Consider the following 60,948-nt stretch of genomic DNA (forward strand, 5'->3'; position numbering starts at 1 on the left):
GGCCCTGTTTCCAGTCTATATGCTAAGATAAGCTAGCCAGCTGCTCGCTGTAGCTTCATATTTACCATATAGACATGAGAGTCTATATTCTCATCTACCTCTCCGCAAGAAAGCGAATTTCCCAAAATGTTCCCAAAACTATTCCTTCAAACAAGCATACACACACTTTCAATGGAGAATATCCAATGAGGAGTCATTTGGCAATAGTTTTAGCAGGGTTAGTCTGTCACTCTGGCACTGCTGGCTACAGAAGCAGGCTTGAAAACTTAATGTTGATGCTCTGAATGCCAAGATCAAGAATATCTTTGTGAGGAAAACCGATGCGTCATGCTCTCCCTTCCTAACAACTACTATTGGGACACTGCATCCTCTCCAAGATAGAAACTGCCCTTCCTTTGGGGGCACTGGCACAGTCCGATACACACCCCAAAGGGAAATGGAGAACAAACATATTCATGAGAGATGATTTGTTGGCAGTCATTGTGGAACAACTGTACCTCCGTTTATTCACTACAATGGTGCAGGATGGAAAACCACCAGAGGTTTGGAAAGGGAGTGGATGGGAGTGGAAGGCGACTTGGTTCAACTGGGGAAAGCTTTGACAGACAGGTACTCTCTTCTTCCAGTGATCCAGCTGCAGTGTTGCTCTTGAGCAAAGGAAGAAGACAGGCAGCTGAACTTGTGTCTTAAAAGTGATTGGGATGTGTTGCGTGAGACTTATGTGGGTGAAATCCCTTCGCCAAATCCCCAGCCTTAACAGTTTTTCCTTGAACACGGGCTACCTCTGTTGCTCCTACATGAACAGAATTATCATCCCTGCCAGTGCAGATAAAAGAGCAGAGTCCTCTGCAGCTAATGCCCGAGCTGCTGTTTGATCCTGATAAACCACCCGGGCTAGATAACAAACACACTTACACACCCACTCTCTCTACCAGCGACAGGAAGTTATTCATTCATTCTCATAATCAGAACAATACCACCGCTCCCTGCTTCTCCCTTTCCGTGGTATGTGGAGGAAAGTAAAGGAACGGTTATGGAAAAGCGACATGGGGAAATTACATAAAGAGTTATTTTACAAAATGGTGTATTCATGATCTTTAAATTTTAAATGGCAGTCTAATTTTTATATGTACTGTGTATGATTGATATTGTCAACTGATTTATGCTGCATTGCACTTTTTGTTCCTTTTGTCTTTTATTTTCCTTCCTTTTGTTTATGTAACTTTTTCAGATCATGTTCTTAATGTTGTCTTTTTATTGTCAATTTGAGAAGAGATTCATTTATAAGCTATGGCTGCTTCTGTCACATCTAATTAACATCTGTTATGTCAAATAATAAAATAGAGAATAGAGTAAAAAGTTATTTTCAGCATTTCAACAAACTTTTGTTTTCATGAAAACGTTATTTTAAGGGTTTTCTTGAGGCTCTCCTGTAGGTATTTGGGTAAGTTGTAACCGTTTAAAGGCAGAGCAGTTCAGACTGTTAATGTCGTTGAACCCTTCTCTTTGCCGCATAAGACCCCAGGCCATCGGGCTCTGAACTTCGACCCTTACCTGTCGCCTCAGGGCCCGAGCAGCCTATCAGATCCCCCCCTGAGGTGGGTCGCTGCTAGGGACACCAGTCACCTGACAGAGGTAAAGCCAATCACTTCTGCAATGACGCGAGAGACCCTCTTGCTCTCACACACACACACATCCTCTCACCTCTGATCTCTGCGTAAACACACCTGAACACCTGATACTGTTGAGTCGCTTTTCATCTCTTCACCTGCTCTATTTTCTTTTTTCCTTCCCTTTCTTTCTCTTATTCTTTTTCTTTAATGAACGGCCTTAAGGGGCCGGGGAGAAAAATCACAGAGTAAGACTTCTGACAGCTCCTTTTGTGTTCGTATACTTTTATGAGATATAAACACAAGGAGAGGGAGCTGGGTTTGAGCAGGCTATGGAAAACATAGCTCTAAACTCTCTGTCTCTCTTTCTCACTCTCTCTCTCACTCTCTCTCTCTCTCTCACACACACACACACACACACACAGCAATGATCAAACACTTATCATAAAATTTACAGCACCTTTGCGGATGAAGAGGTCAACCAACGTCTACTGGTTTCTTTTTTGATAGATAAACACACCAATTCAAACATCCGTTCTTAGGTACACAAGTACATACTGTACGTACACACACACACACACACACACACACACACACACACACTAAAAGAGAGAGAGAGCGGTAAAGTCTCTTAGCATGGCTTCAAGTACCTTGTGTTTCTAAATTTAAACCTGGGCTCTAAGTGGGTCTCAGCTTTTTATGTCTATCACAGCTTTGTGTCAAGCGCAAAGTACGCAACACACACACACACGCACAGACTCTGTCACACACAAACACACACGGTCCATTTGTGTGTTAATGATTAGGAGAAGGAGCCATTTGCTGGCGATGGGAATGTGGGCAGTGGTTTCCTAAGTGGTGCTATCTGGGTCACAGGGCCAAGGCTGCTGGGTTTCTTTCTATCTGTGAGTCTCTCCTCTGCTTCACGTGGAAAAGATGCTAACATGGCAAACTGACAGGCACTTTGTGCGATTTCTTTTTCATTTAACATTGACTGAATTTGGCCTTTAAATATCGTGGCATGTTTCGACTGTAACTTTTACGTCTCCGGGGCTGGTGGTGGTTTAAGTCACAGTGAGACCACCTGGATAGTTATTATAACAGCTAAGATAAATAAAAATAAGCAAATCAATTACTCAACTTAGAAAAATCTGCAATACCCTCCCTCACCTCACATGTCAAAACAATATATAGTCATGGCAAAAATGACAAAATGAAAACACAGCTGGTCTCTCATTAAAGAACTTTTTGTTTTAACTTTTTTTCCCCAAAAGAAAGGCTAAAATAAAATATAAATCCAGAATGAGAAAAAGTTTAAAGAAGTTCATCTGTCACACCGCCCTCCCTCCAGTGAAAAGAAAAATTACATAACCCTCCCTCTTTTCTCATTGGCAATGTCTGTTTAACGTCCAGTGTTAATCTTTTATAAATTATCTAATATCTGTGCATGGCAACTATGGTATGGATAAGGTGAACATTAACTGCTGGCTTGTGACGGGACATACACACATCCATCTGCCACCCTGACCTGCAGATTCACCCAATATGAGCGTAATTCACACAAATACTGGGCTGACTAAATAATTGCTGGCAAGAAATAATCAAAATCTAAAAAAAATCTATCAAAAGCACAAAAGCATCACCTGGATAATATATCATGGCTAAATCAAGTGAAAATAAAGGGAGTAATTACATACATAATTCCCTTTATCTTTTGGTAACCCTGAAGAGCCTCTGATAAATCATGGCATGATCATGCGTCAGGCAGATATTATGACTGTAATCTACTGACCAACACACCTAAATGAACCTGAGGACTGAGGAATTCTATACATTTAAGCCTTTCTTTACATGCAGAGTCAAATAAAATCATGTCTCTAGTAAATACTGGGTCACTGTGCTTGTTACAGAAAAGCCACAGATACTGTCGGAGGTTTTGGTGTATCATCTCAAGTGCTGTGATTTCTAAGTAGACGAGGGCCTGTGAGGAGCCGCCAGCGATAAAAGTATGCGTCTGCCCGCCAGCAAAGCTCTGCATATTCACATGCATGTGAGCGTGAGTGACGGCTGTGTCGGGGCCGAGTGACAGGGACCTGTGTGAGTGGTGAATCATAGTGACAGTGCATTGGGGAGAAGGAGCGGGATGGCTCCCATGGACGAGTGACCTCCGACCTTCAGTGTCAGAACTGAGGCATCCCTAAACAATAGCATGAAGGGACAGAGAGGCCGGGAAGAAGATAAAAAAAACAAAAAACGGCTTGGGGTCTTCTCTGGCTTCCCTGATCCAGCTGTGGAGCCATATCACTGTGTCCATCTCTGACACTAATGCTGTCCTAATGAGCCCGCTGATAATGCCGGCTTAACCACGGGGATGTGCTTGGGGGGGGGGGGCAAGGTGTCAGGGGTTAATGGGGAGGAGGGAAGAAAGATTTGGGGTATATCGGAATGACAGAGCGCAAGTATCTGAAGACCACAACCACAGGTGTGTACAGCAGGATGGTGTGTGTGGATGTCAGTGTGTGTGTGTATGTGTGTGTGTGTGTGTAGGGTTGGTGTTGGATTGTATTTCATCAAATCCACCAATGAAATCCTTATCAAAACTACTTTTTTAGATTTGTAAGTAATTAAATATCTATATATATAAAGTTATAAAACTATAACCTGAAAATAAGATGAGCAGTATTAGATATGAAATGCAAAGTAAGTATGTATGTGGCATTGTCACACTGTTATAATTCCACCTTAAGGAGGCTACACCTGTTATTTCAAAGTGTGACAATCTCGCTGTGGGGGCCTCTGGTGAAGAAACTGAGTTCAGCATTAGATGTACAGTATGCGTCCTTCATTATGCGGCTGTATTGAGCTTTAGTTACAAAGCACACAACATTTGTGTTCACTTTATGATTTAGAGCAAGAATGTTAAGGTTTGTCTTGTCTCATTACTTTACAGGAGACTACAGGCGAGCAATCAATAGCCACAGTAATCCTGTTATGGTCATTCATTCAGTGTGATGAGGGCAAAAGCCGTGGCAAGCAGAAGGTTTGCATCAAATAAACTGCTTATTTGCACTCAAAACTGGTGGCTTATTTAACTCCACAACAACACCAAGCCCTTTTTCAACAGAAATCAACTGACATCACAGACAGAGAAAACACAAGCAGTTTAAGCTGACCGATGACAGCTTTTGTTGTCTCAACGTGAAATCTCCGTAGCCGCCATAGTCAGTGTCAGTTGGGGCTGAAGACTACAAATTTGGAAATTAAAAAAAAACAAAAACTGGGGGTACGGAGTTTACAGAGCTTACCGGACCTCTGTAGCCTGGTGCTCATCTCTGCTTGAGGCTAGCAGCTTGAGGCTACATTAGCCACTACTAGCATAACACACCTGGATCTCTGTCTCTGAACTGTCAGTGGTGGAGTTGCATTGTGGGTAATGTAGGAAGAGGAAAGTGTCGCATAAAATATATGGTTCTGCGGCATTGATTTTCTTTGTCCAAGACCAATTCCAGACACGGGCTTGCAGACAGCACTTTAACTAGTGCAAGGATTGTTAAAATATACATAGAGAATCTGAGCGTGGCAGCAATCTGAAGCCATATCCAAACTGGCACTGACTATTGACAACCAATGCCGTATGTGTGTGCTTATACATCTGCATTAAAAACATGCATGTCCATAAACACAACTCCACAAACCAAGGTTGAACTAAAGCAACCCGCCCTGTAAACTTTAACACTGCAGAATGACATGCAGTGACATTGTGCAAAGGGCCTGTTTCACCTGTCTATCTTGGCCTCTGTGTGCCTAAAGCAAACTCATTGCTCAGCCTGGTATCTGCTCTGTCTACACAGTGCCTCTTTAAGCTGGGAGAGGCTCGCGAAGACAGACTCAAGGCTGGAGTATTGACTCACCGGCCGGCACCTTATCACGGTGAGAACCTACACACATGACGAACGAGTCTATGGCGCGGCAGATAAGACGGCAGGTAAGCAGAAGGGTCACGGGTACAGAGGGTAGACTGCCTCGCTATAACTGCAATATATAAGCTGAGCATACATATCTGCTTTGTCTCACTTTGGTTTAGACAGAGGTCAAATACAAGAGACTACCACAGAGGGACGCAGAGAGGAAGCTTAAACCGGCTAATCTGCCTTTTAAGAGTCTGTTAACCACATACAAGCTGTCAGAAACGCGTCCGGGCACTCTGTACACCAACATGTGTGCGAGTGGAGAAAAGACACATAAACACACAAGTATGTGTATGCACAGACACACACACACATTGAGGTCAAGGGGCCACTGAGTGCAGGGCAGTAGGTGTTAGATTACAGGAGCGGGGCCATCCAAAGCGCCGCCTGCCCCTATCTTTATTTAACCGCTGATTAGACAGACTCTTTGAAGGCCCCTTTAATTGCTGCGGTGATGGGGCTCTTAAAACCAGGAGGCTTTTTTCACCTCTTTTATTGATTTCTCCTCTCATGACACCAATAAAAACGCCCACACTCCCGTCTACGCAGGCCCACTCTTTCTTCCTCATTCGCCTTTTTTCCTTCCTGTCGCTCTCTCTCCCCCTCTGCTGCTTGTTTTCTCGTTCACCCTCTCTCCATATTTCTTCACTCGTGGTTTGACTTAGTCTTGTCTCTCTCTGATTCAGGTTTGCCTGTCTATGCTAAAATTGCTGCTTCGAGCCCCCCAAAAAACAGCAATGCAGTGAATCCTTGAGGCAAAAACTAATTTAGTTTTGAGCCATCCTGTCGATTTCTATACATCACATTTCATTAATTATGTTTGAGATGAGACGTGCCCAAACAGAACTGAGAAGAAAGGGAGCTAAGAAAAGTAATGATAGATCGAGAGACAGACAGAGCTCTGTATTGACAGTGCAGAGTCTCAGCGCTGAGCAGGTATTCAGGTGTTTGATTTAATCAGTGTCATCAGCGGTTCCCACACGTCTTCAGCTTTCACTGCGAGCAGCTCAAAGAGAAAAGTCCTCCGTTTGTTTGCCGTTGACTAGGATTTCTGTGTGAACACTGCCTGCCCTCTCTTTCATTATTCACAGATTTCTATCTGATGAAGTAAAGTCATTAATTTTTAAAGCCATTTTAACAACATTTGGTCCATTACACAGCATTTTACAGAGCAACAAATACTCATAAAAAGAGAACACAACAAGTTGTTGCTGACGATAGAACGACCACATCGTGGCTGACTCACATGCTGCTGTACTAAACAAAAACCATGCAAATACAATCCACTACTGCAACTAACAATTTGTTTCATTATTGATGAATCTGTTGACAGCTTTGTCAATTAATTGATTATTCATTTAGTCTAAAAATTTATAGAAATATTAAAAGTATACATCACAGCCCAAAGTATTGTCCTCAAATATCTTTTTTTGCCCCATCAACCATCCAAAACCTAAATTCACAATGGAATTAAATGAATAAAGTGCTCACATTTGAGAAGCTGGAACCAGCAGATGTTTCTGCTTGATAAATGACTTTACTGACTAATTAATTGTTAAAAATGCTGTTCTGACGGGCAATTAATTGACCAATTGTTTCAGGACTCCCATCCCCACACTTTGTCCATCGGGAGCAAAATACTAAAAGACAATCTGTTCACTGCTCGATGTATATACATACAATATGTTAGCAAACGTACTGCAGGTTCTTAAAAAATCCTTGACTTGATGGCAAACATTCCATTCTTGACGGTCATTGTCATAATGTGTCTATTGAGGTTCTGCTAATGAAGGACACAGTTTACAGCTGTCTGGACGAGGCCTTGACCTTTGACCTCACATCCTACTGGCCGTAACCCCTGCTGATTCAGCTGGCTTCTTCTGCCCGGCCGGTAGATCGTTTGCACCTGACCTCTGTCACGGCTCAATTCCACGGGCACGGACCTCCCCTCGTGCCCCTCCTCTCATCAAAGAACGACACGCTGGACCACTTTTTGTTCTCGTTGATTACCCAATCGGGCACTAACAACACTCCCAGTAAAGCTTTGTGTTTAACGCATCATTAACTGACAGGGGGAATTAAGGTTATGATGCATCAACAGGTCTCTGTTGAGCTCAAGTTCCCTCTGCTGTCTTTTCTTATTTCTTATCGTCCTAGGAGAACAATGAATGTAGCTAGGTTTTCACCTAAATGTAATGCAAATCTCAACTAAATTTTGAGAAAATTAATACGCGTTGCCATCCACTACCATTACACAATTATTAAGAGTTGGTTCGTCAAGTTAAACAGCTGGTGGTGCTGAAGAAGAGAGCGCAACAAGATGACGTAATTAAATCAGCGCCACTCAAACCTCAAACATTGAAAAACTACGTAGAAAACGTGCATGAAAATATTCATGTATTAATTTGAAGAACATTATAGTCTCCTTATCACTCCACACATATTTGATGTTTTCGTCTGCCGCCATTTTGTCTCGCTTCAATGGATGTTTCGGCCACATGCTTCATGTATATCATGATTCATTCAGTAAATCTGTTTCCATAACACTTTTCCGCATTTTGCTTTTACGGATACACCAACTTTTCCACCTCAGCCAAGCATAAAAACACTCACTTTTTTCTGTGTAAATTCAAAATGCACAGAAAAATAGGTGAATGGAAACCCACCTTGTGATAGTCAGCACATCTGAAGAAGATGGGGTCAGAATGTCTGTCCAAAAAGTCCAACCCTCAAAAATCAAGCACACATACATTATGTCTTTGATTCTATTTGAACACTTTATACCGTTATATATTTACACCCCTTTATAACCCTTGAAAAAAGAACAATGACGAACATCTCTAATACGCGCTGATTTGGTCAGATCATACCCCTGCGTGAGAGCTGTAACCTTGGAGGCTCTGTAGCGACGGCTGGTTCTGATCCCATTACAGACTCATTGATCCTTGTCTGACTCCTGTTCTGCAGCGTCAGCCCTGGGATTGTATTGATTCCAGGTAGAATCAACAGAAGAGCTGACCAGCCATCATTGACTGTCTAGAAGGATAAATACTGGGCTGCTGTGATGCTGTCAGGTAGATAAAAACTCAATACAGGGGGGCAATTTCACACTACTAATTGTAAGTTAACACCAATAATATCATTAAGCCACCGTAAGGGAGTCAACAATGTCGGCAACCCATGCTGGGACTAATAGGTGCCTGGCAAGTGTTCATTAACTGCATAACACAAGTCTCATTAGATCACACGATACAACCCCATCCCTTGAAAAACTTAGCAAAGTTTATCATTTTTATTCCAGGATCCAACTCATGCTCAAACATGCATGCAACTATTTTAGTTTTCTAGGTATACCTTAACCTTTCGATCACCCCTGAACTCCTAAAACCCTGACACTTCTTCTCCTGCTCATTCTCTCTCCCGCACTCAAGGCAGCTGGCGCAACAACTAAGCTGGAGACTGGCACCCTGAGACAGATTAGAGGCGTGTAATTAGGGATTTCCAATCAACTAATTTACAGCGCAATGCCTTGCACCCAGCAAGACCTCTGACCTGACCTAGAAATCCTCGACATATTCTCTCTGACCTTGACCAGGCGAGGGTGCCTAACTGTGGCGGTGAAGGAGGGGGCCGGAGGCAAAGATGGGATATGTGAGGGGGGTGAGAATTAAAGGGCAAAGAATGAAATCAAGCATATTGGGGGAGGCAGGATGCTGGAGAAAAGGGTTGGGGTCAAAGAGGAGAAGCTGATGTAGTGACTTGTGGCTGAAGCAATAGCAACTGTCAAAACCAGGCAGAGTGTTGAGCAGTAAGGCGGGAAGGTATAAGACGCTAATGAATTAAGAATGAAAGAAGAAGTGGTAATTACATAGAGGTGTAGGTAGCCTACTGGGGAGGTGGGGGGTGGGTAACAAGGCTTGTGTTAGTAATCCTACTACTGACCTGGTTTTATAAGGTCGGCTAATGATGTTACGACAGCTGAATGATTCAGCCAACACAACAAAAACCCCACCCATTCCTAACCCCATCAGCTGACGGACGCGACCCCCCCTCCACTAAATCAGCTGACGGACGCTGTCCCATCACCCCTCTCAAGCTCCTGCCAGCTGACTGTCTAGCTCCCCATCCCCCACCCCAACTGCTCATCTCAAATGAGTCATGCAATTTATCGAGCAAGGTTTGTTGCTCTTCGCAATTACATTTTTTTTTTAATTCACAGCAAGGTTTCTAATGGCGGCAAGGTTGTTAACATCAAAATAACATCTCCCCCATGATCACAGAGCAATCAGCAACTCGACCTTGAATGCTTTCCATCCAACACGCGACCCTAAAGCATTCCAGGGTGAGACACAACACTCATTTAGCCACTTTTTTATCCCCAGCTCAGCCAGGGTTCAAATCCGACTGGTCATTTGGTGTGTCAGGTCCTGCATGTAATGTGGACATTCTTGCAGTGAAGACAGGATTAGAGAGGTAGAATCTGGGTTAAAGACACTACACAGTCCATCTGTTGTTTTGGTTTTTCCCCCCACCAATGACCACAAGCAACATTACCCTCCCCCTGCTTTAAATCGTTCTTCGTTTCACCGGAATAAACAGGCAGCGCAAATACAGCAGCAGAGACAGAGACAGAGACACGTGAGCTGATTATAGCAGCAGGAGGGACAAACACACAGGGTTCATAATCACGAAAGAGAAGAAATGTGACGTAGCGAGAAAGCAAAGCAAACTTTGGGAAATGAAAATAATGCGTATAGCATGTTTTTGAAGCAAAGTCATTTCATAAATCTGGAAATTGTAAGATTCATTGTTCTCTTTTATCCCTCCACCCCTGACAGAAGATTAATAGAGTTCATTTCTTTGTCTCTTTTTCCTCCTCTCTCCCGTTCTGTACCCCTTTGTCTTTATCTGTCCTCTGTGTATCTCAGTCTGTTCCAGTTTCCCAGGCTCCTAAAGCTGATAACCCAGTTTAGTGATTTCCACACGGACACACTCAACCCTGGACACACACTCCTTATCCAGCCACATTCAGCCCCAGTTCTGTCCCTCTTCACACACTGACCTAATAACTATAAACACAGACGTACCTCTGTTGACGTCGTGCCTCATGCAGAGTAAGAGCCATTTAGTGAGCACTTCACTGGCAACTGGACTGTCTCTCATTCTCCACCTCCCAACAACACTCACCATTTACAGTAAATGCACCATAATTTAATTACACTCAGATTAAGACATCACTCTCACTACGGAAATCTTTACGTGAACACCCGAGTCTAATCTTTTTAATCACATTAGCTAATAATCGATGTAAGCATAACCTGATTAACACACTCAAATGTTTGTTCAATCATTGGACTACCCCAGTGATGTAAACACATCAACTCATTTCACTTGGTGCTGTGAATTTATGCACGCACCAGAAAGGTGACCAGAGTGCACCAGATGCAAAGTGGTGTTTCTGTAAACAACAATGGCAAAAACATATAATGAGGTCCTTTTCTAACCTTTGAGGCAACCACTAAGGCTGCGTATAGTTTGAATTGTTTCGACACTAATGCTTAAGCAGTACCGCAGTTTGGGTACTAATACCAAAATAACTTCTCAATTCCTTACCTAATAAATATTAACATGTTTTTCTACAAAAAAATATTTTCTTCCATTTAGCCAAATTTAAAAGATGTCTAAACACAAGCAGCTGTATGAAAGATTTACCAAAATAAAAAGGAAATGAATGAACAAATGAAAATAACAAAATTATGATTGAAAGCAATAAATATCTGATTAAAGAATAAGTAAACAATATTACCAGCTTTTGGTACGTCAGTTTGATACTCATATATACTACACACTAAAAAATATTGAGGTATGATACCCAGACCTAGTTACTAAGTCCTATAAACTTTCTTTTACCAAACTATTACCTTAATACGATCAATTAAAGTCATCAGGAAATAAACACAGACATAGTGTATGATGCAAGTCTGTCCATTCAGCTGTCGAGGAAGGGTCTTTCTGTCCTTGAACCATGTCCATTCCCCATTGATTAGCTAATTGTGTTTTTGCAAGTCACACAAGTTGTAGATAAACACTGACTTTTTTTTCCTGAGCGATTACTTGAAGCAGTATTCTTTTTTTTCTCACCTGTGTGGACAGATTTTTATTTAGGTTAAAGGTACACATTCCTATGAAATCTACATTACATGTCCCAACTGTGTCATTTGCCAAGCGGATTGCAGGAAAGACACAAGTATGTTAAAGAACTTGGCAGTGTAATGTATAAATTGCTTGCATGTGTTTTGGGAGCATAAAAAATAGTGTGTGTGTGTATATGGAATATATATATATATATATATATATATATATATATATATATATATATATATATATATACACACATATATACAGTATAAATATATATACACACACAGACACACAACAGAGCCATGTGGCCCCTCAGCGAACGTGGCCCTCCCATGTGTCTGTTCAGGGACCCTGGATCCAACACTGAGGCAATCTTATACCACTGACAAAAAAACAGAGGGAACGAGGGAGCGAGAGAAAGGAAGAAAGGATAAATCAAGCCTGAAGAAAGACAAAGGCAACAGGCCAAGGGGCCCAAAGTGTCATCTTGCCTCCACTTGGGGTAAAAAGAAGGGAGGGGGAAAAGAAAAAAGGAAGTCCAGAGTTTACCAGAGGAAAGTTCTCTTTCTTTTCCTGGACAGCTGAGTGTCTTATTATGGGATTAGATTTAACCAGTGCCCCTCTAGGAATGTGGAACAGAGGGCTGGTGGTAATGGGTGGAAGAGTTTGGGGGATGATGTGGGTCGGGCGCTGAGGCGTAGGGGTGGGCCTGGATGTGGGGTGGGGTGCCGTTAGGTGGTGGTAGGACGGGTCAGGGAGGCAGTATGCGGGAGGGCTTGGCAGCGTGCCCAGGGTAGGGGGGAAGCCACAGCGCTGGGGCCCATGTGGATCCTTGCCAACAGTGCAATTACTCCTCATTCTGAACAGCTGGCACATAATGGGTATTCAGGCACTTGTAGTCCGTCGATAGGACATGGAGATCCCAGGTCGTCCCCCCTCACGTGCCTCAGTATAACATGGCAACCAGAGATCACCCCACCAAGGTGCTGCTGAGGATGCCATCACACCAGCAGTGCCAATACACACACACACACACAAACACACACACACATCAAGGTGTTGTGATGGATAACACCAGGTAAAAGTACAATAAAAAAATTACCCGTTATGCTACTTTGAAAGTGTGAAAGGAAACTCAAAAGGCACACAAGTAGGTGCAAACACAATGCAAGCACAGACAGACACACAGATGCATCAAAGTGCATGTGTGTTTGATCCACAGTAATATGCTAGCAGGCTGGGACCCGCGAGCTGAGTGTGGGGGAATTCTGTGTTTATAAATTCAGTCTGTTTGAAACTCAGTCCAAGTTTATAATCCACCCACTGTGTGGCGGCTTTGTGCTTTCCCTCAAAGCGCTCACACAATGTAAACACAGCATTTAAAAGGGAGATCTTTTTTTTTTAATCTAAGGTCTAAAACAAAGGGAGCACAGGAAATGGACTTGGTCTTGGAGAGGAAAACAAACAGACGGCCTGTCAGTCAAGCTCATATGGTGCTGTGATGTCATGGAGGACGAGATGCGGGGCCCGGGGAGTTCGCCGCGTGCGCTCGGCTACTGGTCCATGGTGAGTGCATGTGCGGTCGTAATGTACGCTACATCCGTTAGCAATACAGCTGACTTCCTGTGTGTGAATTCCTCTCTTTGTCAGGTGGTGGTGATGAAGATGATTGATACCTCGTGTGCGGTGATGGAGAGGTGAATCAGCCAGGCTCCTGGGCAGCCTCGCCACAACCAACCCAAGAGTCTTTGTGACTTGCAGAAAGCCTCATCCTCAATTCCTCCCTCAGAGGATCATGCACAGGACGTGTGTAGACCATCAAAGAGGCTGTGTAGGTTGAAATAATAATATCAATACTATTGTGTGCATGCATGTGTACGCACACATTACGCCTATGCAACTGTGTGGGGTACAAAACAGATGAGAGCCTCATGCTGAACATTATAAAACACTCGGGCCATCTGATAGAGTTTAACTGGCGTGTTCCACTTCACTTAAGGAGCAGCAAACAAGGGGATCTCTGTGCGCTGCTAAGTCAACACAGACCTTCCTCTCCTGCTCTTTAAATGTGATTAAAGATTTGTTTGTAGTTTATCTATCCGCTCTTCCATAATCTCTCTATCACTAGTCTAATAAGCCTATCACAGTTCTCATACAGGATGAACACGTGTGAATCATTTTATCTTTCACAAATGTTTATCCAGGGAAGGGTTTATTTGGCAAACTGTACTGGCCAACCGTTGACGAGCACTTCTGCATCACCTGGAGATTAAGTTCCTGGAAAAGTCCCTAAAAGCCATTGACTTCACTTTCACCGCTCATATTTTTTGACAAGGTTATCACCTACACATCCTTTAACCTCCTCTAGGGAAACCCAGCAGTTCCAGGAAATACAATCAGGAGCTCAATAGGGAAGTTAATTTAGCAGCTGAGGAACAACAAAGATTAGGCAAATTGGACCAATAACAGACTGAACAGCGATGGAGAAGACATCGATTTGAGTCTGTGTTGTTCTTTGTAATTTACTCTTGTGTGACAATCAGGGTTGGAAAGGAGACAGATTGAAAATGTCAGAGGGCATGATGCCTCTCTTTTCTCAAGGGCTGTGAGATGATTAACTGTAGAAAGTAGTACTTCTTCATGCAGTAGTTAATGGGCCATCAGAACATCGTGCCTCAGGAGCAAGGAGTTTTGGGGAGGCAGGAACAACAGTCCTGGAACCAAAGCTGGAGCCAAGCACCTGCGGTTGAAAAGTTTCCTGGAAAGGTTCCTGCTTTAGTCAACTTTGAATCATATATAGCTGAAAATCTAATGAAATTGTTTTCAATCAGTGATGTCACAGAGAGTGTTTTCCATCCCATCAGCTGTGAAAGGTGAAATATTTGCATTGATATCACGGTTTGGAGAGTAGATGGCAGGGCAACATGGATAACACTGGGGAACAATTTGAAAAAGAAATTCTGTAGAGTTAGATTTTTATGCTGATTAAAACTAAAATTGGCATGCTGATTCCAAAATTGCAGTCAGTTTTTTTCTAGCACGTCAAGTTGTTTCTCCACAGCTTACCCTCCAGATAAGCAAAATTCCACTGATTAGCTGTAGTAAGACTTGCCATCTGATTACGATTGGACTCATCTACAGCTACGTGGCAACTTGTTTGTGCAGTCACAATTGAGACAGTGCGGTGAGAGGTGTGTGCAGCTCCCAATAGGTCAGTACTATCACACACATATCTGTTAAGTACAGTATTTTTCATATTTTTTAAGAAAACGGGGATCCTATAGTTCAAAAACTTGACGTGATAGAGAAAAACTGAGATCAGTTTTGGATTCCGCACCCAAAAATTTGTTAAAAACAGCTGTCAGACCTAACTCAACAAAAATTGTGTTCCCCAGTGTAATCTTCATTCCATTGAATGCAGCAGTCCTGCCTAAATGTCAGCGTTATATTGGGTGCCTTTTGTTGAAACGTGTTCAACTTTTCATAGAACAGGACATTTAAAAAAAAAAAAAAAAAAAAAGGTGCTACAGTAAACTTTTGAAATGTTGAAGTCATTGTTAGGCATGAATGGTTATGATCATTGACAAGTTAGTACTTAGCATTAACAAATTAATAACACTATCAACTCAACAGTTGTTTTAAAAAAACCATTAAAAAAATAAAACAGCATTTCTCCAAGCATCTCTCCAGTGCAGAGCGCTGGCAGTGCAGTGTGTTGAGGGTTGAGTCTAACATGCGTATCAGCAGGGACCATGCCAAGAACATCAGCTTACAGCTGACTGTAATATGATTAGAAGCACACAACATAAGTCACCGCCTGCCTGGGAGCATAACCATGACTCCCATGCTCATGGGTAGGTTTAAACTAATGTGAGGCAGTTGTGTGTGTGTGTGTGTGTGTGTGTGTGTGTGTGTGTGTGTGTGTGTGTGTGTGTGTGTGTGTGTGTGTGTATGATAGAGAGGGGTGAAGGAGAGAAAGGAAAATACCAGAACCAGTATAAAAAGGCACATACCACTAATTTTACTGATGTAAACACACTATTGTTTTCCATCACTCCCATCCTCTATTGTCTCCTCACCTGTCTTCCCCTTCTCTTGCTTTTCAGACTTTTCCTTCCATATCAGGTGGCCGGGCCTCAGCATCTGCCCTGTTGGCATAAACCTCGTCTATAGCTGCCAGCAGAGGCTCAGCAGCCCGCTGATGTCAAAAAGACCTTCTTTCATCTAAACCTGCTTCATTCAGCAACTCCACTCTTTGGCCTGCACTTTACTCTGAGCTCTCTTTTGTGTGCATCTGGGTGTGTTTGTGCCTTGTACATATATTTTCTAGGAGTGTATTTTTCCCCATAGGGTGGTCCTCAGTTAAAACATACACCTGTTGTTAGCAGTAGAGGAGCACGGATGTCCTGTCTGGGTCGGACAAGACGGGTTCAGAGAGAGCAGCTGCCAGTATGAGACAACCCAGCCTTTATAGTAGCAGCAGGAGCAGTAGTCATCAATGTAAACATTTGAAAAAAACATTTAAATGTAGTCCCAGCACTGGGCCAAAAAGCTTCCTTTTTTTTTTCTTGTTTGTCTGTCTGCGCATAAGCCGGTATCTCAAAAAGACTTTCATGAAATAGGCCTTCTGCCAAACAAGGCGTGTTCAAACGATTAGAATTTGATGAAGATCCAGATGTGGGATTACTGCCACTACACAAGTAGTGATGTTTAGCCATAATTACAAAAATGCTAACTAAATAAAAACAAGAATATATGAACACCAAAAAAAGACAGATGAAGATGAAGATCTACAGTATGCAGGCAAGGTCAAGAAATCAATTCAAACTTCAGTAATAGAATGACTTCTCTACTTGATTGCCTTTTAATTTTATGATTTGTGAGACAATTCACAGTGGAGAGACCGGAACGATATAAAGATGCGACCAAAGAACCCTGTAATTACATGGGATTAGCTCTAGGTTTGTCTGAGCCATCAGGACGCCTCAACTGGGGCAATATTTACATAAATCAATAATGATTCAGGATAAAAAATGTCGAACATTCAATTACTTATTTCCATTGTTGTAGATTAGTGGTACTCAAGGACGTCTCCGCTCCTTAAGGTCACGGGGGACTGGAAGATAGGGTTGACCCATGGGTGCGACCCCACCCCACCATGCACCAAACAGCTGTTCTTATTCACACAGCTCCCCCCTGGCCTAGGAGTCAGCACCTAAAACAAAGCCCCGGTGCACTTTAAACACTCAACGTGACACAAACAAAGACTAACCTCGGGAGCCGGATAACTAAAAATCTAACCACCCAGAGACGTCCACGCCGGGGTCAGCGAGGCCAAGTCCGACACTGGCTCTCAGTGTCTGGGGACATTTATGACGTCTGGGTCCCTGAGCAGGGGTGGCTGCCATGACTTACAACACTAATCTGTAGGTTATTCAACCCCTTGGAGCTTACAACCGTACAGGCTTTGATGTCATATATTGTTATGGCATCTGACCGCATTCCACGGCTTGGAGACGTGATTGGATTGTGTTGTTCGCTGCACATCTGTGTGTTTGCCAGGCAGGATTAATGGCTTGTTGACCGCAGTTCAGTCTGGGTGTTTTCTATTTCCGACCCCAGCGGATTTCACATCATAAGAATCGATGTCAATCAGACAGGCTGTAATCTATACTGTGTTTAATTTGTTTCAGTCTTCAGTGCGGCTCCTATCCGATTCTACATTATCAGATCAAATACTACCACACACATGCAGGCTTGTGTTTGAAGTCGGGAGAAGAAAAAAAACATCACCCCATGACTATTTCAGGGCAGACAAACTGGAAGTGTGAGAGACCTTGTCACCGCTGTCACAGGTGCTGTCATCACATGTTCAATGTCAACCCCATCGCGTAATGCCTCAGCTGTCGTGACGACGCTGGGTGTTTCCTGCAGTGTCTCAGCCCGGATTCACTGCTGTGCTGCTCTCCGCCTGGCGGCACAGAAACATGGGAACTAATTTCCATACCGCTCCCCGAGGAATTGTAATTAAATTTCATAATTACTTTGGGGATCTCAACTCTGCCGCTTCGGCCAAAACAATGGGTAAGTAGGCTACTGTGTGTGTGTGTGTGTGTGTGTGTGTGTGTGTGGTGTGTGTGTGTGTGTGTGAGAGAGAAAGGGACCGTGGGGGTGTGTGTGTTCATGTGCCAGTGTGTGATAAAACCTTCTTTACGTTATTATTTTAACCAACACTACCTCTTCTCCCACTTCCTCTTCCTCTCATCTTTTTCTCACTCCTCTTTTTTCCAACCCTCCTTCTCTTTCTCTCTCACCCATAAAGTCATTGACCTTGGGGAGTTCCACTACTTTACCATATCCCTGGTGTTTCATTGCTCCCCATTGTGCATACACTCTGCAGGGCAAAGGTCACGACAGTAGGGTCACAGCACAGTGAAAGTGTCCAGACAGCTCACTAACGCTTTTTATTGGAGATCCTTGAGTCTTTACGGGGCGATTGTCTGAAAATGATACGTATCATTTTGGGATCAAATGGTTTTATTGCCATTACAGCTCCAGGAAATTACCGAGCACTTCCAGAACATAAAAATGATATATGAACATGAACATTCAACAAGAGCTTTACAACAGCAAGTTAAACCCCCCAAAAAAGAAGCTTAGGTGTGTGAAACACTTTCTCCTCATTATCAGGCACTTAAGCCCCAAAATACCCAGTGGTGCCGTTCAGTGACCTACAGTTGAAGCTCCCAAGTGCGTGTAGGTACTGTGCGGACGTGAAAAACATGACAGTGATGAGAAAGAGCATGTGTGCACAGCAAGACACTCCCCAGGACGTAAAGATATTCTATTACTAACCAGCCTGAATCCCCTGGTTGATGTGCAGCTGGCGGTGCAGAGGTGCCAGCGAGGGGAAGGGGAAGCGCTGGCACAGTTGGGGCTCAACTAGATTTCCCTGTATTGAAGTAGAAAGCAACAGGGAAGTGATATAATCCTCCTCTGGACATCGGCCAACATCTTCCATCCCGTGAACAATACCTCCAACACCTTTCTGCACTGTGCAGCGTGCACGTGCGTATTGTGCGTATCTGTCAGTGTCTTCCTCTTGCGCCTGCCTTTGTCAGAAGTGCAGGGATCATAGGGTTATATAAGAGAGATGAGGTATCATTTGGGGGGCGGTGGGTGACATTGGAGGGGGGTAACCCCAAGGGATTGGGCTGCATTCCAGCACTTTTTCCTCCTACTCTTCCCCCTCCTTCCCTAAGTCCCCCCACCATACACACACACACACACACACACACACACACACACACACACACACACACACACACACTGCCACACACAAAAAACCCTCCCCCGGGCCAGCACGCGACAGGTGCTGACTTAAGAGCCCCTCTCCTTCCTCCTCACACGTCCACTTATGCCCCCTTTACGCCCATTAAAACAGGCACTGCCACCATCCTACCCCAGCCCAGACCAGTCATTGGCTCTTCTCCTGAACACATACACACACACAAACGCTTAATAACCTTAAAACCTGGGTATGAGGGTGTGTTTTAATAACCCGATCTAAACACACACACACACACACACACACACACACACACACACACACAGACAGTCCTATCCATGGCCAGCTGTCAGACTGGTAGATTGATGTGCTCTGCATCACAGATGAATTTTGCCCAGATATATAAATACAAAACACTCAATTTCAGGCTCATCACGGTCTACTCCTTTACTTTCTTTCTTCTCTTGTTTCCTTCCTATTGTATTCTCACCTCATCTGTCTTTATATCAGCCTCTTGTCTGTGTTTTTCCATATTTGTCTCATTCTTTGTCTTTCTTCTTCCAAGTCCCTTTCCTTTTCATAAATCCCTTTTCCTAAATCCCTCAAAGGTCCCAGAGCATCCCATTGTGTCTCTCTCCATCTTTCTCACTTACTTCATCATTCTATACATTACCTCCTCCTCCTCCTCCTTCTCTCTGCATTAAAATTTTCCCTCCCTCCTTTTTGTTTCCTTTTTCCGCAGTCTCTCTCCTTTCCCTTCCTCCTCTCTCTGTCTCTCTCTCTCTCTCTCATCTATTGGTGTTAGCCAGTGCCAGACTGTTGTAGAGAGAGCGTTGCAGACTCCAGGCGGTTGGTGTTCCTGCCAGCCGTTACACACACACACACACACACACACACACACACACACACACACACACACACACACACACACACACACACACACACACACACACACACACACACACACACACACACACAGAGTCAATGAGGACAATGTGTCTGGGCTGAGGGGGAAAAAAACACATGGCTGCGCTGCCACCCTGAGGCGGCTGGGGGTATAGCTGCAGTGGGGGTCATTGAGGGGAGACAGAGAGGATGATGAAATACTGGCAGCTTTTCAGTAACGACTGAGCCCAGCCGGAGCTGGGTGGGCGGGGTGAGCTGCTGTGAGCTCATTGCTGCTGCTACTAGCTCACGGCCACAACAGCTATTATGCAAGAGAAAGAAGGGAAGGGAGGGAGAGCGGAGAGGGGAGCGATGTGAACAACAGGAGGCTCAGAGAGGATAGTGCACTCGGTGAGATGATGTACAGAATGTCATCAGCGTCGGCGCCTTAAATCCCTCCAACACATACACGCAGACTTGGTTTTTCACAGCTCCTTTGTCTCCAAAGGTGGTGACTCCTTTCTTCAGTCGGCATTCCAGTGAAGACTAGTGAGCTTTTCCTTTCTTCCCCGAACAGTAATCATCACAAAGACAAATGGTGATGTCCTCAGGCACAGCGAGGACCTTTAGCAGATAAATGGCTTTAATTAATCTCATTGAACGTAGCTCCAAGATACGTTAATCGATGAAATATGATGAGAACATCCTCAGTTAAATAGATATGCAAATAGTCAACTGCGAGGCAAATTCATTCAAATGTGTATTGTTTCTTCACATTGAGTGTGAGTTCAAAGGGGGACGATTCATCGCGTGCAAGGGGACTCTTAGGAAAACACAAGGTGACCCAGACGGCGTAGCTCCCATAATTTAAAAGGCTGTGCTGAAGTGGCAAGATTAACATGTTTCTCCGTTGCAGCTTCCCACTCAATATCCATTTTTTAAAGGAGTGATGGAGATGATGAGAGCGACAGTCAAGGGCGAGCCAACACTGTTAGGGTGGTGTTACAACTCTGAAGACGACACTGATGGAGGCTGAACATTATGCTGCTGACAGCTTGTTCTCTCACAAACACTCAAGAGCCTGCATGCTCTTAGGTCAAAAACGTTCTTCAAAATTCACAAAGTCGACATTCAAGTGTTTTCATATTAGATCATGAAGAATAAAAGCTGTGGTTTCATCAGGTGATTGTAATTTCAATTTGATGCATGGAAAATGAATTCGCCCTGACCATGGAGCTCATGCACTGCTGTCTCGTTTGCCTTTGTTTGTGCTTACTCTTCATTTCTCTCTCACTCCACTTTGCTCTATACTACCCCCTCCCCTGCACACGCACCTGCTCTCAGACTACACTGAATGCTGAGGTGACCTTCAGGACACAGAAAGTGGCACACATGCATCTTGCCATTCCTATGCCTTTCTTTACCTTCCTACAGACATGGTAAGAAATGCTAGTGAGACTTTCCATGTATTTGTATTTACTTAATGTAGAGCCAGAGCTTTACAAGCACAATTAAAAAAAAGAAAAAAAAATCATCTGCACGATGTGTAGACCTTAGTTGGACTCTGGAATTTGAGTCTGTTTGTTTTCAGTTTTCAAATCTTGTTACTTCTCACACAGGTATCAAGCCAGCTTTGTGTTTGTTTGTGTCAGCACCTTCCCAGAGCCTTGTCCGTCCAATCAGCACACAGCCCGTCAGGAGCCTGGGAAAATCAGTGATGAATATGAACCTCAAAGCACCATCAATTAGAAGACAATCAAGGACTGCGAGGACAAAAGGGTAAAGACAAAAAAGGAGAAACATTTTTCTTTTCACGGCCATCTAAGAAGACGGTTTCGATGTGTAAAGTTTTGTGGAATTGAGGCCGACAGGCTTCTTCGAGCCCAGTGGGGTACTTATAATTTGTTGGGGGAGTAAGGGAGGGAGGGAGTTGGAGAACAATGGCATTGTCCATGTTGCACTAGAAGCCTGGGCCGCCGCCACTGCCTGCCTGCCTGCCTGATGATTGTTAGTAGTAATTTGCTTTATGTTGAGTGGAAGCAGGATCAGAGATGAAGTGAGGCGTGTGTTAATTCCTCTGCAGGGATCACATGCCCTTATCAGTCTCCAATCACAACTCCATCAGCGGGGGTTACATAACCCTTGGTACACTGTCACGGCGACCACCCAGGGCTGGTTTGCACCTCTGCCAAGTTTGTGAGATTACAAGCAACTGGCATCATATACGGTAATCTGCTAGAAGCAACATTCATGCTTGATCGGGACATAGGATCAATATGTTGTGCAGGAGCAGACGGGGTCAGACTTCTTCTTGGTCAGTTCTCCTGCGATGCTCAAATTACTTATTTGTCTGGACAGCAGCAGCAAGACTACAAGGATTGATTATGCCTGGTTGTGATCAATAGCAGACAAACAATTGTCTCAGCGTGGCGTGAGCAAAGCAAAACCTTAATCCAACATTCAGTTAGGAAGAGCTCATATAAAATACACAATTAATTCACACAGGAGATCAATAATTGACAGTTTGTCCACATGTGTCCAGTTAACCGACATCCTCCGGCTTCATTCAGCATGACAGCGGTAATGACAGCGGCGAGGGAAAAAGAGACTGAGAGACAGAGATGGAGAGAGCAAGTGAAATAAAAATTAGACACAGCTAATGCAGCAGGACAGTAGCTTTGTACTAGTCATTGTGCTGTCCACTGTGTGATAGCTTCCCTCAAGCCACTGTGCCCTTCGCTGGCTGTAATTTGCTGTTGTCACATTCGGTTTATATCAAGATTGTTCTACAGGCCACATCATACGAAAAGACTTCTTCAGTTTCCCTTTGCTTTCCCGTGGCTCCTGGTCAGAGGCCCAGCAGAGGGACTCAATGGCTGAGGTAGCCCAGGGTGACAGTTCTCCATTTGGGGAGGGCGGCTTGGTGGGGTCCTGGAGCCTCCGGAGGTTCTCAAGCCAGGGCCCCGTGGTACAGACAGCTGTGAGGGGGCCCGAGGACAAGAGGTGGAGGGCCAGCGGAGAGGAAGCGCATTTTTTGTTGAAGGGTGTATTGTCACCACCCATCATCTCTCATTGCCCCGTTGAGAGTCGAGGGGCTCGACTCACATTTTTCTTCTCAATAGCTTTCCTCCCTTCTCCTATATCACAGGGAAACTTCACAGATGCATGAGAATCAGTGTTGTAGTCCTGAAAACACCAGAAGCACATGGCCACTCACACACAGCAGCCACACTAATGCTCTCATCAACTGTATCCATTAACTTCATATTTGAGGAATCTGGGCCTCTTAGGATTTTCTTCTGTCTCTAAACACTTCAGGCTCATCACTGATATTGCAGGCCAGACACATTTAGACACAGCGGTCCATTCTACCGTATCCCATCGGCTTTGATCTTCCATTTTCTCCCTCCGCGATTGATATTTACATTACATTACCAGTGAAAGACAGACACACACACACACACACACGCGAGGGACCATATGCGCATATACACACACACACACACACACACACACACACACACACACACACACACACACACACACACACACACACACACCATCACAGAGTGGTACTGACACTTCCCAGAGGGGTCCTAGTGGCGGAAGACATCCTGCACATCAGACCGCAGGGTCATCATTATTAGTGCACTATATGGCGAAGAGCAGGCTCCATATCACTCAACTAACTGCGGTGAGAGACAGGAGGAGGGAAGAGATGTGTGTGTGCAAAGGCGTAGAGGGATTAAGAGACCATGGTGGGGGTGGGGGGGGTGTAAAAAGAGAGAGATGGTGAGAAAAAATAGTCATAGCTGAAGAAGTGCGACAGTGAAAACAAAAGAAACAAAGACAAAGGCAGAAAACGGGGCAACAAAGAAAGGTAGGTTGCAAGACAAAGGCACAAAGAGAGTTGGGGGTGAGACAGACAAGAGAGAGACAGACAAAGGGAGATGATCCACTACCTATGCAGACTACAGCAGGAAAATCCGTCTAGCCTCCCCTCCCCGAGCGCGCCAGGCTATTACTGTAATGAGTGCAACCGCCAGAGTGACGTCATGTATCTATAGCATTACTGCATGCACTGATGTATAGGACAAAGAGGGTGAGGGAGAAAAGCAGGGAGAGAGAGGGAGGGAGGCAGGGATGGAGAAACGGAGAAGGGACGAGGAGAAAATTGAGAGTAGAGGGATGTAGGGGGGATTGGAGGGCAAGAGGAAGTGTGGTATACATGAAAGAGAAATAGAAGTGGTTAAAGACAAAGAAAACAGAGATGGGAAATTAATTTGCGTAAGCCCCTCCCTCATTTGACTCGCCTGGCTTTGTTACATCTGCAGGTGGAAAAATCAGTTTGAACACATATTAGATAACAGCACCCCAACTCCCCCTCCTCCACCTCCCTCGCTCCCTCACCACACACCCACATTCAATTCCCCGCCACAGTCCAGTTCACAAAAACAATAAAACACTTATTGCACACATATGCATGTTGGTGGCTCCTCCACCCGACATGATTAGGATAATGAACGCAGTGACAAAAGGAGACCGCCAATTATCTGGTTCTTTAATCCTAATTGGCTGGAGATCGCCATCGCTCTCTAATCTGATGCACAATGCTTCCAAACCGGAGCACACAGTTAGAATGAAATCTTGTACTTGTGCTGAAATTATGTGACAATCAAGCTTATCCTGTATTCACGTATGGAAGGTAATTGAGGCACTCTTGTGCACATTCCCACAGTTCCATGCATTGATAACTGGAGGCTGCCCAGCACAACCAGCCTTCATTTATTGGCCACTGAGCCACTCTGAGCAGCTGGTGGTTAAGTGCCTTGTTCAAGGGCACCTTGATGGTACACTGCAAAAATTCTCCCTCAAAAAATGAGAAAAATATTGGGTAATGTAGAGAAAACTACAAGAATCAAACAAACAATGTAATCTGGGAACACATTTAATGCTAATTAAGATTTTTTTTTATCTTGGATTAGAAAAAATAAGATTGAATCATCCTAAAATGGGACACCATTACTGAATTTCCCTTTTTGTAGTTTATAGTAGATCTTCTTTAATCTTTAGGCTACTGCAGTGCAATTATTTATACTCGTATTTCAAGATTTCCAGACAAACTCTTCATGATCTTTATTTTGCACACATAGGCGTGTCCACCATTAGAGTTATGATCAATCTGTGTTGGCAGTTGAAACACAAGCAGAGAGGCTCTTTATTTTTGGCAGGCATGGCAGGGGGCGACCTGAGGAGCTATGAAACAGGGGGCCTCTTGAGTGCGACCACCCCAAAGACAGCCCGCTGTCGGGCTGACACTGTGAGAGCTGCACAGGAATTTACCGTGACAGCGGAAACAGCCTCTCCTCAGGTGGACAATCATAAAGACAGAGCCAGGACACACACACACACACACGTCAAGACCTTGGCAGTGAACCTTGCCAAAGCTCACCTCCCTGTAACCTTGGTGGTGGGATTCTAGGAAAATGTAAGCATTTCCTCACCTTTTGATCCTCAAAATGTTCTCAGCCACCCTTGTACAGGGCAGCCCTGTCAACACAGTGTCAGATTAACACTCGTATTATCATGTTTCTCAAAGAGCAAACATGTACCCGAACTATTAAATCTGAAATCTGCCTTCCTGCAACTTTCAGCGTCTAAACAGGGCATTTCTAAGTTAGGTTGAATGTTTATGTATGAGTGCAACTAGTTGGTTCCTAGAAGCCTTATTTCCCGGGGGAATAATTAGTGGGGGAGAAACACTTCCTGTTACAAGAACAAGTATTTCAAAAGTAGTGGTATTGGGGCCTTGGTAGGGACCCAGACAAGGCTGTTTACATCATGGTACTGTTGCTTTGTTGAGAGTCCAAAAAAACGTCACGTGGCTAAAACGAAACCAAGGGAGCCATTATAACATCCAGTTGCTGTCGTCAAACTAAAGACTGGGGTAGAAGCCAGGGAAGGCCTGTGCTTGATCAGCAGGGCCCCCTTCAGCAGGCGTCAAACCAGAGCCGACCTAGTTGTGCATTAGTAACCAACTCAATCTACTGCACCTTAGGGCAGAACCATTCCTTGGTTCCGATCCAGATCAATCAGAGAGGTATGCCTGTGAAGAAAGTCTGAACTCTGGTGACCTGGCAGCGCAGGATGAAACAACATGCATCCTGGCTCTACTTCCAGGTATTTCCGGAGTGCACCTTGGGCCTATTTTACAGTGAACCCGCATATCAAGTTTTCAAACTGAAAGTAAGTGAATTTGTGTGCATAAGCGCACATGTATGTTTGTGTGCACGCACGCCGCCTACGTATGTACTTATGCACGTGTGTCGCTAACATGTGTTTCTGATGAGTCAATATAGCTCTGCATTTCAAATAAAGATAATGGGAAGCAGAGCAGGGGCAAACGAAAGGGAGAGAGGGGGTGCAGTATGGTATCTATAGGTGGGGGGGGGCGACATTCCTGGGGTCTGATGTCGGAGGTGAATTAAAAATATCCCTGGCTGCTTGGAGGGGGTCCAAGGCGGCTGACACACACCGCTCAGTCAGGGAGCTCGCTGCTGATCCAGTAAGCGCTCACTCACGGCCAATTATGCTTCCTGTGATGTGTGTTCAACCCCCCTCACATACCCCCGCCACCGTGCCTCCCTGCCTTTACCCCTCTAGCAACACCAGCCAGAGAGAGAAAGCTGTCAAAGAGCTGGGATCAAACCTCCAATCAAATGCTGGCTGTCACACACCCAGGTGATGATTAATGGCCTATATTCTCTGACCCAGAGAAGAAAGGAGAACAGAGAGTGAGCTACAGATGGGAGTTTTCAACTCATTACAAAGCACAGTAACATGTGTGGAGAAGACCAGGCATCCTCTATGTGTTCGTGCAGCCCAGCAACTGGCACTGGCAGGCAATTACGGTGTTGAGAGATGAAAGCGTCACTCCATCCCCCCCATTAAGAAAGCAAGGATGGCAAGGTTTTTCTTCACTTCCGGGCAAATTAACAAATTAGATACAAGGAATTTACTATTCACCTGCGTCTCACTCTCTCGCACAGAAGACTAGAGGTCCTCCCTCCCTTTCTCACACACACACACTCACAGTAAGGGTCTCGCCACTGGCGCCCAACCGTGTTCTGCGGTGGAAACCAAACACTGGCCTGTTTTGACTGGATGTGATCCTTGTTTCCGGGCGGAACGCTGCCAGAGGCGGATTGATGGCTCTCACCCAGAGGAGGACGTTTACAGGAAAATCCTCCTGGCTGGAATTCTCCTCCTTTTCATATTGGACTTGAAACACAGGGTTGCAGTCATGGCTGCGCCGGGGCAAAGTGCTCCCCAAGTGACACTGAAGGGAATGTTGCTGTGCATATCGCCACACACACGTTTGTACTCCTGTACTGGGGGCCGTCATTGACATGATGCATTCTCTAGACCTAACTTTAAACACAAATGCATGCCTAACCTTAATCCTAACCTTTAATCTAACCGTCATCATATCTGTGATGACACATTGCTCACCAAAGCAATTGCTTGAGAAAGTCCAACGGGTCAAGACACACGAGAGGTCAGATAATCACGCAGATTGTAAACAAGCCAACAGTTTAGCCACATAGTCCAAACCACTTTATTTGTAGGTAAAACCAAAAGTGAGCTCACCTGAAATGTTGGTAATCGTCATCGTCATTGCACAGGAAAACATGCAAGCATGCACAACTACAGTGTGTTTTGTAGGTCAAAGTTGCACCAGTAAATTGAAATATGTGTGCAATAAGGGTTTTATTGTTTTTGTGAACTGGACTGTGGAGGGGAATTAACAACAAACAGTTTGGGTAATAATTATATTGTTCGCCTTTGTTTTCTCTTCCAAATAACCTAAAATGGGGGTTTGTTTAGAACCTGTATGATCATCTGGGTGCTCGTGTTTCTTGCCTCATCTGACTTCTTTTTAGCAATGTCATTGCATTCCCAGATATCAGCAATAAACCGATAATATTACAAATATGAATGATGGCCTAAAGTACAGAAATAAGACCCAAGTTCCAAATAAGCTTCAACCTTAAAACTAATAAACGTAAACCTAAAAGTATTGACCCTCAAGTTGTTCTTTAGAAAGTGTCTTCACTTCCCCAAAGCATCCTCATTCTCAAGAGCTAAATCTAAAAACTGCTCCGAACAACAGATTTTCTCAAGTACATACAAACACACGGACACGTTAAACAACATACTTGTACACACAACACCCACTCTGTCTTTCTAGCTTAAACATGTTTACACACACATGCACACATATACAAGATTTACAGTATGTGTTGCAGCATGCCTCCTTAGTGAGCTTCTACACACACACACACGCACACGCACACACACACACACACACACACACACACACACACACACACACACGTTGAAAAATGAATGAAAAAGCTTCTCTGCCATGTTCCTCCTCAGCAGCAGGAGGACAGACCAGTTGCTTCCACAGTGGATCGATAGAAGAGAAAGACTAACACTGACAATAAAATAGCAGAGAGAAAAGAGAGAGAGAGATAAGGAAAGTCAAGAAGAAGAGAGGAGGAGGAGGGAAGAGGTTGGGCAGGATGAGGAGAGCGGAGAAAATGACAGAATAAGGTTATACTTATATATACAGATACTCATACATACATGTTCGGGTACACTCAATTCCATGTAATTAATTTGAACAGTGTTATTAAATGTGTTACATAATCTCTGGAAACTGATATATAATATATCAATAATTGTGGTAGTGTAATCACTTGCTTTGGCGACATAATAGGAGATATACTGTAGATACACAGAGAAAGACAGGGGCAGGAAAAAGTAGAAAAGAGAAGTGAAGAAGAACAGAAGAGACAGAAAGAGACAGAGAGAGTAGAAAGGGAGGAAGAGAGAGAGACGGGGAGTGGTGACAGTGATAGAGAGCGAGCGGGCTCCTGGGACAGCAGTAGAGGCGAGTCCATCGATCCAGGACAGTGAGCTGGCTCACATTTCACCTCCTCAGCAGTAACACCGGCGCTTTGCCATGGAACTGAGCCCTATATCCCGTCTGGACAGGGTCACCTCCACTCTATATGTGTCCGTCTTTGTGTGTGTGTGTGTGTGTGTAAGACAGACACAGGAAAACAGATTGTGAAAAAGAGATATCTGTGATATTTAGTCTTGAATCTTTTTTTAATCCCATTTTTCTTACAAAAAAGTGGTGTCGAAATAATTTCATCACCCATTGGACATCAAATTCTCGTTAAATTATTTAAGGAAATTCATAAAACAGCAAGGTCAAAGAAAACTTTAAAACACAAGTCAGGACACTAGTCACAGCTAATTTACAACAAAGGGTATCACAGCCAAGAAACATTGTGAGCGGCTGTACCGCCACATGGCATCTAAACACTGTCCAATTTGGACCATCCCCTAAGTCACATGCCGTCCTCATCAGTGGGAACTGATAGCCTGAATGAATCGCGTCCATCCGTAAGTGGTGGGCCGTGAGGGGGACTGGGCTCGGCTCTCAAAGCCATCCACTGTCATCCGAGACGGCCAAGCCATGTGACAGACGACCGAGCATGTGGCATCTCCCTGACCCCTGACCCGGAAAACCTTTCCCCCTATCTGCCCCTGCTGTGGCTAACGGATGGCCCAGAACTTCGGTGACCACTGACCACTGGGGCTCCTTTGTTTGAGTAGTCAATCACATCAGAAAAGGTCACGCAGGGGTCAGATCTGAAACAGGCGAACTTTGACCCTCTGCTGCAGGCCGTAAGTTGTGGCATTTGGGTTTGGGTGTGTAGGAGCATTGATAAGATTGATACAACAGTTAGCGATGAGAAGTGTATGAAAACAGACCACACAGATAAGATAAAAGACTGAGTATACAATGGAATTAATAAAGAGAAAAACTATGAACTTCATGAAGCAATTTTCTATTACTCTGATAACTTTCATGCACTGTATACTGAATTTATGTGAGGCTACAATGGTTAGTATAGTATTGCAGTATCCATGGGCTTACTTAAGGCCAAAACTGTATCAAACAATGTTTGACCACTAAAGGGCAAAACAAATGTTATGGCTAACATGCCAACAAACACTAGTCTAACATCCCTTACACGTCGAAGACAGGACAACATTCAAGACCAGATTCAGTTGCATTTTAACCCTAGTTTGGTCCAGCAACTGCCGGGTCCTTTTTCCAGGCTAGATGTTTGACTGTATTCATCAACCCCATGTTTATTTTGGCTCTCTGCCATTTCCAACTGGGCAGTTAGTGTCCATTTTTTTCTGCATTGAGCTGCTAACAGCTATGTTTTTTTTGATTCGCAGTGTGATCTGCAGTACTAGCAACTATTTGAAGGATTTCTGAAGGCTTCACCAAGTTAAATTTGAGACTTTTAAAGCATTTTTAATACCACAGAAAGCATGAAAGATATCTATGATCAAGCCTAGAAATATTTACCAGGTGCATGAATTAATTGGTCACATTTTTGTCAGTACTTCTCAGCAGTATATAATAATAATAATTCCTAATAACATCATTAATTAATCATTAAACACGACCTGGACCTGGATAATACATTAAAACTATGGACGGTGAATGGATGGATTAACTAATTTAAAAAGTGATTTAAGGTTCACATATGAATCTGGAACAATAGTACTGGGGGTTTTCCAGCCAGTTTTTGCTAAAATCACATTAAAAAAAAAGTTTTACAACTAACATCAAGGCCTTTGTGAATTAAATTTAAGACTTTTTAATACTTTTGAAGGCCTTTGTTGAGAAAACTGAAATCATTGCTTTTTCAAGACCTGCAGATTCCCTGTCTTACAAATGAGACATTTGAGGAAAAATTATATCTTAAATGCTACTTAATTGAGCTTAAAGGCAGGTTTACAAATTACAAATTCTGCCACCACCAAAATGTATTGAGGCTAGTTGCATACTAGAGATTGTAAGCAAGTTACCCATCCACATTTTCCACTGACTCTACCATAAGGTTAGAGAAAATCTACAATCTTTTCATATCTTTCCAGGAGGAGCCTGAGGACTGACTAGAGACTTTTTTTCTGGACCTGGCCCAAAACCTTTTCAGCACCAGTTGGGTTTATACTCCACCTGACAAACATGACCACCCAGCAGGCCAGTGACATTTACAGTGAGCCGTTTCAGTCCATTAGCCAGCATCAGATCCTCATGCTGCGGCACCTCGTGAGCGACATGACCAGCGGGTCCAGGATTTAACTGAACCCCAACACCACCATCACCACCTCCTCTGCTTCTGCTGGAACAATAAAAGCTTGGTATTGTAACAGGAAGAGGAAATACTATTCCCCACAGATTATTTCCTGCTGTTATTCCTGCTACTATTTCACATAAATTCACACGAAATCAAGGCTGATGAAATGACAAAGGGAAACCGTGGCTAACAGCGCACATCCTCTGAGAGGGCATGTGCTTGTGTGCTAAAGAAAGAAAGGGAAAGACCCACAAATCCCACCAGGAATTTAGAGTTCATAACAGATTTCATGATTTATAATAAGTATGAATAAACTAATGATCCTTGAAGAAGTTCAAGGACATAATAAAAAAATATCTTTTAATCCTCATGACTTTGCCATGTCTCGGACAGCACTGTAGACAGTTTCATAGAGTTAACGCCTCAGCTTGAACTTCTGAACTTACACTGATCCAAGGTCAGAGTTAAAGACCACAAAGGACCCGTCACGCAGGATCCGTAAACTCACAGACCTCTTGTCTCAGGTTGGCTTCAGAGCCCGGGGGACACATCTACAACATTGCTAAACTAACATCTCCCTGGTCTCAGGTCAGAAATTAAAACACAAGGGAAAAGAGGGGCTACAGTAGGATTTTGGCCTGTGGCAGACGCTTTTCACTGGAAGTTTATTTTTCTTCAGAGCCATACGACTCACATGCAATCAAAACATCCATGTACATAACTGCACATGCACACTTTCAAACATAAACACACACATTAGTGATTGACAAGGAAATTCCTCTGACCCGCTTTCACTATGTCGTGTTAACGTCTTCTACAATCCTTAAAATTATGTTTATTTATTCCTTTTTTTCTCAGCAGCAGACAAAAGACCTTTCACTACGATGATCTGTACACATTTCCTTCCTTTAACCTCCACAATATTTATAATGTTCTCTTACAGTAAGGACAATATGTTTTAAATAACTTGTTTTTTTTGCACATTCTTTAATGGAAATGAGCCCACTAGAAGTCAGCTCTCTCTCTCTCTCTGACCATCTGGCTGGTCAAATGGATAGTAGTCTCAAAAAGGTCAAGGCAGCTATGGTCCACCGTGACCCTGTCAATATCACTGCTGCACTTATCTGTAAGGGAAGACACTTTGTGAGGTTGATAGTCAGGTGGGGGTCGTGGAACGTGTGCTATGTACAAGTGTGTGTATGTATTTGTCTTTGTATGTGGGAGCGGTGACCGTGTTCAAATGATTGCGAGGATCGCAGCTGGGATTGTGCCCTTGAAATACTCACCGGTCGAGGGATTCGTCTGCCAACTGCGTGTTGGCTCGAGTGTTTGAGTACACAATGAAAGACTAAGTAAGTGTGTCGCCTGGCTCTTGGGAGTTATTACACCCTGAGTCCTGGACACACTGACAAAGTAACACAATGTATGCAGGAGTAGTGGAGCCTATAAAAAGCCTTGCTGGCATGAAAGCAGGGCTGTCCTCCCTGTAGCTAGCTGTGATAGTGTAGCCTTTCCTGCGCTGGAGCCAGATAATAATGAAACGCTGGTGTCAGACAGGAGACAGGGGAAGGAATCAGGCCTGTGCTAATAATAGCAGCTGAAACTGTGCTATTCCCACTACTGGCTGAGGAACTATCATCATACTTCTACACACAGAGGCTCAGACAGACACACACACACACTGGCTTGGCACGTAGTTTGAACAGTAACCTGATCAAGCCACCGCAGAAACCAAAGCAATCAGGAATCAAAGCAAATCCAGCATGTGTACAGTATGTGCATGAGTGTGCATGTGCCGTACAAATGTGAGCATGTGTGGACGTGTGTGTGTGTGTGTGTGTGTGCAGCCAAAGATAAATGGAAGCAGAGTTTGGTGGAAACCACTTTTCCCTCCATAAAGCGAGGAGCGCATGCCTCTGATGTGCCCTACCAGGGAGGAAGGAGAGGAAAGAGGGCCTTTCATTCAGCATGAGGAGATCTGTCTCTTCTCCTTTAGCCCCTCATTTCACCCCCTCGTCTTCACTCCTAGAGAGCATCTGAAGCCCATTCTCTCCCTCTCTTCCCCTCTCCATCACCCACAAATATAACATCGTCTCTCTCCGCGAAAAGACGAAAGGCTTTTCGCTCCTAATTGTACCCAGCCGTCACAGAGACGAAAGAGGTGAGTAGATTGGGAGAGGAGAGGAGGGAAGAAAAAGGAGAGGAGGGAAGAAAAAGGAGAGGAGAGGAGAAGAGAAAGAAGTAAGGCAGGGAAAAGGAGTCAAAGGAGGAGGGAAGAAAGGGTGAAATGAAAGATGTGTTTGTTCAGTACCACAGGCTGACACATCTCTCTTATCTCTTGCCCAGCCAAACCATATGCCCCTAGGCCACAAGGGGAGGGAGGGGAGAAAGATGAGGTGTAAGTGTGTGAGGGGGTGGGTTGGGGGTAGATTAGAATATGTCTTTGCAGGACGCAGAAAATCATAAAAGAGGCACATGCCATGCGTGCTGTAGGTAAAAGTTATTCAAGGTCAGCCAGAGATCGAGACAGAAATACATAAGATGAATAGAACTGAAGGGCGGACACTGAACAGATACATGGCGAGGCACTGACTTGAACCAGAGGGGCTTTTGCCTCGACCCGCAGCCCTCGCGCTCCCCTACAGCTTCCCAGTCGCCTGTTGACCACACACGCCGCCTGGCACGATGCGGACGCCAACGCCACACGACACAGAGCCACCGTCAAAGCCTTCAGACACTCCAGCAGCAGGAGCCATCAGGCACGGCTGCGAGGAAGAAGAGGAAGAAGAAAGAAAATCAAACCGTTTTGATTATACACAGGCATTGACTCTCTGGAAACAAAAGTGGACACAAATTGTAAATGTCAAACACCATTTTGACTGCTACTGTATTTGGGAAAAAAGTTCTGTTTGGTTAGTTTTGTGTTACCGGCCAGAGCCTGAAGCCTGCCAAGACATTAACATATAGCTAGAGGCTAGATTTATTCAGTTGAATGGTGAGTTTAATGTACACAGTAGTATCCTGACTCGCTGACCGGGGCACTGCATGTGTGTGTGTGACTGGTCCCACATGTTCAACTCCTGCTGAACCATGCGTCCGATTCCCCTGTTTATTGACTGGAAACTGATACGTTTAAGGGCTTCATTCATGCTACATTATGTGAAGTAAATTCAATAGCCCAGGCATCATGATTTGGTCATTCACCTTCTTGCCCTGGGTGATTTTTACATGTTGGATGTCTGCCTCTCTCTGCGTTTTCCTCCACAGAAGCCATTCTGTTTCCCAGCGCTCTGCTGCACAGCCTCATTTCAAATAACACCTCCAGCTCAGGGCGCTATACGTGCCCAGAGGGCTGGTGAAGTCGGTTTTATTTTATTCAGTGTGAGTTTTACGCACTTTTAATAGGCGCAGAAATTTATATGGGTGGGGATTTTATCTACTACATCCCTATGTGTGACTCCACATTACTGGAGCACCATTAAATGTAAACTCCTGGAAAGTATGCTGCTTCTAGGAATAGATCCAAGTGTGTACGCATGTGTGTGACCAGCTATCTGCAGCTCATGGTGTAGATTTACAGCGTGCCTCCCGAGTATACTTCCGACCCATCTCACACACACATGCACACACTCCTGTGTGCGGAAGGTGCGCTCTTTATCACTGTGACATTTTCATTTAACACGCAGCCCAAGAGCTCTTGCATTCACATCCATGTTTCCTGTGCCCCATGCTGAGGCACAATACCAACCACTTAACATTTAGCAATGGCAGATCAGCCCCAAAGACTTCCACTTCCCAACGCTTCCATGGGAAAGCTCATCATTTATCTTTGATTTAGAGCGACAAGAGTTATGAAGGGACCATGGCCTGCTACCAAGAAACAAAGGAAGCATGGGCTTACTGCTGGTTTATGGTGCACATTTAGGAACAGTTGTATCTGCTCTGAACTTAAGTGTTGAGCTGCAGTGAATGTAAGTTATGAGCAGAGCCAGCAGGCATATGTGCAGAGAGTGGGTCCCAACGTAGGGATTGAGACCCCCTCCAAAGGCTCCCAAGATAAATCTAAAGGGTCACGGATGTGATTAAGGGGATAATGAAGATAAAAACATATTTCTGTTGCAACAAATGACATACATTACCTCTGGCTTTGTCTAACCCTTCAAGTGAAACAATCCAAGAGGGAAAAATGACTTAGGTCCATAATTAATGTCCATCCTATGGAAATGAGCTATGAAGGGGTCGCAAGAGGGCTTTCATTATTGAATACTTTTTTGAATAAGTAAAATGTCAGAAAATAGTGGAAAAAAACCAATCACAATTTCCCAGAGGCGAATACGACGTCTTCAAAAGTCCGAACAACAGTTCCAAATTCAAGGATATTCAATTTACTATCGCGTGAGGCAAACTACAGCAGGAAATCTTCACATTTCAGAGGCTTGAACCAGCACATTTTTGTTTAAAAAACTAACCAAATGTCAACGTTGTTGCAGATTAATTTCAAGTCATTTTCAAGTAATCAAGTCATCACTTCACCTCTAGACTTTAGCATTTAGGTGTCACAAGCCAAAAAAGGTTGAGAATAACTGCACTGGGCTTCAATCTTCAATGCATTTAAGCAGCGAACAACTTTGCAGAGAGGACACATTGTGTTTAGAAAAGGCCATAATCATTAGGCAGGCTAGTTAGTGTAGCATCATGACTTTCAAACCAAGAAATGGGCCTACTTGTGGGCGTGATCCATGTCTAGTAAGACATATTTTATATAGAAAAACTAGGCCTACATGCACAGACTTAGGATATACTGAATATTAGGATGTTGCCTCTTGACGTAATGCATTTGTCAGACATCAGTTCAGAAACCCAGCTAAAAGGGGAGCTCATGAAAAGTACGGTGGACTTGTGTTCCTCACTGGATCTCACCTCTCTGACTTAATGTAAACCAGATGTGACGGATGATGACTTTTCTCCACTCTTTCATTTGCTACCGACGGATGCTGACCCGGGGCGTCCCGGCTGCCCGGGGTCCCTGTCGGCCCGCCGCCCTCTCTCCACCTCGGGGACGCTGAGCTCCAGCGTTTAACACGGTGATTAATCACACGCAGCGGCGGACGTGCTGCGCGGAACACGGCCAATCACCCCCATTAAAGCGGGGGAGCTCCGGCGGACACAGAGAGCACTTTGTCCCGGGGAAACACGGGTCATTGTCTGCCGCGACGCCTGGCTCGGCGGGGAGACATGAGGCTGGACTCTGTGCGGGTGTTTTGACAACCTCGGCTAGGTTTCCGAAAACCGCATGTGTGCCTCATTTCCTACTTCATATCCTGGCTTGGTTACCAGGATTACATGGGATTAATATAATAGATCACTGTTTTGTCAGTTCACTCTTACTTTAATCAGTTAAGGTTACAAAAAGTTTGTGAGCTACTTTACAAGTTATTTCAATCACGACGTCCTGTTACCTGACGGAGAAGGCCTGAGTTACTGACTTGCTAGTTTGTCCCCAGAAGTGGTCTGTGCCGCCCCCTACAGAGGGTCTCACCGTGCCGGTGCTAGTTGTGTGTGACCTACTGTACATTGCAAATACAAATAGACCTTTTATACTTGAAAAGAGAGCTGTGATAATTGTAAAAGAACTTGTCAAGAACCAACTAACCCACTGTTTATTACAGTAAAGGTAATTTATTTAGAGGTTTGGTGTATTTTAAAACAGCACAAAGAAGGTTGAAAACAAATTACTACCTGGCTGAAAGAAACCAAAAGTTGTTCAAATGAGAGAAAGACGGTGGTGGAAGACGCACTCAGATCCTTTATTTAAGTAAAAGTACCAATAAAACAATGTAAAGTCCTGCATTTAAAATCCTACTGAAGTAAAAGTATTACCAGCTAAATTTCAAAGTACTTGTTTTGCAGAAAATCGGCCCCTGTAACATTATTAATACTGAAGGTGGAACTAGTTTTAAGTACTTTAAATACAGCTAGGTCCCAGCACAAAGGGTCACAAGATACACCTGAGGGGCCTTAAGATGATTAATGTGGCGGGAAAGAAGAAAAGTGCAGTTCTGCTACATACATTTGGATTTGGATTGGATTTTCTCTAACTTTAGCTTTTCTGTGAAATACTGGAGAGGTACCATGAACTACTTGAGAAAGACAATAAGATTTGAGGGGCCCCCAAAGCATCTGAGCTAAAATGCCTTTGGTGGTCTTCAGGTACTGTACTGTACTGTATGTTCTAAACTTTGTGTACTTTTATCCTTGAAACAAGATCTGGTTAAAAGGTACAAAACTGAAAATCAAAAACAGTATGCTCGCTTGATCTGGAGCTTTTGACTGTATCACACAGGTCAGCACGAGCAGATTGAGTTTCCTAGGTTGTTATAAAAAAGCTCCAGAACAAGTGAGTGCAGCAAGCAGACTTTGAGTTTTTGTCAACTGCTGTTTCCAAGGTCAAGAATGAACTCTCAAGCTCAAGCATAAATGTTATTTGAGACAAAATGGGATACAATAAAGTACATCTAAGTTATTGATTTAGAAAACAAAAGTGGCTTTAGCAATTCTTATGTTCTTGTGGCTACTGTATAACACCACTCTGTGTTGACAGGGTAGGAGCTACGAAACATTTGGAGGTGTGTTTGAGTTGACTCAAAGTGTTGGGGAGGATGCCAGCAGGATAATTCTTACTTTCACCCTTGCTTGCAATATGCAATTATGGTTATGTTTCATGAAAATATGGATACAACTTCGCCCGAACGCAGCACGATGTTGCATGCACTGCATCATCATGTGCTGCTGTATGAATGTTAGCATTTGCATTGCATGTCTACTGATGTGATCAATCCAGAGAAAGTTGATAACTGGCAGCCCGCAGCCCGGACACTTAAGGAGGCGAGCCAATCAAGAGAGCTGTCAAAGAGGCTTTTCATTGGCCCAGCAGGAAGCTGGACAGCAGTGTCACCGATGGGGACTCTTCAGTCTGGCAGACATACAGGCGGGCAGAGCCGGGTGAGCGCCTTGGCTCTGGAAGTGGAGCCGGCATTCTGGTGGAGCAGCGGCTGGCACCAGGAGCAGGCTGGCCTCTCCAGTGGCAAAGAGGGAGATCACACACACACACACACACACACTCTCTCTGCCACACTCCTGCTGAGGAGCAAACGGAGGCTGGCAGGGAGGGCTACTCCTGAAAAGCTGCCGTTGTCTGGAGATGGCTTTCATGTGAATGGGAGCCTTAATAGGCGTTGTGTGACGGCCCTCGCTGCACGCTGAGCACCGAGTGATCCTCTTCTGTTGGGTTTTAATTAATAAGCAATGTTTGAAGGCTACAATGCACTTGGAGGGACAACACAGTGACTCCTCGGTGGCCTTGATGCTGTTTGTTTTTGAGTCGTACTCAAACTCCCACTGAGGTGACCGCAAACGCTGGGAGGTGCTGACGTTTTTCATAAACTGTTTTCACTCATTGTAAAAAAAAGAATAAAAAAAAAAAACACTTTTAGGTCAACGAGTGCTGTGGCTTTCAGTTATGATACTGAAAATCTGGAAAGGTATTTATTAAGAGTATTTCAAAACTACCTTTTCTCAAACTGAATAAGTAATTTTGACCAAAACAATGTTAGTTAGTTAAATACGTGGGTAAAATTAATCATATTCACATGTAGAAAACTGTCAACAATCATCTAGAGCACACTTATAAGTATACTCTTTCACTTCAACACAATCTTGTTTTTCCTCCAGGATGTGAAGTTAGTCAACTTGGAAAATTGCTGAGGATAAATACTCAATCTGAAACTTCATATTTGAGTTTTTACCCTTCTGTCTTTGTTAAAACAGTACTGAAAGTGTCTGGTGCTGTACAATAGCACTGAACCAGTACTGTATGGGTAGATCGATGCATCAAATGCTCACAAAATATTTTCAGACAGTGTTAATCTACGCTCTAAAAAGACATCATCCCAAACATATTTACTGTAAGAATTTCAAGGTCCAGATGACATGACCCATGAGGACAGGCAACGCACCTCTCGACATTTTTTATGGACTAAGGGTGCCACCTGGTGGATCATCAAGACATCAGCAGCTGAGAGCCACAATTAAAATGAAGCACTAAATGGAGAACTGACTCTGATTTTCACAATATAAAATGGTATTGATTTGATTGCTGGAAGAACTCCAAGATAAGTGTGAAATAAATCTTGAAAGTTGAATCAAATCATGTTTGTGCTAGCCAGGAAAATCTGACCATATATTTTGCATTCTACATGGTTTCACAAAATCAGTTTGTTCTAGGGAATAACTGACACCAAAATTTCAAATGGTCCAAGAGTCTAAATTTTACAGTTTCAGAGTGGGATCTTCACAGTGTGGCGTTGAGTAGCCTGGTAATAGTTTGTGGAACCATGTTGAACCCAACAGCATTGTCTGTGCTACAGATATAAGGTCAAAAACTTGCCATGGAGTGCTAAGGAAACCCTGACTAATCAATAACAGCACGATGCAGCAAGGAAACACTTGAGTTATTATGACAAAGGGTAGTAGGACATCTTACAGCAAAGATCATTTTAATGGTCCCAAATATTCTGAACAACTAAGTGTACACTCATGTAAAAGGAAAAAAATGAGAAGATATGACAAAATTCATCACATCTAGAATTCCACTCAATCTTTAATCAAGACGGGATTACAAATTCTCCAAAAAATCTGCAGTTTCAAAGGGCAAAAAGGGTAAAACTAGCTCACCTACTGAGGTCTTTAAAAACCTGTTCAAGTGTGACTGAAAACGTCCTGAACATTTAAAGGCAGGTCTTTTTTGTTGTCATTTACAAAAAACAGGAGAACAATTGAGAGACAAATAGAGAACAAAAAGAAAACAATGAGGAAACTGCTGGCTTTTTTTCTCTTCAGAGAAAGAACGTCCGCTGAGGAACGACGACACTGATGACATCATCAAACGACAACAAGGACAGCTCTTTGCCACATGCTGCCTCCCGTCTGGTCCTATATACTAACTTAAAAAAAGGACAAAAAGCAACAGACAAAAGAGAAGGAGAGAGAGCAAAGGAGAAAAGAAGTAGAAAGAAACAAGGAGGAAGGTGAATTCTGAGGAGGGGGATGGGGGGTGCGAGTGGTGGTTCTGGGTCTGAATTGGCTGGCCCATTTGGGCCGCTGTGATGTCCTTCCCTGAGTGGGGGGGCGGGGGGCAGTGGGTTATGGTCCGAGCCCGCGAGCTCTCTGGGATTTCACTCTGCATGTACACGTGTTTTTGTATGTGGTCTTTTCCTCCAGTTGCTAAGCCATCAAACTCCAACCAGTCTCATACTGTCTGAGTCTGCTGACGATGTTTTGAGCATGATCTTTTCTCCCCCAGCCTTCACACGTCTATTCCACTTTTCAGACGGTTTTTCACTCCCGGTTTCCTGATTGGCACTTGTATGAAGTGGGCTAGTCTGAGGAGGCTTTGTATCCGTTCAGTCTGCTCCTCCTTTGGCCACCCGCTGACGACGAGGGGGTAGCTTTTATTCATTCAATTTGTTTACAAGTTTGATCATTCCTGTGTTAGGTCTATGCGCTGAAACTGTCTGAGCGGAGAAAACGCTGAGACAGTGAAGATTCTTTAGGAGCTCAGTTTAGACTTCTTCGAAGGTGGCAGTGGGTCCTCTTTACTCTCCCCATCGTCCTCCTCTTCTTCCTCCTCATCGTCATCGTCAGGATAGTCCACCAGTCCCACTAAACCTCCCTGAAGAACAGAAGAGACACACATCAAAAATCACTTAAACAACACTTAAAAGTAGTATTTGGTCAGGATAACACTACAAGCTACCAAGTAGACTGGTTTGGGCTTGCTAGGCTATACTACCCGTAAATGTAGTAGATGGATATGTTCCATGTCTTTTCACAACACTACCACTCCCATCTCTCTATTGCAGAAATGTATAAATCCTGGGAATAACAGCCCTTAGTGCTCAATCAACTGTCCCAAATTGTGTCTGTAATTAATCTCGTAACTTGTTACTGTTGCGTCTCTTTTATCTTGTATGGGTCTCTCTTGTGCATCATTCTCATTCTCTGTTCCTCTTTTTGTGATGTTGCCATCTTTGGTAAACTTGACCTGGAAACCATGTGGCTTTGTTCATGTGCCATTTTTAGCCTCATTTAGAAGGAGAAAATGGAGGGAGAGACTAACAAGTACAAATCTAGTGATGACCATTCTTTGTAATAAACAAGTATGGTGGGAGTTGTGTGAAAATTGACAGTCTAAGTGTGAAGATTCATAGTTAAAGCTCACTTTCCACCAAATTCTTCCTTTCTTTCAGTTGATGAGTGTTTTATAACAGACAATGTGCAAATATTTTTTTGGCTTTGTCCTTAAACTTTGTCTCTCAATAACACTAAATATGAGTCGACTGTTTTCACAGAACAAATTAAGTTGAAGACCCACACCTTTACCATTAACATGCTGACAGGTACCTTTGTGGTTACAGTTGTGGTGGAGGGTGAGCTCCGTGCCCCTGAGCCCGGGGAACCCGGTGATCCCGGAGAACCTGGGTTCAATGAGGCAGATGAAGGAGGGCTGGACAGGCTGGTTTTAGTTGAGCCAGAGAAGGCGAGCTTGAAGCTGGGGTTCTGCCTGCCTGATAAGCTCGACTTCCCCAGTACTTCTTTGTCATCTGTGTCTTTCACTGGGGGTAGAGAGGGAGAGGTGGACAAGAAATGGTCATTCTCCACTTTACCACTTCATGGGTGAACAAAATGTGTCTTCTGTAACCACAAAACGCTTTCACAAGACACATTTCCCTTTTATTGTTTGTGTTTGTGTCACAACAAGTGACTACCAAACTGTTTCTGAGTGACTGAGTGTGTTCAGGTACAGCCATGTCAAATCGAGCAAATACATGCAACTACAGTTTTGTGTACATTATACTCTAAAATGCAAACAAATGTCTTCGAAGTACCTGGACTTATGCATGCACCTTTCAGGTAAATGACCATCTGTACTGGACTTTTATCATGACTGCACCTAAAGCAGCACTAAACAACATCAGAAAACATCTGGCAGATAACATGGAAAAGAATGGCATGTTGACTAATTGCAGATGACTATTTGGGGCTGGTAAATAAAGCTCTTTGAACTCAATGTTCAACCAGATCTCCGGCACATTGAGGCAATCGAATCACAATGTTGTTTTTGTTACAAATCTGCTTTTTTGCCTGTGAAAATTTCGCTTCATTCATATCCTCATTAATTTGTTTGTTTCTGTACCCCATCGTCCCAGGCAATGACAATCCAAACACACAACAGCACACTTCATTACCTGATAGTATTCCCTCCTCAGTACTACCTGTTCCTACTTATAGATATAACAATCACATAAAAGCGCAGCCTCATATTTTGAAATTTTAAGGTTGCATTTTTTAAATTGCATAACAATTTAGAAACCCCACATACCAGAGAGGGGATTCCCAACAATCAGCCATTACTATGACAAATATTCTGTCCTGTTATAAACAACTACAACATGTGATTCTCTTCAACCGCAGTTTCACGCCAAAGTATCTACTAAGATTTGAAAACATTGCATTTCCATACGTACATTTCTTTCTCTCCATGAACTTGCTTATAGGTTCCATGAGGTCTTCCTCGCTCTTCATCTTGTCAGACGGAGGAACAACTGCCTCACCATCCTCGAGGTCATCCTCATCTGTGTTGAACCACATCTCCTCTTCATCTTCCAGTGTCCGTGCATCACGACGAAAGCGGTGGTTCCTCAGGATGGAGCGCATGCTGGAGAGGATGAAGCACCGTTAAGTGGTCATAAAACAAAATACACATAGAACATATCAAAGGCAGAGCTTCTTAAACCAGCTTTCCCCTCAAAGAGTATTTTGCACGTAATCTGAGTGACAACTCTTGACAACTGCAGCTATCTGTTAGTCCAACATTTAACAGTTTCTACAGACACTGTTAAGTATAAAATAAACTGGCTTTCACTTGTAGTGTGCTGGGCATGATTTGTCCAAAACAATATGGTCTTTAATATAAAATACAATGCAAATGTTGTTTCAGTTAAGTCCTTGGCCTTTGTATGGTTTTCTCATGTATTGCATAATTTACAGATGTAGTCATAGGATGATTCTTAGGCTCTTTTCTCAGAGTGCACATGTACAGTATGTAATCTACATGCATATATGGACAATCCTTTCATTGAGTCCGATCTCACTACTGTCCAATGTACCAGGACCGAACAGATTCAGGTATGTTATAATGCAGCTGTTGGCATTTCAATTGTAAACCACAAGCATATGAAATGTATAAGTGGTCTGTACAAAAATATAGGTGCAAGGATTTATCAATGTGAGTTCTCTAACTGGGACGTCATATCGACTTGAGACACACTCACAGACAAAGGATTGCCTCACTCATTAAATCATTAGTGACAGTGTAATAGTTGTAGTAGTAGTAGTCTAGTCTCGATTTTCTCACCTATCCAGTTTGGGGTTGTCTTGCCTCTCTCGCTGCTGTTCATACCGCAGCTTTAGGCCCTTGAATGTTTGGACGTAGTCCACATCCTCCAGAGCCTTCCAGTAGTTCTCTACTATATGAGCTGTGAGAGACTTCACATCCTCCTGGTAGCAATGGGAGTAGAGAGAAAGAGGAGTGTAGTGACCGAGTAGAAGTATGGAAAGGTAAGATGAGTAGTTTAGAATTTAGGACAGAGACAGAGGAATGAATAGTGGAGAAAATGAGGAAGGGAGAGAAATAGAGAGGGGGGATCCCACCAAACAAGTTAATATGAATCAATCAACATTACATGTAGCAACAGTTTTCACTTTTGAGGATATGGTTTGACAACCTACGAACATTAGTTTCTTTTTACAGATCTGATCAGAGAATTGCATCAAAAATGTATTACAAAAATCATAACATCTATCAACTCACATTTATAATCAGTGTAAACTTGACCAAATATAAAAGAATATGTACTTTGAGGTGTATAAAATGGCTGGCTGGCTGATAATCAATTTACCTAATCACTTGCCCAAATGGAAAAGTGAAAAGAAAACAACAACATACAACTGAATGAAACATTTGTAAAAGTATTCCGTCAGTTGAGGTGAAATCAGTAAACGAGTGTATGTACTCCTGTGAGCCATAAATGTCAATAACCATAAACAATGCTCCCATCCTAAAATCACTGACAGACACCTTTATATGTGAAATATTTCATTTAATATTCACATTAATGTTTTGTGGCTCTATTAAAATGAAAATGAACAATAGTCTTGTTAATTGTTACATAATTTGGACAAAACTAATTATTAATTCAAGCGACACTCACCACACGGACATACTCAAACATCTCAATGATGGCTGAGTTCATGAGATTGTAGCGCGAGCCGTTGTTCAGGAAGGCCTTAATGACGGGCTCAAATAGAAAGTTTCTCATGATGTAGCGATTGTAGAATTCATCCTTCAGACCAATGATCCTCCGCATGAAGCGCAGGGCACCTGGGTACACAAAGATAAAGATTAACTGAGCTCAAAACAAACTAATTTATATTCAAAATTAACTTTAAAAAGTGAAATTGTTTTTAAATATTGTCCGATTTGACAGGTACTAAGAACCTAGAAGAAGATCTAGTTGTGATTATATGAGACTCACATAGTGCCAGGAAGGCGTGCTGAGAGGCAGTGAGCACCAATACCCTCCTGAGAATGTCCTTGTTGATGATGTAGTTCTTGATGTGATAGGTGTGGTGCTCAACACAGAAAGTCAGCAACTCCAAAATCAAGGCCAGCAACTGGGATGTCTGAAAGTCATCTAACAGAAGAATAAAGGGAGTAAGCAACATAAAATCTTTGTGCATTAATCTCAATGTTATTTTACATGTTCACACACACACCTCGCAGGTATTCATTACCTTTGCTAGGTTTTTCCTCTGTGGTGTTGGCCAGTAGTGGAGCTGAGAGGACGTGCATACAGTGCTTGTAGAAGAAGCTCAGGAACTCTGTTTTTTCTGTTTTCTGGAAAAGAAAAAAAGAGAAAGCACAAAAAACTTTGGTATCTATTGCAATGGATGTTTTTACACTGCCCTACACAATGGTGAAGGAGCAGAGCTCAGGCCCAGTGCCAACTTTTTCAGCTACATGAGAACTTTTTCTGATGTGACTGTTGTATCTGTATCTGTACTCTGTTCTAGCCAATATACACATATGGATAACATTTTTCTCTTTTGTATGTTTAGCATCTTGTAATAACCCCATCCTTCCAGTGCTACCTCACTCTTGGCTACAAAATGGTGAATTTCCTTGTCTTTACTCTTGTCTTGCGCCTTTTATAATGAAATTGGAGGACCATAAAGGTGTTTTGCTTGATCCAGTTTGAGTGAACTGAATTGAGCAAGCAACGCCTCCACAAAAAAAGAAAGAAATGAAACGTTCAGACGTGCTTCTGCACAAGCTGGATCCAAGTACCAAGTGCACAGGTTTAGTGTCAAGTCATTGTCAGTTTAAACTGACAAGTTTAGGAGTATCCCGCAAACTCACATTTGCAGTGGCCAGCATGTTCTCAGGGTCCACCAGAGTCCGTAGTAGGCCCATCAGCTGCACTGCTCCACCTAGCTCTGGGTCTGTATCACAGATCATGTGTTCAATGATCAGGTTGATCAGGAGAATGTCCTGGAAGGCCAATAAATATTCATTAGTATCACAATACTCAATAATATACACTGTGATAAATGAATATCATTCTCTGACATTTCTGGCTGACTCTGTTCATATACTCACATCATCATTCTGCTGAGACTCCTGCATGACGAACTCTCGTACCATGGAGGGGTTGTACTCCACCAGATAGGAGAAAATATCTGTGGCGGCCCCACGCACCTGAACGTCATCCATTCCCTGTTTCATGAACATACATTATATATTTGTCAGTGGATTGTGTCAGTGATTCTGTTCTTCTCAATTTACTTCTAAGGGTGAGTGTGGACAGGAAGGAAAGGGACGCAAGTATTACTCTCACATATATATATATGTATGTATGTATGTATGTGCAAAGATGTACACATATCTCAACATATGAGCATGTGTTGGTGATCAACATACTATTTGAGGTTTTAATCTGCGTTATGTATTTGTTTAGATATGTTTCCCTAACTTGCAAGTGCTCTGTATTTCAAGATTATGTTTTTCACAAAATTGAATCAAACAGGATAGTGGTTTGCACTGTAGGGTAAAAGAAATAAGAACATAACCAATTGCATGAGGCTGGCTAGATGCAGGAAAACCTGCTAGTTCATTTTGTCTGAGAACAAAGTTAATTTGGCTGTCTAATCTGTTCTCTTGTATCAGATCCATTCTTCTGCAGTCACTGGTGTGGTACTAAAAGCAAAGTAACTGCTCCAACTAACTGTGAAACTGGGAAAACTGGGACTGAAGATGTCAAAATAAAAAACTGTCCATTTGAACATGACAGAAAAAGGGGTGAGATGGCAAGAAGAGATGCATATCATGACAGTTGCAACGTACCTGCAGTGTTTTAATACATTGTTGTTTTGTAAGGTACCAAACTGTCAAAACTGAAGTCAGCTGTAAATTAAGTTCATCATGTGACACAATCTGTCCACATATGACATTTGTGAATTCTGTTGATCTGTGACCACATCACTTTACCAATTACTAAAATAAATTATCCTTGAATGAAAAGTGGTATAAGAGAATCCCCTCTTTTCAGGTTGTGAACTCTCTCACACACACACACACACACACACACACACACACACACACACACACACACACACACAGCAGTCTACCTATTATTCTTGGTTTTTTTTTGCATCTATAGAGCTAGAGGTATTTGCAATATCAACATTCTGGTCAGACTTACATCCACACATAACTGATGAGGAGGCCTTGCCACCTCTGAATGTGCATATCTGAAACAGGATCTCAGTGTGGCCACCAGCCAAGCTAAGAGCATATTCTCCTGACAAATAACACAACCAGGTATGGTTGGATGCACCAGTTCAATAAGTCTCTGACAAGACTTGGGAGGAGAATTCAGCTGTGATGCAACCAAAACCTGAAAATGCTCCTTTCTATACTTTCATCTTCAGACCAAATAATACCATGACAACCTGCAGCAGTCACCCTGATGGCTGTTATTTTTGTGTGTAGTCAACAATGTATGTTCAATGTATGGCAAGCCTCAAGATTTAACATTATACAGACAAGAACAATATTTGGCTTGTTTCATTGCGGTACAAGTTAATGTTCTTGTTTAAGAAAGAAACTGCTGTGTCATGGTCCATATGGAAAGTACTGAAATGTCCTTAAACTAGAGACTAAAACTTGTCATACACTTGAACAAGAAAAAAATATAAATCATAAAATAGCCTCCTCAGTCACAACACAATGTAATTTAATACCACAGAGTCTGATTCTGATGTGCACAATCCATAGTAACCAAATAGCATTGTATGGAATAGATGCACACATATCAACATAATGCAAAGACTCCAATATCATCTTCACTGTCTGTTATGCTTCATATTTCTCTACTAGGAGTATGTCATTTAATTCAAGGCATATTGAATGGTCCTAATGCAAAAAAAGGGCCGTCCCAGTACCAAGGCTACTGACACTGAGCCAAATTCTGTGTATGTCCGAGCAACCTTGCCTTAATTCTGATTTATGTTACAGTTGCTGCACTCACCAGTATGACCTCTAGTGCAGGTAGAATGCCCATGTTTGACAATGTCTTGAAAAAGGCGTCTCTGTTTTGAGGTTGTAACGTTTGTGAGAATGCACAGAATTCCTTTAGGAAGTTCACCTACAAGGAAGAAACAAACACGGCTCTAAGAAACAAGGGACAGGGAGAAAAATGAGAACAGTATTTGATAAAAACAATCTCTAATGAAGTTCTGACATACCAGTTCATGTCTTTTGTCGTCATCTGTAGCTTCATCTGTTAGCTGTGCAAAGAGGTCTGTCAGGAACTTCTCGTCGTCCTGACATCAAAAGTGAAGTGGAGATAAGAGGGGGTGAGTATCACATAGAGGGTCAACATATCAGGATATGGAAAAATCACCCTTGACCCTCACACTTATCTAGGGCCAATTGTACACTCCGCTAAATATATTGTAAGAAAGTTGTTGCTGCTCTACAATGATACAAGTCAGATACAGATAACCAGGAAACAAAACTAACATCCACCGAATTTACCAATGACTGATTTTCAAGTTATAGTGTGACATCGTCTGTCATTATAAACACCTCATTCAACTCACAACTAGAAATCCAAAACATATATTTTGTACACTGTTATTTAGAACTACTGCAGTTTATATGAAAGAAAATCTACTGTATAAAACCATTTTTTAAGGATTTTCCAGATGGGTTATATACATATGGTTACTTTTACACTCCATTCAATGATGTCTACAATGCAGTATATCAAGTGCTAGTTTAATTGAATAAAGCACTTGGTCTGTTAATTTTGGCTTGACAAGACTGCCTCGTTGTAAGTGAGGAAGGAAAGGTTCATATCAGTAGTGTTTGACTTCAGAATTTCACACAGCACAGCGTACCAGAGTCAACAGCAAGCCCGTTTCAGTTTTCCTCTAGCGCAGCATAACTGATTTACACAACACTTCTCCATCTCTATGGAGACAGCCATACATAAACACTGCTGAGTTGACACAGTACAAAACACAAAGATCACATGATCATAAAAGACTAGCAGACAAACTCAGACTGGATAAAGCACAATCAGCCAAAAATAAAACCTTTGTCCAATCCTACAATTACTGTAATTTCCAGTCCTCACTGCATAAATACTATTTTAAACATATTCTCGTATGTGTGCAATTTGATGTTAGATACTATGACAGGGTTGTTTCTTTGTAAAACTTGTATTCACTTGCAACTTTGTATTAAGCTCATATACATTTGTATCATTTGATTTTGCAGTGAGAACGATTTGTGTTAAAATGTGGTGGAAATAATAACAAATACCCTTCACTGGCAAACTTTATAATACATGCCTATCTCACCTGTAGCATGCCCACAATCTCCACCTTGTTGAAGAAGATGAAGGAGTGCAGGGTGGACAGCATGTTTTCCTCAAAAACAGAGGGTGTGGGCAGCACCATGTCCTGAATATACTGCACCCGATACGTCTGGTGTATTTTCTGACGCAGTTCAGGATCAGAGATGGGGATCACCTCCTTAAAGCGGGCTGTCTTTGTTAGAAACTCCCTATGCCGCCGTGGCTGCGGGAGAGCTGGGTCAAACTCCAGACAACCAATGACGTCCATAATGCATTCATCAGAGAACATAACCTCAAAGAGTGCAGTACGATTGAGCAGGAAGATGCCTTTAATGATTTCATACAGGTGGTGCAGTCCCTCTCTGTTTTCCAAATCCTCACACACACGGAATAGTTCCAGGAGCTTGCGAATGTAGCCCTCGTTCTCCACAGCCAGTGCCAGTTTCTCGCGCCGCAGTGGTGATGGGAGTGAGGAAGCCACCAGCTCAGCCAGGTCCTCCAAGCGGTTCAGTTCACATGGTGGCAACTCCAAACCTGGCGACGACATGTCGTCAAAGCGTTCCTCCTCAGACTCATCCACCACATCCTGGGTGATATCCACTGATGGGTCCTTTCCCTGCACCTTAACAATGAGTCAAACATATGAGTGATGTAGGATGTGACTTGTAACAGAAATCCCTATCACCCGGGACACTCAAACACACTTGATATCAAATGCATGCACACATGGAGCAGACAAACAAACACCCACACAAAGAGAAGAGCAGTACCTGGCATATTTTCTCCCAGATTTCATCACAGCCAGCCTTCTCCTGGAAGCTGAGTGCCAGATCATAATTTTCAGCCTCTGACCATACTATCAATGTATCCTTTCCAAAAGAAAAAAAAGCCAATTTACAATTGCACATAGATAAGGAAAATCCATATTCTACATGAGTATACTGCACCATGCTATGTGCTGACCTGTTGTTTCTGGTAGGCTGTGTTTGGATTGATTTTGGACTCCAGCAGTAGGGAACCTGTCAGGTTAAAAACAAAGGTGGCCCATAAGTTTTGTCAAAATTAATTCCATGTCGGAGTGTAAATTAGGTTAGGGTATGAGCTACATACAAGTGAGGGTTACATGCATGATTCCAGCTGATACAGCTGGTTAAAATACAACAAAGTCCGTATGGAAGCAATCGTTCACGTGGTTATTATTGATCAACTATTACGGTGGCCAAAACACTGCAGGTAATCTCTAATTCGCCTTACCATCACTCTCTGCTCGCACCAGTAGAGACGTGCCTTTCAAACGCTCCACATAGCCCGAGGAGACGTGCCCGGTCCCACGGTCATCCCACTGTCTGTCCTCATTGAGGGTATAGACTTTGACTCGTCGACGAGTGTCCGTCATCCTGGCAGTTAGTTGTAACCGGTTTCCCCCTCCCGGACCTTCTTGACGTTTACAGGGTGTCTGCTTCACCTAGTAACGCCACAACTTCAATTCACTTTTTACTTAACTTCACTAGCGTCAGGGGGGTCAACCAGGCTAACAGTTCTTTGAAGAATCGTGACAGTGAAATACCTGGACGAGTATCTAGGAATATTCCCCGATCGATTCTGCAGTTACAACTACAATATCTGATTATTTTAACGTGCTGCCTCAAAACTTATCTCGCCGGGGTTATAGGCAACGCGCCACACAAAATCAGCTTACAGACCATTGTAGCAAGCTAACGACAGTCTAATTTACAGTGCGGAGGGCATTGACGTTAGCTACCGTGTTAATCTACAAAACAAGGGCTGACAGACATGGCAAAGTCCTAGCACACAGTCGAGAGGGGAGTATTCAGAATAAGCCCCACCGTTACGATCTCTGTCTCCCAAAACACTCTACCTGCTTGTTAGTACACTTTGTACGCTTGCGGGCAACGTTTGTCAGTTGCGTTAGCTAGCAAACCTAACGAGTTAACTAGCTAGCTTGTACGCTAACTGCCTACGCTCCACATATTCAATATTAAACAACTATTTGAAGCAAAATTACCAGAGCTGTGCACCGATAACATTATTTCACACTTGCGGACCGCAGACACCGTGTTTACCCTGGACCAATGTTTCCAATTGTGTCTGAATAATACGCCAGCTAGCTAGCGTTAGCTGCTATTTCTTCCCCAAGTCTTCCGCCATGTTCTGGCTCGGGGCCGCGGAGAGACCGCTCTCTCCTTACTGGTATTCATGCATTCCCCAAAATTATGCAAACCAACAAACTGTAGTCGTATAATTTCTTCAATGTTGCGCTTTACATTATAATGCTATTTGCCATTCATTCCCGACGTCTTGCTCAGATAATTGCTAACTGCCCCCCCGTGAGTATTCAGCCATCTTGGGTCCCTTCAGAGTCAGTACGGGGTTTCCAGCACAGCAACAACAGGGCAGCCCGCCACATTTAAAGAGACAGTAGCATAACAGAAATGAAATTTCACTTCTAATGGTGATCAGCAGACATTACTCGTGGAGAGGCTTTTGCAACATCATTCATCCGATATCTTTTATATAGATAACTTACCATCCAGCCACTCTCATCATATTGATCCGCTAGTCCAATCATTTGACACATACTTGGATCCACAGAGTTGTAGATATTTGTCGACCAGCAATTTCTATACTGAGACACTGAATTAACAGGGAAATGTATTTCTCATTGTGCCAACAGTTACATATGCACGAGTGGAGACCAGTCAGAGAACATTAGTTTTATTTTGTTTGAATCAAATAAAACAGCAACAGGAATAGTTGAAATCAGATCCTACACAAACGCAAAATGTTTACAAAAACAGTATTTTACACGATGGTAGGCTATAATAACAAAAGTAATAACAGATGAAATATGGAAAATAAATCTTCTGGGATCAGTTAAATGAATGGGTAAGTCAGTCTGCAGACATTTATCTCATTCAAAAACAAATCACCTGCTTTAAAAAAGTAAAGGTATATAAAAAAAAAACATCACATAACTTAGGGAAACTGAAAGTACACTACTAAAAATTTGACTAACCAAAATGTTTTTTAATCTATCCTGAGGAGCGTTTCTCCGAGCAGGGATCCCTCTCCATCAATAAGTTAGTCCTTGCAGCCATTAGACCCACTCTCATCATAGTGTAACAAATTAAAAACACGCTGCCAAGCACGACTCCATTTCTATATAAAGCCCAAAATTTCTGATTTTACCCCCTTTTCAAACCCCATCCTTTCCCAATGTACAGTAAAGTCCTTCAAAGTGTGTGTAGCAGAAAACTCCTCACTGATGCCTTTACTTTGCTGCCTGCTGAGCCTGACGCCGCAGCAGGACATATATCTTTTCCTTGATCCAGTCTTTGTTGTATGGTTGGTATGTTTGAGTGTCAGCTCTGTACCTGTGTACAAATGAAAATTATATTTTTTACTGGAAGCGATCAACACATTCAATGCAAGGTTGGTTTTCATTCAAATCAACAGGAGATTACCAGCCAAATCATACTTACACAAGACAGCTCAGATCTGCCAAGTCGTCAATAAAGTCAAACAACTGACTAATGTCATAAGTGATGGAGGGACTGTTTGGATTCATCCTCTTAAGATGTTCTTCATACATTTTGCAAACACCTGGAAGGGAGGTGCAAGACATGCTGAATGGAAGCAAAACCATTTCCAAGTGTGTGCATCAAAAGAAAATTGATAGTTGTCACAACAATGTAACAAGGTTAATTCAAGAGACAGTAAAGTCAATAACAACACTACAGATTTCCCTAAAAGGGGAGAGTGACAGGAGAAATAAGAAAGGATTAATAAAAGGAATGAAATCATGAAACTGAATTGATAAATCTTGACAACCAACTAATTGTTTTGCCACATTGGGCATCTATGATAAACAGAAGTTAGCAGTGATGACTCTGGTGGCACTCTGTAGTTCAACAGACTAGGTTGCAGCTGAAATATTATATATATATGCATATATTATACAACTCCAGTTTATTGTGCACATTGTGTGTTCCAACATGTCACACTTACCATTCAATAACAAAAAAATTACAAAATAAGTATAAAAACATTTATACTTAACATTGTTATACACATGCACTAAAAGGCTTTCCCATTGGCTCACACAGATCATAAACTGTAAATAGTCTTAGAGATAAGAGATAGAGATAAATAAGATATTTAGTGAGCTTACACTCCAAATGATGACACCAAGCCATTACTATGCTTCTAGCAAAAATTAAATTAAATTAAATTATTTCAGTGGCCTCTCTGAGGAATACTATTGAAAAAAAGATGTAATGGTGCTAATAGCAATATGATTTTAGGCTACTTATTACAACAAAAGGTAAAGATAAAATAGCACCGTGACTTAATAGTGAAAACTATTGAATAGCTGAAGACTCACCTTCCATACATTCATTCACTGACTCATAGTCAGCGTATGTGCGGCCCTCAGGTCTCTTGGTTGGTTGGACAAGCAAAATTGTATGCGACTGTAAAAATGATTAATAATATTTAATACACACAATAATGTGATATCACACCACATCACCTGGATATATATATATATATATATATATATACACACACACACACACACACACAGGCAGTTTTGTGTTTTTTTCTCTGATACATAAAGCATTACGTGTAACCTTAACCCAGAGGTTTTCACACAGGAGGAAAACGCTAGTTTTTTAGCAAGACTGTAACGTTAACGTAATAGCTAGTTTTTCACAAAAGATCCCACATACTTTATTCATGTGTAGACTAACATACAGAGATGAGTAATTTAAGCGTTAACGTCAACACAAGTGTTAAAAGCAACAGAAAAAAATGGACAAAATAAACGTTAGCCTCGTAGGTTTTCTTAGCTAACGTTATGGTGGATTAACAGGACCTAATATAGCTAACACTGCGAGTTTTACCTATTAAAACGTGAAACAAACAACACCCTTACCATGCTTGTGCTGACCGCAGACCCTGTCTATTTATTGAGAATGCAAAACTGCAAAAAAAATCGTTGTTTATTGCTTCTTAATGCCCTGTGCGATGTAGCTGTTTGAAGAAAAATATGCAGGGGAAATGAAAGAAGTCCTTTTCCGGTTGTAAAGTGAAGTGTCTTCAAAATAAAGTTTTTGTTTCAAAATAAAAGTCTATTAATAATATATAAAAATGCCTCATATTTCATAAACTGATCATATGTTTTGTGTGCAAAATCCTAATCTGCAGTGTAGCAAATAACTAAAGCTGTTAAATAATGTAATGGAGTAAGTACAATATTTGCCTCTGAAATGTAATGGAGTAGAAGTAGAAAGTAGAAATATAAAATTACCAATAGTTTAATAAAAAGATTGTCATGTTAAAGTAGAGTGATTTTTTTAGAGACATTGCAAGAGCTGATGGAGATAAAAATAAACCACACCAGTTTTTTTCAAGGTTACCAGATAGCGGAAATTTTATTGGTTAGGTTCATGATTTAACTTGGGTAATCACATTTACATTATTGTAGTTTAGTCCTGATCTATAAGGTGAAATACATAAATGAATATATTGCGCTTCACAAACAAAATGCCAAAGATCAAAAAGATAATAAAATCAGAACCATGATTTGGGATCATATCAGTTAAAATGTGAGGCTATTTAAATAATTTTAATGTAAAGTGTGATGTTTAAATGAAAGATAGGATGTGGTAAGTTTTACAATATGTGTTTGTGCACGTCTTCATATATGTTAATACTACGTGTGTACAAATATCATATGATTAGCTTGGTTATGCCCTTGCCCTCAGAGTACCCCTGGGTGACCCTCTCCTTGGGGTCCCTCTGCGAGGTGCAGGTGGAGGCTCCCTCACCACACCCCCGCACTCTCTCTGGCATGCTTCCAAGGACACAAAGTTATTGGCATTGCCCTGGCAGTTTCCATACCAGAACTCTGTACATTTGCCAGGGCCTGAGTCATAGTAGAAGCGGACCTTCCAGGTATCACAGGGGCCCTCGTCACGAGGCAGGGAGCACACATTACTAGTGGATGGAGGGGCAGGAGGTAATGCGTCCTGCTAAGGGAGAGGGACAGAAAGAAAGAGAAAGTAAATATTCCTGCATATATACAGACATAGTAGGTAAAGAGGGACTATTTAAGGGATCGTTTTAAAAGGGGGTATTCCAGTGATATACAATTGTGCTTGGGGGACTTGTGAGAGACAGAGTAAAACTTCAACGATCAAAACAGAGGCCAAGATATCCAAATTTTTTGTCGCTATTGCTCTGAAAACACTGGATCCTTCGCTTCCCATGATGCAACTCAATAGCGTCTTTCATTAGACTGTCCCTGCCTGGTGAAAGTCCACATGTTTCAAACACCACACCCTTGATTTGAAACAACTTTAATAAGTTAATTGAAACAAGATGAGAAACGGATATGATTCCTACCGCAGTGGTTTGGTACTCAGGACATCCAGCCCTTCCAAATCCTTGAGCTGGAGTCACCCCATCCAAACAACAGCCGTACCTAAGAAAGACAGAGATTTTTGAATGTTGCAAACACTTTATTGAGCCAATATGCCATTTCATTTATGTCATATATTGTTTACAAGAATGGCATCCAGGAAGCTGTATTACCTGGTGCGGACACAGTCATCTTGGGAGCAGCCCTCGTTCCTGGGCCCCGTGGCTGAGGTATGGCCGTCAGGACAGCAGCCATAGAATGACTGGGCACAGTGAGGACCAATCACTGAGGGGTAGGGTTCATACCTAATGTCTGTATGTGGCCTGGAAGCTAAAGCAAGTAAACACAAACAAAACTCAAACAAGCATACTGCTACATAGGGTACATGCCATAGACCTGAGAAAATGTTTATCCTTTTTTTGAAGGTTTAGGATTAAATGTGGTAGTAATTAAGTTTGGATGGATATTTTTTAGAATCTAAATATGTCTTATGGTATTAAAAGAAACACATTGGCCTTTATGTTTGTGAACGAGGGGCAAGAAAGCAATGCGAAAGCAGTGCAATCACGGGCTAGACAGCAGCAATTACAACATAAGGGCACATTTTCTTTACTGCCCGAGGATGAATTCACTCAAAAATAATCTGAGTAACACCTGAGCTCAAATGACTAGTTGCGCACTCATTTTTTAAATTCTTTGTACATCTTCTTTACTACTGCTTTGGCTACACATATACACATATAAAATAATTGCATGTTCAATCACGCAAAGAAAGAGAAAAACATTTCAACAGAACATCCCCCCACATGCTCTACATACCTGAAGGGTCTCCTGGAACATGGGGTACAAATCCTCTCATGGTGCTTTCATGTGCCCTTGGGTCCTGTGCACTTGGGACCACTAAGGAGAAAGTACATTGATTAAATACACGCAAGCACAAACAATCAAACCAAAAGAGTGGCAAAGTGGTTCAGATTTGACTCACTTTGTGCTCCAGGGCAGGGCTGTGAGTTGCATGCCTCCACTGAGACGGGTCTGCTAGCTGTTCCACACCGGGCCTCTGGGTAGGGGTTCAAATCTGTATCAAAACAGCCCACTTTCCTCTCCCTCACGCCACCACCACAGCTTCTAGTGCACTGCAGAGACAGGGCAGGAGAGGCTAAATGATGTGGAGATAAAGGAGAGGTGAAAGTTTTCTTCCCAGTCCACAACACTCTTTTTTTATTGTTGCTCCATTTCACCTACCAGTCCGTAGTCAGTCACGTGCCACGAGACGTGTGTGTGGCAGGCAGGTCTGCGGCATATCTGGACAGAAGGAGGTCTTGCCAGTCCACTACAGGTATGGTCAGCCAGACGTTCACCTCCTGGCCCAGCACAGATCACCTCCCTCGTCTGCTGGCCTTCCCCACAAGTCACTGAGCACTGACCATCATATGCAGATAAGATACTCAAATTTGATCAGTCGCACAACAAACTAAAAAGACATTTAAACATTAATAGGTAACTACCAATGTTGATACCTTAGCATAATGATAATAGATGAATGTTGGTAGCCTCTATGTTGGCTGATGTGAATGTTAAGTTATCAGCCGTGAGGTACAAACCACACTGAAGCTGGAGACACTGTACTCAGCAGCACAGGGATGCATGTTGCAGGCCTGCTGGCTCTGTGGCTTCGGCAGGCGCTGGGTAATGCAGTAAGACTCATCCACCACACGGGGGTTGGCTGGGTCCTGAACCCGACACTCCACCCTGCGATACTGCATGCCTCCATTGCAGGTGGCAGAGCACTGGCCATAGACACCCGTTTTGTAGATGTATGTGAGTGTCTCTCTTGGGTGTGGAGCAACAGCAACAGGAGCAGCAGAGTGTACGGAATTAGTATCGCCATCCAAGCCCATAAACTCTCCATGAATCAATAGCTGGAGAGAGACAAATGATTCAAAATCAGTTACATATCAAATCAACCACTCATGTCAAAGTGCACTTATGAATATGGACTGCTGTGAGAAAGAGCTGTACTGAAAACCAGCGTGCTGAGTCTACTAATGAAGTGTCAGAATATTGTAGATCCCAGTTTGGTTCCCACCCTGCAGATGCCGTCCACACAGATATCAGTGCGGCCCACATAGCATGGTGTCCCATCCACCACTGCAGGTCTGTGTCGGTAGAAGAAGTTCTCTCCTCTTGGGACACAGTGCAGCTCACATGGATTGGATGCTACAAAACAAGGAAAGAATAGGAAGACAATCACAGTGACATAACTCATCAACATCACTCACTATTTATGTCTATTGTGTTAATTTAATTTTGATATAATTGTCAATTTAGTACACCAACACCTCTGGTAGGGGGTTAAATAAAACACCGAGAATAATTTGAAAGTATGATTTCACTTAGACTCTGGTAATCTGGATGTACAGTATATGATGGGTCTTATACCTCCATAATAAGGAACCCATGTGTGGTGTTTGCTCTGAAAGTCCGCTCTGTCAAACTGGGAGCACTGCTCCTCCCTGAAGTCCCTGGCCCCAGCGGGACATTCCTGCAATGACGCAAAAGGCTGGATTATTGGAATATTTTAGGATACATTAGTGTAGGTTGTGGGTGGATGTAATTTATAAAGAGCCAATAAATGGTGTGAAGATAATTACCTGTATGTTACAGGTTCGGTAGGATTTAGAAGATCCTACACAGTTATGGCCTCTGTCTGTCCTGCAAGAAGAGAGGAAAGAATTTGCACGCAAGCCCAATATCTCTCTTTCTTGTTAAATACATTATTTGTTGTGTCTAAAACATTTAAATGCAGATCATGTGCATAACTTAAGATAAGATGATCTTTTATAAAGAATAAAGAAGCAACTGAAAATGAAAAGCCAATGCAAGATAAAGGAGGGCAATAGATAGAAAAGATTTAAAAACTTTTATTCCAAATTAAATACTAGGGACACACCCTACGTCTATATGTCCTACCTTGAAGTGATGCATTTCCTGGTCCTCATTGCCACTCCTGTGCCACAGGTGCGACTGCAGGGCCCATAGGCTCCAAACTCCCCCCAGTAGTCATGGGTTGGCCGTGTCAGCTGGAAAAAAAAAAACAGTAAAACTGCTACCCGCTCAGCCTCTGGAACACATAGTACTCTCACATGCCTTATCATAGCCCACCACGAACCACTAACACACACTAAAAGCATACTAGAGACCCCAAAATAGAATCTGGAACATTTAGCCACAAACCGTCCCCTAAACGTTGCATAACGTGAGTATAAACCCGCTCTGTGACATGTAAACAGCATCACTGCTGGCACGTGTCAGAGAGTAAACATTTTCATGTTGAGATTTTGGACACTCTGTACTTAGCGTTCTTTGCCATGACTGTACATCTGTACTAAAGTACTTATTATTGACACGGACATTCAAATGGTACGATATTATTAATATTGTTCAAAGTGAGACTCACAGTGAAAGCAGGCACAGCCAGCAGCTGTAGGAGACCCAGGACTTGCAGGATGTTCATGTTCACCAGAAGCTACTGCAGAACTACTGATGAGGATAGCAACCAAGTACCATGTTTATTTCTGTATTTTATTACGTTTATTTGTCTGGGACCATGTACAAAAAACATTAATGTCACACAAGGAGAAGAGAGGTATTGTACCAGATTTAGCTACTGGCTAATTTCATCTGCAGTCACTGAGCAGGTAGACACAAACACTGATACTATTCAGAAATTCCTTAGATATCCACAGTGATTTCTTTGCAAATGTTTAATACATGCATTGAATGTGCCAAGTGCTGCACCTGGATAGGTTAAACAGCTAATAACAAATGCCATCAGAGCCTTTTCTGTCTTACCTTCTCGAAGTGAATTCCCAGCTGGTCGACCAGCAGCCCAGAGAGACGAGCACCTCAGTGGTGAAGGTGAGCACTGACACCCAGCTTTCTATCTCCTCACTCTCTCTGCTCACCAACACCACAACCCATGAAGTGTCAGGTTTCAACCACACAGAGAAACAGTTTTTTTCCCCCAAAAAAGATTTAGATTTTTGGCGTTTTATATAAGCTGTGATTTCTTCTATTTGGAACAGTGTGTTTGCAGTTAAGACCCTCAGGCTGCGAGACCACTTAGGTTGTAGTTTTATATGAAGTCTTGTCATTAGAAGCCATGTGCAGAAACGATCAAAAACAAAAAAGTGCTTTTGTGGGACAATTGAGAAAAATCATTGTTTGTTCCAATACAGAAGAAGAGGAAGAGAATATTCTGGTAGACATAATTTAATTCCATACCTACATGACAAATGTTAAGCAATAATATCCTTTACATTACATTCTTTACATAAGAAACCCACTAAAATGTGATTGAGGGAGAAAGAGTTCGTGAAGTTTCCTGTTGATTTTTTTTCAGGTTGCTGGCCACTGAATGTCCCCATTGCACATCCCATAACCACTAAATACAGACCATTAAGTCACAGAAGAGGAGCTGGTGGGAGGTAAAGATTGCCCTAAGGCTCTATTTAGGTTTATTTTAGTGAGAAACCACAGTGGAGTATGGTCTGGATGGGAAGAGAATATGGAAGATGTACCAACAGCCATCAGAAGAAGCAACGTTCCTGTGCCAGAAATTCTGCAAAGATGAAGCGGGAGGAGACATCCAGGCTGACGAGAGTTATATACTTTAACTGCCAACACAGAATGCCTTGGTGATGGATAGCTGTGGTGTGTGTCTGTGTATGAATGTTTGTTAGTGGGTGGGCTGGGAAAAAAACTGTAATGACAACATAAGTGATAGTAAATCATCTGTTGACACGCAACACAGGTTGGACCTCTGCATGGTCTTGTCATCGCCTGTGTTAAAGACAGCAGCACATGGCAATCTAGTATGAAAGCAATGCAACATATTGTACCCTTGTCAAGTTCACAATGTTCAAGTTTTCTTAAAACTGGTGTTGCTGTAATGCATGCATATTATATTTACTGGACTGAGTGTAGTGATACAGAATTTTACAAGTGTGGTTGTCAGATATAGACCTAAAAAGTACAATTTGCACAACATAAAGTTTATATAATGCCATTCAAGAATCTCATTAAAGCATTGTCTCAAAGCCATGAAAACCTCAGCGTCTCCCTGCACTTCCAAACCAATCCCATCCAAATTTTGACACACATACACACACATACACACACACATTCAAATTCAACCCCCCCACAGTTTTGTTTTTCTCCTCAATGAGAGTCTGTCAGACACTTTCTGTCCCTCAGAGCTGCCGGTTCAGTTTCTGTGCCTGCTTCTCTTTGGCTTCAAAGGCACTCTTGGTGCTGAACAGGTC

General features: G+C 42.8%; 3 protein-coding genes across 4 annotated transcripts; all 3 read right to left on the reverse strand.

Annotated features, from left to right (window-relative positions):
* Positions 1 to 39,773: 39,773 nt before the first annotated feature.
* Positions 39,774 to 51,382, reverse strand: smek1 (SMEK homolog 1, suppressor of mek1 (Dictyostelium)). Of its 2 annotated transcripts, none has more exons than XM_070925465.1 (16): positions 51,203 to 51,382; positions 50,431 to 50,641; positions 50,140 to 50,195; positions 49,947 to 50,045; positions 49,181 to 49,798; positions 48,059 to 48,136; positions 47,842 to 47,958; positions 45,912 to 46,028; positions 45,672 to 45,803; positions 45,047 to 45,149; positions 44,788 to 44,946; positions 44,464 to 44,633; positions 43,608 to 43,747; positions 42,718 to 42,908; positions 41,594 to 41,805; positions 39,774 to 40,862 (listed from the first exon to the last, which is right to left on the reverse strand). In XM_070925465.1, the coding sequence occupies exons 2-16, from the start codon at positions 50,570 to 50,572 to the stop codon at positions 40,740 to 40,742; spliced, it is 2,457 nt and encodes an 818-aa protein (XP_070781566.1). In that variant the 5' UTR covers positions 50,573 to 50,641; positions 51,203 to 51,382; the 3' UTR covers positions 39,774 to 40,739. The 2 variants fall into 2 exon arrangements, with proteins under 2 accessions (XP_070781566.1, XP_070781565.1); XM_070925464.1 differs by having other exon boundaries at positions 43,608 to 43,750.
* Positions 51,383 to 51,943: 561 nt separating this feature from the next.
* On the reverse strand, positions 51,944 to 54,246 carry erh (ERH mRNA splicing and mitosis factor). The gene is made up of 4 exons (XM_070925796.1): positions 54,134 to 54,246; positions 53,582 to 53,669; positions 52,680 to 52,800; positions 51,944 to 52,571 (listed from the first exon to the last, which is right to left on the reverse strand). The coding sequence occupies exons 1-4, from the start codon at positions 54,134 to 54,136 to the stop codon at positions 52,469 to 52,471; spliced, it is 315 nt and encodes a 104-aa protein (XP_070781897.1). The 5' UTR covers positions 54,137 to 54,246; the 3' UTR covers positions 51,944 to 52,468.
* Positions 54,247 to 54,618: 372 nt separating this feature from the next.
* paplnb (papilin b, proteoglycan-like sulfated glycoprotein) lies at positions 54,619 to 59,138 on the reverse strand. The gene is made up of 12 exons (XM_070926335.1): positions 59,082 to 59,138; positions 58,595 to 58,704; positions 58,276 to 58,336; positions 58,064 to 58,166; positions 57,711 to 57,841; positions 57,226 to 57,543; positions 56,867 to 57,043; positions 56,607 to 56,757; positions 56,441 to 56,521; positions 55,795 to 55,951; positions 55,609 to 55,684; positions 54,619 to 55,229 (listed from the first exon to the last, which is right to left on the reverse strand). Exons 1-12 carry the CDS (start codon positions 59,136 to 59,138, stop codon positions 54,948 to 54,950), a joined length of 1,704 nt encoding a protein of 567 aa, XP_070782436.1. The 3' UTR covers positions 54,619 to 54,947.
* Between the last annotated feature and the right edge of the window lie 1,810 nt (positions 59,139 to 60,948).

This window comes from Enoplosus armatus, chromosome 19, assembly GCF_043641665.1.
Source record: "Enoplosus armatus isolate fEnoArm2 chromosome 19, fEnoArm2.hap1, whole genome shotgun sequence".
Lineage (NCBI taxonomy): Eukaryota > Metazoa > Chordata > Actinopteri > Centrarchiformes > Enoplosidae > Enoplosus > Enoplosus armatus.

Excerpts from the sequence above, each read along its gene's own strand:
- smek1 (XM_070925464.1), bottom strand. The coding sequence starts at position 50,572 with ATGACGGACACTCGTCGACGAGTCAAAGTCTATACCCTCAATGAGGAC. Across the intron at positions 46,029-47,841 it reads CTGCACTAGAGGTCATACTG|GGAATGGATGACGTTCAGGT; the intron begins GTGAGTGCAGCA and ends TTCATGAAACAG. Across the intron at positions 43,751-44,463 it reads TGTTTGAGTATGTCCGTGTG|GAGGATGTGAAGTCTCTCAC; the intron begins GTGAGTGTCGCT and ends CATTGCTACCAG.
- erh (XM_070925796.1), bottom strand. Across the intron at positions 52,801-53,581 it reads AGTGAATGAATGTATGGAAG|GTGTTTGCAAAATGTATGAA; the intron begins GTGAGTCTTCAG and ends CCTCCCTTCCAG. Across the intron at positions 52,572-52,679 it reads GCAGATCTGAGCTGTCTTGT|GTACAGAGCTGACACTCAAA; the intron begins GTAAGTATGATT and ends ATTTGTACACAG.
- paplnb (XM_070926335.1), bottom strand. The coding sequence starts at position 59,138 with ATGAACATCCTGCAAGTCCTGGGTCTCCTACAGCTGCTGGCTGTGCCT. Across the intron at positions 58,705-59,081 it reads TGGCTGTGCCTGCTTTCACT|CTGACACGGCCAACCCATGA; the intron begins GTGAGTCTCACT and ends TTTTTTTTCCAG. Across the intron at positions 58,337-58,594 it reads AGGAAATGCATCACTTCAAG|GACAGACAGAGGCCATAACT; the intron begins GTAGGACATATA and ends CTCTTCTTGCAG.